Here is a 72,089-nt window from a genome sequence, read left to right on the forward strand (position 1 = left end):
GCTTAACGAGTCCTTGAGCGTTTGAACGTCCAGCCCATACTCATTAATCTGCACAATAAATGAGCAAAAAAACAAAATGTCCTTCCAGATCGACTGTCTGTTTGCTTTCTCCTTCAGTTGCATTAATCCAGCCTTCGGTTTCAAGATGCTTTTGGCACGTCAAACATGCAGAGACTTTTGTATTTCTGCAGGAGCTGGTTCTTGGTGTGGACCTGCTCCCGCAGCGTGGCGAGCTGCTGCTGCTGCTCCAGCGGACTGCTCTCTATCCCCGGCATGTTGGAGATCTGCTCCCGAGCCTCCTGGATCCTCGTCTTCAGCTTTGCCAGTTCTTGGTGGACATCCTGGCTGTCCTTGTCCATGCTTACAGAGGGAGATAGGTAAACAAGGCAAAATGTTACTTTAGTGGGTTGTGTTACGACCATTGCTATTTCCAGTTAGCCTAGCTGGCCCCTGGCTCCCCCCTACCCTGTCTCACCTCCTCCACCGACACACTCCTCCTGTCCCCCCCTCCCCCTGCAGGACAAACTATCGGTCCTGGGGGGACAGAGCTTTCTCTGTTGCTGCTCCCTCTCTCTGGAACTCACTCCCAAAAAACATCAGAGACTCCCCCACACTCACCTCCTTCAAGAAATCCCTCAAAACTCACCTTTTCATCACCGCCTACAATCACTAACCCCCCCCCCAAAACCATTGCAATATTATGTAAAACTAAAGAATTCCTGAAACAAAACTCACTGTATATATTGTATTGTGCACTCATAGTTCCATACATTACCTGTGTGGAGGTATGGGGATACACATACAAAACCAACATTCATCCCATTTCCATGCTACAGAAAAAAGCCATAAGAATTGTAAATAGATCGGATTATTACGAACCAACTAACACTATTTATTAACATACACGCTTTAACATTCAGCGATCTAGTAGATCTAAAAACTGCTCAGATAATGTACAAGGCACACAATCATTTGCTTCCCAACAGTATTCAGAGGTTTTTTGAAACTAGAGAGAGCCGGTATGAACTGAGGGGAATATGTGTGTCTAAAAAAAGGTAAGGACAAACATAAAGAACAGGTGTATTTCAGTAAAAGGGGTTAACTTGTAGAATACTTATGACATGGAATTAAGACTGTGTGGTTCACTTTCCAGATTTACATTTTAGTTTAAAAAAATGATGTTTAACAAATATAAAAAGGTCGGTTTGATTATTTTTAGTGAGTGTGACTTCTGTTTTGTTTTTTGTTCTTTTGTTTGTTTCATTTGTTTTGTTTTGAAAGAAACTCTTAGAACAAATTGTGTAAACAAACTAGTCGTGTCTTAAATAATCAGATTTGTAATAAGGGGAGGTGTAATAAGATAAAGCTTCAGCCTACACCTTTTCGGTCAACATGTTTTTTCTTGTGGCTGAAATAAATGATTACTACAACCACTAACTCTCAATGTATTATAATAGCTAACGTTATCTGAAGCTAAAAACAGGTTAAACATCCACACTGAGACTACATGCATGCCTGCAAAGTGTCACATAGGTGTTTTAGATTAGCAGCTAACGTTAGCTTTAGCTCACAACAAGTTTACCAGCGTCAACAGATGATTGTTTCAGACGAGTACATTCATTTCCACGGAGCCTTAGAGAAACACATAGCTCATATAATCCCCCCAGTGACCTTACCATTTGATAATGTCATGGACTAAAGGAAGCAAAGAGCAATCGTCGCCCTCCTTCTCTAGCTTCGCTTGAGCCACCGCCATCATTCCTCTAGCCTCGCGGCGCGGGTAGTTTGCGTCACATGTTGGATGATGACGTACCTGTAGGTCGGATCTTTTACCCCTTTTTAAAAGTAAAAGCTTTTATATTTTTACAGACTGGTCATGATGTAGGCAGCAAATGTACTTTCTGCAATGATGAAATGATTTAATTGGACAAAATAATAAATCTAACATCGACTTTTTTGTAAGCTTATAAATCAAGATTGCTATATAAATCTCATATTAACAAATGCAGAGGGAGAAAATGTACACCAAACTTCCCTGGATTTTTAAATGAAGTGAAACAATACATAACAACTTTTCAACTAATAGACAGCTGAAAAAAGTAGCAGAACAGTAAATATTTTTGGTGAAACTCTTGAGAAATTCTTTGATCAGTTCATATTTTTTTCTGCTCCTGTAGTTGTTTGTTTTATGTGTACAAAATTGTTCAATAAAGTTTTGAAATCAACTCTGTAAGATCTTTTTTTGGGCACAAACCTTGACTGGTACTGCTTCAAATACGTTTCATCATCTTAGTTCGGTGCTATTAAAACAACCACAGTGGTGTTAAACATGACAGACGGTGCAAAGTGTGTAGGAATACTGAATGAATCTAAATCATTAGAGCCTTTATGTAGAAATTATATTTTAGCTAGCAAATGTAAAACATTTTTAAGCACGCTAAAGTCTAACTCCACAGATCATTGTTTTTATTTTTTAAACACAGCATTGGAATCTATTATGGATTACAGTCTTGCAAAGACCAATTGTGGTGATCCTATGGACGTACTCAGTCAGAAAGAGAGATTATTTTTACCTTTAGAAATCTTCATCAGCATTTGTTGCATTGTTTAATACAGATATCTCGAGATATCAAGATTGCAAGCCTATTTCTGAAGACAAATAATAGATTACCTTATTACCTCAATATGAAATAGTTAATTTTTTTCTTGAGATAACAAAATAATCTAGGCATCATGATCTTAAAACTAGTTTAACAAAAATATTCTGGTCCCTGCAACAACAAAAAAATGATAGATGATTGCAAAAATTGTGTGAAGTTTGGGGCATAAAATATATAATTTTAGAGACCTATGAGTGTCCTTTTTAGGGATCTTTACTATCTCTTGATACACCCTCTATTGAGTGAAACCCTGATAGCCTATATATTTCCTGTGAAATAGGGCACATTTAATCTATTATTACACAGAACAAACCAACCTGACCTCCGATGGCCGTGGGTAAATGCATCGTATGCTACTTCCTAGCAACCTGCGCCTATACCTAAATTCAGGCTCCTCTGTCCACAAGCGTGACCTAACAAAGCGTGTTCATCTAGAGCGAAACATGGCAACCTGTGTAAACATTAGTGTGCAAGGTGGGCACACATGTGGTCTAATGGACTTCATTGACTCATATGGTTTATTATTGTATACTGTGGGTCAGTGGAGGAGGGTTGTATTCAGGTCATTCATTTCCATTGGGATATAGGTCTTTATGTTCTGCTTGCATCCCTGCTCAGTGTGTAAATATTAATGCTTCACAATAAAAGGGAAACACTTTTAAATTAGTGACAAGGAGAAGACCCCCCCCCCCTTCATTGGCCTATATTCCTGCAATATTAAGCCATTATTACATATCCTCTTAGTTCCAGTTGTATGCCTCATTAGCCTGGCAAATAAATAATTTCCTAATAGACTCACTTAGCTTCCCCTATAGATTGGGCAGAGGAAGTCAAAATGTGTAAAGAGTTAATATTTGAAATGGTCTTAGTGTTTATTAAGCTGGTCACTGTCTGCCTGTTAAGAACTCCATCGGCTAATGCTAATATATGACCTATACAAAGAAAAGAACAGAGCACCGCTAGGAAGATTGATTATTTCGGTGCTTCGGAGTAGGTGTCAGATGCTACCAAAGCAGCCTCTTTCTTATTTTTTTCAAACATTATCTGCAGTAGAAAGCCTTTCTTGCCCGGCAGATGGGCAGCCTATAAATCTGTGGCGTCACTTGAAACTATGAATTAGAAGTTTGTTTGGTGCATATATAAAGCCCACAAGATGATGGTTATAGGGGGAAAGATGATTCAAACAAACAGCCTTACTGTCCAGGTAGCCAGGGATCATGTCCCATCTGGGGTCAAAAGCAAAGTAAGCGTCACCCGTTATGTCGGAAACATTACATGACCTCAATTTCTCCTTCAGTTTTCCTTTAAGTATTGTATATTTACTATCAGCCCATTCTTTTTTCTATAACTAACCAAGCTGTTTTCATGCTAAACTAATCATGCTTTTTATTCTTTTCTGGTAGCAAGACTTTGGTAAGTTTTTTGAAAAAAATGTGGTATGGCTATAATAAATATTCAACTTTAACTTTTTGTTTTCCGCTGAACATAAGCCGCAGTTTGGCAGAGATATAGAAAGAACATCCCAAGGCAGATGGGAAATGTGCTCTTTATGCCACCACCTGTATTATGGCTATGCTTTACTGCTGACTGACCCCAAAGGCTTTTGTCGTTCAGGCATGAAAATTATTACTAGGGCAGAACACAAGTTCTAAATTTAGGTTGAACTACACAAAAAGAAGACCATTTGCCTCAATGAACACACGTCTGTATAATATGATTTCCTTATGAACTGCTGGAGTAATATATAAACAGTCAAGACAAACAGAACCACAGCTGAATTGATCATAACTAGTCAGTAAGATATAAGAGGTGACTTTTTTTGAAGCCCCAAACAATTTAATTACGCTGCTCTCGGCTGTAGTTCTTGAAATGTCATGGTTCTTTATATTAAGTCATTTTACCCTCTTAAGCTTCTAAACCTCACTGACCTATTTACTCCCACCGCTATACATTCTCATCACAGGATAGACTCCACAGCTAATCCCTCTGCCTTGCCATAAACACAGACTGTGCACACATGTGGTAAACACTGCAAGGAAAAATTCTCATTAGCCGCCACGGCAGAGAGACCACCACCACTGTGACACATCTGCTAAAAACCTAATTATGAGTTAGCTTCACCTTTCATTTAGACCTGAGGCTTATTTAACATTTCCTTTGGTCACACCTAGTATAGCATTGTTACCAATACTAAACTAATGCTTATTTCCAGTGAGTGAGTGTATTGGTTATATGTGTGCTGAAACTCGTAGAGTTTGTATACGCGACCCAGATTTGAGTCGAAAGACCCAGATAGATCATTATGCAGCGGGGGTGTTTTACCATTTGGGTCAGGGGGAAAGCATTTAGACCTTACTTTTGTATGACTTCTGAAAAGTGGGCCATTTTTTGACCCACTAAACTCGCCCACTCCCACACACACCATTCATTCACTGGAAAAACCTGCCCATTGTTGCTGTAAATGGAATAATATTATAACATAATATAGCCGAGTCACTCGAGTAAAATGACGAGTGTGGGTACAATAGAGGTTGTAAAATGTTCTGTCCAGGGAAGACACTCAGTGCATCATTGTGGACACGTTTAAGCTTGTGTGTTACTGTTACAGTTTGAGTGACTTTTAACCCATTTAAGAGCTAGGGAAGACTGGAAAAAGCTTGTTACCTCGCTGTCATGTTGGTCAGAATTATAACGTTGTCTTGTGCATAACACTTAATATGATGTCAATATCTGTGTTTTTATTTCAAGACAAACACTACAGCTGCCAAGAGAGAGGGGTGGTCTTCAATGCCCTACTTCATGTTTTATAACTGGACATGCCGCATGGTGTTAGAGTGGCTGAGTCATTTTTTTCACTTGCAGGAGACCCATATTGATGCCTGGTACTGCCCTTCTATATCTTTACTCAGAATGAAACGTCTCTGCTTCCATCCAAGGTCCAAAAACAGTCCATTTTGAATAACACCATTAAAACCTGGGAATGCTGGGGTGATCAGGACATTAGGATTGTTGTTGGTCTGTTATTATTGAAAAATTAATAGCATTTGAAAAACTCAGGGAAAATATACCTTGTAAACATTTGTAATGGCTATCTTTAGGTTAGCAAAATTCATTAACAATATTGATTGATTATTTGTCATAATCTCCGCTATACTGACTTGTTTTTTGATAAGTTATTTATCCTCCTTTATAACAAGTTTAAATAAATGCCAGAGCTCCACAAAACATGTCTCTGAAGTCTTTTGTTAAAAATCCACTCAGATCCTGTTTTTTATCATGCCCCTCTATTTCAGCCCTGCTCAGAACAGGCTGTTTCTGTGTCTGTACCTTTAAATGCAAATGAGCTGTGTCTGACCACGCCCCTCTCTGGTAGGGTTTGCATGGCTCAGGCTTTCTCGCGGTATAGGCACAGTCAGCTGTGGTAGTGTCACCCTCCTGGGGGAGAGGTTACTGCCCTTTGTGATGTCATGAAGGGAAAATCTCCAAACAGCCTGTTGAGCACACATTTTCTTTAAAGTTGAGCAGGTAAAAGACAGAGAGGATGGACTTTTCTCATAATTGGGGGGGGGCTGTAGACAGACTAGAGACACACATTAGTGTTAGAAAAACATGATAAAGGCATGAAAGCCTTACTGATGTTTGGTGTTCTCCAATTTGGTTAAACTGAAAACCTGCTAATTGGTAACTCTTAGGTCAAAGAGCCTTTCAAATTAGTGACCTTGATGAAACCCTATTCAAAGAATGTATGAAATAGAATTTTTAAAAGCAAAGATGTTTGAATTTACCTTTGTTCCATGTCACAATTTGTGATACAATATTTGTGCAGTAGTCCCATAAAAGGTGCTCTATGTTTACTAAACTCACATTTCCCTAATTGTAGTCTACCCAACTAACAGTATGAGGCCTGTGCAGCTCCTGCACACAGTCTGCATGGAAACTATTTATTATATCTTATAAAGAAGAATTCAACTTCTGCACAGAATTGTCAATAAAATAACTTGAGTTCTAAAAATGGAAAACAATTAAGCATCTGATGCCATACAATACAATCTTTCTTCAATTCATCTTTTTTTTTTTGCAAATTCAATTTAATTCAATAAAAAAGGAGCCGCAAAGAGAGTGCAAGGTAGACTCAAATATAAATCAAAAATATATCAATCAAAAATACAAAATAGATCAATTGCAGCACCTCCTGTGAAGATAAATTGTATTGTATTGAATTGTAATGTGAACTCTGTGGGATGCACTTTTTAGTCTGCGTTGGATCTCCAGTTTTAAATGCACAAAAAGTGCAAAAAAAAAAAAACGTTTCTACACTAATATCACTGTTCTCGTCATGCACCCCATAAAAAGCATATTATTTGAAAGTGAAATCTGTGAGAAAGGCCATATGTACAGAGCTTTGTATGAAATCAGGCTCCAAATAAATTCCAGAGTATGAACTTCAAAGATCAGAACATGTTTTTGAAAAACATCTATGTTTTATGACTGATGAGCGAGTTCTGTGTAACTTGGGCCTTGTTAACTTCCAGCCACTGCTGAAGCCCAGCAGAGATCCCTTAATGGCTCTTTGATGACGTGAACATGCAGCTCACTCTGGCAGAGAGCTGGCAGGATGCAGCTGTCCTCTCTGCTGATCTGCGTTCTAATCTTGATACGTCATTGTATTTGATATCTTTCCAACAAAACTTTATTTAGTTCTTTATTAGATAATGTGGGTTCCTCGAATCTCACTTAAACTAAAAGACAGTTGTGGTCAACCATGTGAAATCTGTGTCCAGGACGGTTTCTTGGAAAGAGACCATCAGGGAGTTTCTTCATGAGAAAGTAGCCAGTCAGCTGATTATTGCTCGATTATTACTCGAGTCTTGTAGGGTATGCAAGTCTGCAAGCATATCTACATTATGTTGGCATATTGGCATATTTCCAAGATTAATTCAATTAAAAAAAATACTTTATTTGTCCCCGGGGGGCAATTCAAATGGAATTCAAATGGAATGGAAAAACTATTAGTGCCACGTTATAACTTCATTGTCTCGTCTATGCATCTTTAAGAGCATTCTTCGAAATATTTCACATACTCATGCATTTAAAGCTCCTGTGAGGAATTTGGTGACCACTGTGGACAAAACAGTACCTCTAAACTCCTTTCTAATTGTGTCCTGTAGATGGGAAAGTCGTGTTTTCTGACATTTAGGGGCCGTTTACACCTTGCATTTACATCTGTCATAGGTGATCTGACAACAAGAGGACAGCACTTTTATTTACACTTCATTAACAATGTCTTTACATTTTGTTCTAAAGTCACTTGCCTGCCTTACATGCAAATAATCCTGCAAATCATTACTATTTGAATATTTAAACCCAGCAGAAAGAACCCACAAGAAAGGTTTTGAGGTTGCTTGTGAACTGGATCCAAAACAAAAATGACGGATTTTGTAACCTGTCCAGAATCTAAAGGACTCTTCCTTTGGCAAAGCCACAAGTGCTTTTATCCAGTTTTATAAAAATCAGGGCAGTGGTATTTCAGTTATTCAAACACAGAGACAGCTGACCAGCTAAAGGCACAGAAAACATGACAACTGTGTTAAAACTAAATACTTAACGAAGAAATGCAATACAAATCTAAATTATTGCATTTACTCAGAACTCTGATCCAGCTCTGTCACAACTCGATTATTACCATTGCTAATACTCGTCAATGGTTGTTATGAATACAGGTTTCCTGGAAAGCAGAGGCTCTGTTCCATGGAGCATTGCTGATCTCTTGGTTTGAAGCCAGCCTCTTTGCTGCTTTAATTGCATTAAAGCACAGTCGACTCCCCGATGGGCTAAATTGCGATGGAAATTATGCTCTTTGAGTACTAAGATAGAGTTTAAGTGGTGCTTTGCAGTCAAGTCTTTATATTAAATGACTTGTCTGACACGAGAAGCACTCAACTGTCACCAGCACCATGACAACCATTAATTGCAGCTGGGGACACACAGCTGATTAAGATTTACTGATTAACACGTCTTCTCTGATCTCTGTGCTCACTGTACTGTAGCTTCATTTCAATGAACAAAAAATGTAAAACCTATTCTGTCTGCTTTTATTGCTTCTTGCCTCTTGTGGGAACTTCCAGTAAGTGACCATGTAAGCATGATTCTCTGCAGTTAAGCTAGTGACATGTTTAGTCGGCTTGCACATACAATCAAAGTGTGTCAAGTCGCTTTAAAGGAAGAAACTATTTTACAAATGTTAGCATATTTGTCATAATGTTAAGTAGGCCTACCAACAGCTCAAATATGTCAGTATGATTTACAGGAGAACCACATGAATGCATACTACATATGTGTCCATGCTAACATAACTGAGGGAACATATATGGCTGATATATGAATTATGACCATGCAGTCCTGACGAACTTATTTGTTTTCGGGATGCCATTCAGAAGTCTTCAGTCTAGCACTTCTTGTTGTCTTGTTTTTAGGAGACTGAATAAAAGTTTCTGTTTCAGTGGAGCTGAAGCGGAGCACGCACTGAGGCTAGAGCCAGCTTAGTTAACAAAGGTGAGTCTGTAATTCTCAGTCACTCTGATATTAATCGAGAGGCTAACTCTGACTAGCATAAATCTGGCTTTACACAAAAGCTTGGTGAAAACTTAACCATTGGACATCTCCACTGCTACTACTACTTTAAAGAACTTGTGATATTTTCAGGGTGTCATGGTAGAGATTTTGTAATTTCTAAGCTGTAATTATAGACTGTATAAAACATGTATGGAACCAAAGTGATGTCCCAAATTAGTTTCTGAATTGCCGTTTTGAAAACAATGGTGTTTGCCATATCTTTTATTTAACTTTTCATCACAGGCAGAGAGGGGGAATTGAGGCGGGCCTTAAGCCTCCTGGCAAACAGCTACAATGCACCTACCTGTCAATCAACTCAACCACACCCCTAATTATGCAGAAAAATGTATGAAAAACTCTAGGGCTTGATAAAGCCAGAAAAGATGAGTTTAAAAAAACACCACCACTCCCTGCAGCGGTACAAATAGAAAGTGAGCCATTGAAAAAGTTGTTTTTTGAACCAGGCTGTAAACATGTTTATTTCTGTCTTTCTTACTGTAAAGATGATCATTGTAACATCATACCTGATAGGCCTTAGCTTTTTGCAGCCAGCCTCAAGTGGACACTTGAAGACCTGCAGTATTTCATGCACCTCTCCATGGGCTTCATTTTTCAACACCAGAGGTTGCTGCAAGGTTTTAATGCTCTAAAACAATACCTATCTTTGTCGTCTTTTTCACTCTAAATGGGACCATCATTTTCTGAATGAACATCATGCTGTTTTGAAAAATAACCTCACTGGTTAATGGGGCCGTGAACTCCTCTTGAAAGTGTTTACTTATGCAGTTATTCAATAATAATTAGAGCCATTTTGTCATAGACTCTAATGCAGACTCTTTTTTTTGCAACTAGTGGAATAGCCCCCCCTACTGGCCATTATAAAGACTGCAGTCTTTGGCATTTTAATTACTTTTTTCCGACCTGAAGGCTTTTCTTGCACTTTTTATAAGGTCAACAGTTTACATCAGGTTTCATGAGCCCTAAATACAAAAAAAAAATAATAACAATCTTAACGTAATAATGTCATGACACATTCCCAGACTCCTCACATGTGTAATTCAAGGCAGTGCATACAGGGCTATGATATCACTTAATCTTTATTTAAACTAACTCCTGTATTTCCTCAGCTGTTTCTTTGCACTCTAGCTGCTATGTGACCTTACTCCCTCTGCTTCTCATTCATGGAAAGTTAACCCTGTAATGCAGATTAGCACCCAGTTATACTATTCAGCTCAAATCACTAAATTATCAAGTTTCCTCCTCACTGTTTCCTTGGTGGAAGGATCTTATTGTGTGATATCCACCAGTATGCAGAGAGTTTTTATATATATACAGTATATATAAATCCTCTCCCAGTGCTATGGGCAAAAACATGTTTTTTTCTCCATCCAGTCCATGATAAACAAAATCATGAGAGACAAAGTCAGCATAACAAACAGCTGACTGAAGCCTCTAAACTAAGACACAAAGTGGATTTTGTTTTACTTTCTCTGCTGTTAAATAGGCTTCTTTTTGTCCAACCAGATATCTTACATATTCATTGTGTTTCCTTACTCACGGTCCAGAGTACGGCTTTATTTTCTCTTTTTTTATACTGCTCTTTTTTACTTTCTTGTTTGCATCAACTACAGTTTGCCCACCATACCAGCACCAGCAAAGCCATTTATTTTCACAAAGTATGAGAAAAAATATGATGATTAAAGCGCGCTTTGCATGATGAGATAACCAACATTTGAATTGTACTTTAAGGTGAATACAATTATATGGATCAAAATTCATAAAGGACTTAAAGGCAAAGGAAATCCATTGGTCATGAGCTGTGTACGTATTGGTCTTAACTTCCTTTTGAGAGATACAACAGTGAAGACCTGCACTGCCCTCAAGTGGACAAGCAAGGGAGTTCTCTTTTTACCCCAACAATTCTACAAACAAGACCTTTTAGTAAAGGTTTTTAAATATTGAGAGCTAATATAAATCATGCTAGCATGTCCTAGATACCTGGCAATTATTCAGGTTAAAGGATACACCTGAGATACACCTGAAAAAATAGAATAAACTCAAGCCAGCTGCTTGACCTGGGCCGTCCTCCTTTCAGTTGGAAATATAGTCCTTTTCAGTAATCACAGACCTACATACACTTTGGAAGTAAACTGTTCTGAATATATATCGCTATATGCATCTGGAGAGCCTCAGGCAAGTTTCCATCTTTGGTAGAGAATAAACTTTTTTTAAATTTTATTTTATTCTATTACCCCAGTATACTTTTCAGTCAACAATATAATATTTATTACTTTTCAAATTCACTTGATCAATACAAAATGTAATACTGTGAAAAAACGTATACTGATTGTTTGGATAAATGTGCCCTACATTTAAGCTCCATATATAACATAACTATAAAGAACTATAATCAATACCTGAACAAAATTAGCTGTTAAGTAGAATGAGATCTTTCAGTTTGTTAATCTTTGTAGTGATACTTTCACTTTTACTTAGGACTAAAATAATCTTATGGTTATGCTGCTTTCAATGAAGTAAAGGTCAGAGTACTTCATCCAATATTGTCAAACACATTTCCACCCACATGCTTAAAGAGCATAATAGTTGGACACTGTAAACAATGCTATGCTACATATCTCATACTATTTTGGCTTGTTGTCATCACTTCACATTCATCCAAATACAAGTCTGACACATCTATAACTATCATTTCACATGATTCATGTTGACCTTACAAAGAAGACACATAAAATAGTTTTATTTGTTTGTCTTCCCAATCACAGCAGTAGAGCGGTTCCTTTGTGTTAAGCTTTGAGCCTTTAATTATATAATATTGTTGACATCAAGTGCTAACAGATGCATACATTGTCCCTCACTTTTCTCCTTGCTACACTCCCTTTATCCTGATTCAACTACTTATCCAAAAGATTAAGATTGGCGATACATAAATCCTGTATTTTGGTATTCTTAACCAGAAAGACTCAGGCTGTCTGGACTGTTAACTCCACTCTCCTCAGTTAAAAACATAAATAGAACTGTGACTACATGATGCACACACACCACACATTCCAATCTGCACATTGCCCTTTGTCACCCTGGACACTTTACACACTGACACTTTACACTGTTTACATTATTCTATTCTATATTTTGTATATTCAAATATTTATTTTTTAAATTTTACATTATATTTCTATTTTACTGTATGTATGTGTATTAGTAATTTGAGTGTTATTGCATGGCCTTGCGGAACAGTCTTTACATTTCACTGCACATCTGTATGAGCATGTGACAAATAAAAATCTTGAATCTTGAATCTTAACGAAAAGGATCTTGCATTGATGTAAATCAAAGACAGGTTATAGAGTCACATTTAGGCCTCATACTCAGTAACACCTGCACAATCTGGCATGTTTTGTTTCCATCCATGCTTTGGTTGCCTGTGTTTAATGTAACCAAGTTAACTTGACTTGACTGTAAATATTGGGCTTTACATCATTCAGTTCAAATAACATACACAATGTAACCACTAGGTGGTAGGCTTAAATTGATGATAAGCTTTTAAATGTTACTTAGCACACCTTGAATTAAGTAGGATAGCATTTTCCTGATGTTAAAATAAAACTTTACTTATTATCTTGGGATATCAAATATTTAGCCTAACTAAAGTACAATCCGAATCTTCAGCGTTTCCTTACATGATGAGTTACAATAATAGACTTTAATTGATGCTAGAGAGGAGGCTAAGAAAAATGCCAATCAACAATGAGTGGCATTCAGACGTAACAATTGGGTTCCTGATGAAAAATGACGTATATCTGTGATGAAGCGTGGCTGTATACAACTCAGAATGGTAATGTTTGAATGTTTTTATATTTCAAACCTCTCTGAATGGGAGGTGCCATTATTGAAGCAACGTCATCGATGCATACTGTGGTTATTATCCAAAATTCAAGCGTACGGAGCACGCTGGGTTCCAAACCAGTGTTGCCAGATCTCGCGAGAGAAACAAGCAACTAGCTCTATGGAAACAAGCCCAAAACAAGCGACCTGGCTCCTCAAATAAATAAAATGAAGCCAAACAGGTGACCTAACCTACCACATAGTTTAAAAGAGAGGTCACCAGATCGGGCGGGCTAACCAAAGAAACGGGGTTGTGGACGGATCCTGGAAAAGGACAAACTATCGCGATCGTGTTTGGCTTTATTGTGGAGAGTTGGGAGAGAATCAGTAGGGGTTCATACAGGAAGCAAAGCCCAAAAAACAACTGCACTTTACAAAACAAGCCCAAAAACCCGCAACCCGCGACTGACGATATTTGCAAGCGACTTTACAGAAAAACAAGTCCAAAGTCGCTTATAACAAGCGGACCTGGCAACACTGTTTCCAAACCGAGCGCACCCAACGTGCTGCTGAAGGAACGTAGTGACGTAACGTCTTTGTGTTGGCAAATCAGGACGTACGCTGGGCGGGCATTGTGAAGCTGTAGCTGAGTGTTAGCAGGCTAACTAGAGAAAGAAAGCTAACTAACCGTGAGAGTGGAAGTGGAGCTAACCTTAATGGAAACGCCAACTGTCAAAACAGCTAGCGGAGCAGAAATATCACTGCAGTGATACTTGTGGTAGATGACTTCAGGAAAAGATTTAATCAAAGAGCGTGTTTATCAGATGCCCGAGGAGCATTTTGGATACTACATCGATTGTCCCATTTCAAAACGGAAACCATTTCTTGGACAGATAGTTCGTGCTAGCTAGCTGTAGCAAAGTGAATCAACCAGGAGACCTTTTATTGTCACCTATAAACCCAAACTGAATGTGTTGTCTGTCATGAGTCCGGCCGGGTGTTCCCATGTGAACGGTTATAAGGTGGATAATTGGAAACAAAACCTCCGAGTCATATACCAATGCTTTGTTTGGAGTGGTACTGCTGAGACGAGGAGACGCAAGGTAAAAACACAGGAACTGTTAGCTTCAGAAACTAAAGTCAAGTGATTGTAATGTGGCACGGAGAGACACAGAAGTGGACAGCATATGATGTCACGCATTAAGCACAACCACGTAAGGGCTTGAACTAAATGACGGTCTTCATAAAACTGTTCTGTTGCAGGGGGGTAATGCTGCTTGTACTGGGGTTAGCTAGCTAGGTTATCACCGGTAAGTTAGCTTGGTGAACCGCGGGGACTGGCTGCTACTTTGCAATCCCAGCTGCACCATTTATTTTCTTTCTTTCTTTTTTTTTTTTTTAGCTAACTCAGTTGTAATTGAGAATAATGGTTGTGGGGTTAGCTGAGCAGTTGGCTGGAAGCTTTAAACTTTGGCTCGGGGAGAGTTGTGGAGGTGCTAACATTACCACCCCCAAATGGACCCATTGTGCCTCTCCACACGCACACACTGGGTCCACAGATTAGCGGTTCTCTCTCCTGGGTAGCCCGGGTCACTGTTCTTTTTCTGCACTGGTTAGTCTCTCACGAGTTTGGATGCTGGGTGCTGGGACGTCAGCTGAGTACTTCAGTGCCCGGTTCGTTTGGGCTCATGATCCCACACCTGCCCGGCCTACACGGCTCCGAACACCATTCAACAATATGATGTCATTACTGGACTGTGTTGCAGTCTCCCACCTCCCTCTCTGCCATCAACAAAAACGTGGTTTTAGTTTGTTTTGTGCTATGATGTTCATGTGAAGAAAAAAAAAATAGATGCTTCAACTCTCCTATGGAGTAGAAAAAAAAATGTAGGCTGCTTGACTGTTGCACAAAGAAATCCATGCACTTTCTTATATTTGTCATATATTTTTATGTCCTTGATAAAATAGGTGCTTCAGAGTGATGCAGGATGGACAGAGTTGGTGAGTTGATGCTTATCCCCTCCCCATCTACACTGACATACTGTAGGCATAGTCCAGGTGAATACAGCGCTAGCTTGCCTTCTCTTCTCTTGCTCACCTGCCTGTGTGCCTCAGTGCTTTTTTCATTTAATGGGCTGAATATTAGATGTGAACCTATGTAGCAGAAGAAATTCAGCCCCGTCTAAGTATTTTCTGAGTTTCTGCCAGTTGGAATACCAGCTGGAGGGGGAGACTGTGAGCAGAACAGCCAAAAGCGTTGCTCAGGTACATTACGGGCATGTCAAAGCGAATTACTCCCCTTTGTTTGAACTGTGTTGTAGTGAGGGGGGTTAGGTTTGAGCGCGTTCAAATTGTGTTTTATTTATGTTGCCACACCTAGAGGTCAGTCAAAATGTACAAGTCCATGTCTGTAACAAAAGTGTGATTTTTGACTAGTATCTCATTCTCTACCTGACAGGACTAAGATCACCTGCATCATATTGTGTCAGGCATGCTTTTTGTAACTCACCTCTAATCAGTTCACAATGTTCCGCTCGGCACCCTTGGGTGAGTTTAGCTGTTGAGAAATCTGGCATTACAGCCTTACATCATTTTTTTTTTTTTTTTACATCTGCTGCAACATCTGCATCAGCAGCAACCATTACCTTTTCAGCCAAGGTTTTTCTCTGACTAAATCTCATTATGTCTCTGTCAGATTGAGAGAAAGACAGTCACAATTTCTGAGGGATATGATTACTTTTTTGATTGCTGTTTCTTTGCCCTTGGCATGAATACAACTCCTCCAGGTTTAAAACAAACATCGTCAAGGTTAGATAGCATCTGAAGTCCTAATATTCCTTAAAACATCTAGTTTGTACTGTTGCTTTTTCAAGATGTTGTTAGTTTTCTGACTGGTTGAATTGTATTTATATGCTCAGAGTGCCGTCTGTATGTCATCTGTAAGCATAGATTTTCCCTAACAAATAACCACAGATTTTTTTTCTCTCATGCCACTGCATTGCCATAGACCAGTGGCCTTGTAATCATGAAACCAATCTTACATAACCAATTGCTATGTGTGTTAACGTTGAAAAAAAGCTTTTTAATACTAGTACTAAATGTCATTGCAACCAAAAGTGGGAAATCAGTGTTTTTACATAGTTGGCATCATTTCTTAAAATCCTGCTGGTATTGGAGGAATACTCTGCATCGACAGATGCTCAAGTCTAGGTATCAAGAATTAAAAAAAAAAAATTGTATCAGGAAATCACTACATTCATTAAATAATAGGGCAGCTTTTCAAGTTAAAATTCAACTATTGTGCCTGTTTAGGCTGTTGCTTTCCTGGATTCAGTTGTGTCTGATTTCAACAGTTGTGTAACATCTGCTATGCTGTGTACCTGGTATCTCTGCTCTGCCAATCTGGTCCCACACACTTGGTGGAACAGGTGACTGATAGGGAGAGAGAGAGGAGACAGCAGCGACTCCTGAATAAAGTGTTCTCTCTGCGCGCTGCTTAACTGCACTCCAGGATGCGGCTGTATGAGAGTGTTGTGATGCACACCCTCTTCACTGAGGCTCTCACCCACCTGACTAATCTGACATGCAGAGCAGGTGTGGCGCTGCTCCGGTGGTACACAGGCAGTGCAGTCTCTTGACGTACGGCATGCTTGGTTTTTGTTCAGCGCTGCATTATGAGCAGGACGACTGCATATCCAGGCTTTTGTAATATTGTGAGATAAAAATGCGTACCCTGCACCTGTCCTTGCTATGTCCGAATCTGTATTTGAAGAGATGAGAGTGACATTGAGAGGTACTCTGAATGTTTGCATTCATGATAAAACAAGAGCTTATCCCTACACTGCTTATCTAACAATAGCACAAGAATGGCAAATACAAAGAAAACAATGCAGTGGAAGAGACACCTTTTTGTGTAGAGAAAGGTTGAAAGAATCTGCCAATCTGACTAATAGAAAAGATGTGCTTAGACATTGTATTGACTTGGTTTCATTAGCTGGTACCTTTTATCCTGAATTGATGTTTTTCACCTCCCTCTTTTTTTCCTTTTTTCCCCCTGTAGTCTGTCCACAGCAGTGTCCCTGCAAGCTGCCATCCTCTCTACCTCCGGCTAAAATCAATTTCCAGGCAATGTGCAGGGACATTGGTGGAGAGTCTGTCACCTGCTCTGCATGCACAATCTAAACCCCCCACATTAGAAACAAATGGCCGAATGAGTGTCAGAGATAGGGGTGTCGTGCAGGGACGACCTTACAGCGTGTGTGGCTTTGGATCTGCTCTCTGCTGTTAGGAAACATGAGGATAATAATTTGTTTGGCATGTTGGTCCTTGGTGTAATGCCCCATTGGCTTGGCATGAGCATGTGGGTTTACATTGACGCAGTGTACAAGTGTGTACTCTAAGAGCGCCAGGCATGAATTATGGATTCAACTTGGTGACAAATTGAATATTATCATGGACCCCTTCAGCCTTCCAGTCTGAAATGATTTTGTCTTAATTGTCCTGTGTGCTCAAACACTAATGACACCCAAATAGTTTCATAATTTAACGAGTCACAACGGCTCCATGGAGAACGTGATGAAATGCAAATGAGCAGCATATTTAAGATAGAAAGGATAAACAAGAATGCAGTAGTGTTTAACCGTTGGTGTTTATTGACATTTAATACACAAATATATCTCTCCCATGGTTTTATTTTCTTCATATTTTCCTCATCACATTCGGTAATAGGGGAGGTGTGCTACATGTAAAGGGATGTCAGTTAGCAGAAAGGTTTAAATTGGCCAAGCCATTTAGCTAGCCAGAGGGGCTACACCCGCTGTCACTCTGTGTCATGTTACAAAAATTGCCTTTTAGATTGCAGTGGAGAGGAGGAGGAAGTATTTTTCTTAAGTAGTTCCCCCTTCAATTTTCCGCGGTCTTTACTTTGATCCCTGCCTTTTCATGTATTATTGCTGAGAGTGTATGTTTAGTGAGGGATAGCTCGAGTACGGCACGAGGCTTTGTCTGAACTGATTTCTTATCTTTTTCCTCTCTTAATTGAGATTCATGTTCCTCCAGATTGCAAAGTGCCATTGAAGCCGCCTTGCTGAGAGCATGTCTACACAGCTCATGGATAGAAACCCGCCCTTGCTTTTAACAGTTGAATTCATTCTTCTGTTTAGGCCCCACCAGTCATATTTATAATTTATAGTTTGTGAATGGCGTTGGTTGTGGAGGGATAATGTGAATATTCATGAAGGTCATGGTTATTTATTTGATGTTTGCTGTTACATCCAGCTGGATAGACTCCCATTTTACTATCTGGAAGACGATGTTCTGTGTAAGACAGTGCTCCCAAGAAGGAATCTGCCGTGCCATGAAAGCGAAGTTATTATCTTAGGTTGAGTGGAAATTGGACGAGATGAAAGCAGGACCGGTGGGGCTGGAAGAATTTTACTGCCATAAACTGCTTTGAAGAATTTGCTGTCACTTGGATTAAAGGGGTAAGGGTCGTGATTAGAGAGCTCACTGAAGTCAACTTTTTTTTTTTATCTTGTGGTTTTGATAAATCATACATGATCAGAGAACCCCATCCCCACCTCTCCAACCCCCCCCCCCCCCACACACACACACACACACACACACACACACACACACACACATTCCTCTCCCACTAGTGCAAAGTCCCTCTTTTCATGTGATGAGTTAAGATGAGAGAGCAATCTCTTGCTAGTTGTTGCTAGGGATTTCAAAGGTGACAAAATGCATATATTTTCAGCCATGACACATTTACTTCATTCTGTTACTCTTTTCTCCATCCTATTCTCTCCCTACCCACACACAGATAAACACACACAGACACACGCACATATAATGCACTGTACAGCCAATCCCAGAGAGTGGCTGATTCCTGCGAGCAGATCTCCCTGTCAGATCAGTCTCCCATCACATCACAAGCATGCTCCCTGACTCATCAGCATACGTTTGTAGCATCAGGATCTGTTCCTCCAGCCTCTTCATAGTCTTCGCTTTTTCCTCTTCTGCGCTCTCTCCCACGCTTTTTTCTTCCTCCTTTTCTGCACTTTCACTTTTGCAAACCTAGTTCTGCCTGTGATTCTCATTGCCTCTTGATTATCCCTTTTATTTTCTGCAAGAAAATGTTTGCACTGTTTATCTCTCGGATTCTATTATTATTGCTTCGTTGAAATGCAACACTAATATATCATTTTCTATCCAGAGAGGTTTTATTCTGAAATGTTTTTGATCATGTGAATATGATAGCCAAATCCTTCTTTTTTCCCGTCTTGGATCTCATCCCATCCTCTCCCCTCAGCCTTCTCCTCATAGACAACACTTAGTGGGTTTGGTGATGTCAGACTTTTCTTACTGGAATCCATCCAGACCTATTTTTTTTCCATGTCTGTGCACTCTCCATCACTCCCAAGTCTTGTCTAATGTGGCTTTCGCTCCGTCAGTCACTCTGGTGGTGGCTGAGTGACTCAGACTAGACAAATAGCACAAGGATTGTAACCTCCTTCCAAGAGTAATCGCAGGCCTGGTGGGTCACCTTGTGGTGTCCCTTTTTGCTTGCTATTCCCTTGCAATTTTCTAACCTCAAAAGAATCCAACCCCCCTAAGATATTCTGCATCTTTTTTTCTTTACAGTACAAAGGTGCTAAAATGTGCTTGAAGTCTTAGTCATTGCACTTGTGCTCTGCCTCAGTGCTTCCATCCCTGCTGTTCCCAGATCAGAGGTGTTAAGGGACAGAAAATACAATGTTGAGTGAGAGCTTGGTCGCTTTCTATGCTTAAGCAATCTTCCACTTAGGAGAAAATGGTCAAGTAGATACACCACTGGCATTTCAAGTAAAAACTGTTGGTACACGAGGTGGATTTGATGCTGCATGAGGAGAATGCAAAATCTACAGAGCGCAAATGGAGGGAAAACTTATGAAAATAACATTATTATGGTAAATGAAAAAGGCTGTCACTTGAAGTTGGTTCAATAATCTTGCAAGACTATAAGGCGTAGTCATAATGGTCTTATTTTTAACATCGTGCTGTGTTTGTGACTGGGGACGAGCATGACTTTGCATTTTGATTGATCCATTCTCCCTGTTTTCTACGCCGCGCCCTTCTCTCATCCGATTGCCCCAACAGGCTCTGGGAAGACATAACTGCTACAAAGCATGCTGGTATTGGCCTGAGCCAGCCAATAAGGCTGTTCTCCAGCCCTCCCTTAGTACCACCATCTGGCTAATGAGCTGTCAATCACTCTCCAGGGGCCGGCCAAGCCCAAAACCAAAAGGGCGATCAATCTCCTCTAGTGTGGACACTCAATTATTCCCCATTGTTAAAACCTTGGGCCATAGTGAAGGCTTTTTCTTGGGACACGGCATTTTATCTTGAGTGGTTCTCTGTCCTTGTGTAGGAGGTGAAAAATGTGGCTTTGGACCTTTACAGGATAATTTATTACCCGGGTTTGCTCTAAATATACTCACCTTTAAAGACTGTAGTTCACTAATAGCCCCACCGAGGCTCTAATCTGTGGATACCGCTCATAGATCGCTCCCTCAGGTAATGTTCAGGGCTCTGTGGATTCTGATTGGTGCTATGGGGACAGAAGTTGCGTGCCATGGGTGTCAGTCACATCGGCCGCCCCTTTTCGCTACATTCATGTGGGTGTTTGTGGGCATCTGGTAGCTGCAAGGTTTGACAAATGATCAAGCAGCCTTTTGTTAAGCTGGAGTGAGACTGTTAGCCATCTGTGCAGACAAACACAAACACACTGCTGTCTGAGTCTTCCCTCTTGCCGTACATGTTTGTCAATATTTTTACACTCCAGCCTCGGCCAGTCTACACTCTGGTGAAGTGGGTAATGCTGGCTTGTTGTAGCTGTGTGAGAAGGTTTCTGCAACTGTTCACAACACCTCCTGTGAGAGAACCATTTTTCTAATCATGTGTATATTCTAGCAGTACTGTTCTGAACATGTCTGCATGGACACAGCAGGTAGCCACTATTTGTTTCTTTGCAATCACACGTGCAGCTCACCGTTAAACAAGTTGGGCCATTTTCAGGAGTTGTGTATGTAAATGAGTTACATAGTACATTGAAAAATGGCAAAAACTGTCTTAATAGGGTCTGACTGTTTCGCTGTCCGCTGAACCCCCCCCCCCCCAGGCCCCAGTGAGGTGTATATGTGATGAGATGATTTCTGGGCCAACCTGTACTGAAATTTTCTAGACATTTTCAGGAGTGAAAGAGTGGAAGAAGGCTTACTGGACCAAAAGAGTCTTTCAGACCATAATGTTAGTCCATTGCCAAATTGTAGCATTTTTCCCCTGGTCTGTGGTGAGGGGAAAGTCTTGCTCTTGCCTCTCCTATTGGGTCCCAAACCCTTTGATCTCTTAAAGTCAAGAAAGCCCAAGTGCCTTATAGAGTGATCTTAATCAGATTCACACATTCACGCTTCCGTTAATCCATTCCATGTGCTGCACACCCAGCTTTATCACACCTACTTACCCAACTTGCACAACCCCCCCAAGAAGCATTACGATACATTTTTTCTGATCCTGACATTAAAGCGACTCCAATGTGAGTGTCTCAGTTTGGATCCTCTTTGTTCACTGTTTATTCACCTTTATTTCCAATGCACTGTTAGCAAATAGCTATGCCCTACAGGCTGGGGGTTCAAGGTTTAGCTTTAATGTTCTTAAAGCAGTGTGTGACAGTATGAGGCCGAATGACACACTCCCTCGTCCCTCCCCACTTTTTCAGATTCAATTGAGTGGGAATACATTCTTCTCACGCAAAGAAGTCCACACAGCATGTCATTGTCAAGTGAGGTTACAATGAGCTGATGGAGGACAAAAAAGAGAATAGAGTAAGATTTATATTGTGTGTGTGTGCGAGTCTCTTGGGCTGCTTACTGTGACTGCATTTTGCAGGCCAGGAATTCTCATGTGGAGATAGTGAGGAGCAAGTGGGGGGAGGCTGAGTAACAACATCATGCTGCCAAGGCGGCACTGACAGGCTGCAGCCCCACGGGGTCAGTCGGCAGCACGGTTCTGGAGCTTCACAGCTAGCTCCCTTCCCCTGCTTCTTTTAGCTTTTTCATAGTAGAAATAGGAACAGAAAACACCCTGCCCCTGTTTTTGAAATAAGCTTATTGAGATTCTGCGTCTCACATCTTTTTATGTGCCTTTTTTTTTTTTTTTTTTACTGTGCAGCAGCACGCATGTCAGCCATTGTTAATTCTCTTTATGCATGAGCATGTGTGTGTAGAGAAGCATGCGCAGGCTTATGAGTGCGCTGGTGAGTCACTGCTCTCATATAGCTGCGCTCTCCGCTCTGTATTGACTCTCCCCTCCCCGGTCTGTTCTTTGCAGCAGCAGGAGCGTGCTCAGTAGAGCCAGACCTTTGTCCACATCATAATCGTCCTCGTCTTTCTCTCTCCTACTCAGTTACAGCTCATCACATTACTGCTTCTGTTTGAACGTATAAATGCATTAACCTAAATGCTGAAGGAGGAATCGCACATTCAGGTTTGAAGAATGTATGTGGAGATGGAGGAGCAATGAAGGAGTATGTCTAGGAGAATTCACTATAGTTTTGGATCGGTATGAGCTGAAGGATAATCACAGTCTCAATAGGCCCACAAAGCATGTAATGGGACCTCTGTGTCAAAGATATATTGGAGATCTATTCATCCAGCTAACGCCTTTCAGCATCTGTTCGTCCATCAATCAACAGCTTTGTACATTAGCGGGGGTCATTCCCCTGGATGCTGAGCCCCGCCCAACTCGCCTCAAACATCCCATCCCAGATGGGAGATGCACAAGCTCGAGCTTGCTACCTGTTCGACACTTGTTCCAGTCATCTGAGCCAGGGCCTGATCAATAGCTGATCTAATAGAACATTAAAAGACCTGGGGTGCAGAGAGATGCAGGACTGCTGACACTGAGGAATAGACGGGCTGTGAACCACAGTGAGAGGTTGAGAGCACAGAGAAGCCAAGGAGGGGGGGGGGGGCAGAGATAGATTTTCTGCCCGCTAAAGGGGTGTAAAGGCAGGGGAGGAGGGTGAAGAGAAGGGCAAGGCGTGGCATTGGCAGGGTTTCTTGTTTTTTACTTGATGTACTGGTGCAATAGAGGAGTGGGGACTAACAAAATCAAAGCTTAAAGATGCTGCTAAGATACATATTTCTACACATCATGAGGCATGCCTACATGCATGTAGAGTTTCATTTATACAATTTAAAAGTCCTTTCTCAAGCACCATCCTTTTTATCTCCTCTGTGGCATCCGGTCTCTCTCAGCATGCCAATGGAATAAGCTATGCCTCCAAAGATGTCTTGATCTTGATTTTTAGTGAACTACAACAATTAGTTTCCTCCCATGAGTCCCATCACTCCCCATGCATCCCTCTCAGGAAAAGTCCCCCCCCCCTCCCTACGCACACACAGATTTGATGTCGCCCCTTCTCTCTCACACACACATTGAGCTGGCTGGCTTACAGACCAATATGAATAAAAAACATAGCTTAGGGGTTTGCCACCCTGAATATCCCCTCTACTGCAATGTCATCACAATTTAGCTCACGCCTACTAATGCTCAGCCGAAACACGCACCAGGCTGTGAGTTTTGCAGCCTATCTCTGCAGCGGTGCATAGAATCATTTGTCTGGTGTAACACCAATGCCCCTTCTAGCATACCATGACATAAGCAAAATCTCTGTCAACCTTTCTGTTGAAAAAGAAGTCTTCATTGGACTGTTACTTCAATCTCACACCCACTTCTCTATGCAACATTTTCCAACATTTCCGCCCACTCACACATATGGGCTTTTAAGTTTTGGAAGAGGATCTGATCCCTTTCTTGCAACATTTCTGTCTCTTATTCCGCATGTAGAGTGGATATATTTTTTAATATATGGGAGAGTCTTACATCGTCTCTGTGAAAGACCAGCGGCACGCGGTTTGGAAGACATCTTGTTGCAACAACTTAAATACAACAGACATGAACACTAGTAAAGAAGTAATGAAACAAAACATCGACATTGACTGGATCGGTGCATCCCTGTTACAGGCCTCGAAACCAATGGCTGTAAAAAAAAAAAAAAAAAAAAAGACAAACATTAGAATTGCTTTGTTTTCTTTCCCAGTGGCAACATATCTAAGCAGCAAAGACAGTAATTTACAAAAATATATTTTTGACAACACATTTGCATGGACATAGTTTTATGGAAAACCAAACATTATTCCATTATTCTAATCCTGACTCAGTGACAGTTGACTCTTAACCAAATAGGATTGTAAACTGCAAAATCTTTGTTGGTAACTTCAATGTTAATTGGTGCGAGAGCCAAAATCTCCCCAAACTAATAATAAAATCAGCTTAATATGCTGTGCCCGTGGATGTTGAGTCATCCTTTGAGTTAATTAGTTAGATATTCATTGCCTAAATAACAATTGCTTTTAGCTATTGTTATATATCACATTGCACAAGTGTCGGGTGTAATCTAAAGAGAAGGAAGTGAAACTGACTGGCCTAAGCTATTTCTCTGAAACCAAAAGCTTCAATATTGTTCAGACGGTGTCGGGTAATACTATTGTATCACTTGTCAAAAGATGGCTAAAGGCAGACAATACACTTCAGGGTTGTTGAGTTCATGTCCAAAAGCACACGTTAAGGTGTGTGTGTAGGTGTGTATGAGTGTCTCATGAGTTTCACACAGTGTACCAGAAACTGGAAAAAAAACTGCTAAATCTCTCCAGCCGATCGTTTTGTTTCTCTTCACCTTTTTTCCTCCGTCTTCTCTGTATGAGTGGGCGACTCATTGCGGCAGGTCTGCTCCCTGAAAGGCTTTGATTTGATCGCTCTGTCTTTCCTATCGTTCAATTTCAAATCCTCTTTTGCACACTACTTTCTCCCGTACTTTCACTGAAAGCATTTAGTGTCGTCACCGCTAAAATGTTATCCATTTGCTGATGCAGTATTTTCCATTTTTTTATATATTAACCAATTCATGGCATTTGAGTATTCAATGTGAATACTTTGTTTTTTAAGAGAGTTAGCAGTGGTTTGGATTTGGGTGTATTCCTCATCTACCTTCTTTCTTCTTCCAGTGGATGTGCTGGGTGTCTCATCTAAATGCTTCTTTTACATAAAGAACATTACCAATGGAAACGCTTTTCAAACGAGTGAATTATCCAACTCTATTCAGAAAGGTCCAACATAATTAAAGCTCCAGGATCAATATTTAGCCTGGACAATGAGTAAAGCTGTATTGGTCTTTGACAGCTTCCTTATGCTCATTAAAACTTAAGACTCATGTGTAAGAGGGGTGCAAAATATAGTTGGGCACTGGCAATATCTTGTTGTTCTGACTTGTGCGATACAATTATCGTGTGTGTGTGTGTGTGTGTGTGTGTGTGTGTGTGTGTGTGTGTGTGTGTGTGTGTGTGTGTGTGTGTGTGTGTGTGTGTGTGTGTGTGTGTGTGTGTGTGTGTGTGTGTGTGTGTGTGTGTGTGTGTGTGTGTGTGTGTGTGTGTGTGTGTGTGTGTGTGTGTGTGTGTGTGTAACTGCTGGGTGGCTGTGTTGAAGTGTGAGCATGGCCAACATAAAATAATACATTAACTGACTTGAGTGCTGGTTAAGACATATGATGATGGTTAACTGTTCAGTCATCTAAATGCACACATCCCCAATTTCCACCAAGAACTGTTTACAGTTTTCCCCATATCTGGCCTTGTCTACTGGTATTTGTTCATGTCCTCCTCCTTGTCCCCTGGCTTCCTTTCTTTCTTGACCTACTTAAAGTTTAGTTGATGTCTTATTGTGAATTTTTCTTTACATAGACGCAGATACACTGCAGCCGCTGTTGAGGTTGTTGTCACAGGTTTGTGTAGATATCCGGCATGTTCTGTCTGTTCAGCTACCTCTGGGTCCTGCAGTCAAACAAATACACAAACTCCAGCTGTTCTGACGAGTTCTGCATCCTATCTCTAGTGTGCAGTGAATCCCATGACTGTGTAAGAGAGTGAAAGATTCAGTGTGGAAATATGTTGTTATTCAACTGAGCTTGGTTTATCAACAGACCTAGCAATCCTTAGTCTGTCCTCATATCAGGTCTCTTCAAGCACTTCAAAGTGTTTGTGCGACTGACTGGAAGATAGAAATGTAATTCATCTGCCAGGGACTTCCACTCTGTCGGACCACGCCGCTCTATATTATTGCTCAGGGCTCTGTCCCGCTGTGGAGGGCTTTTCTCACCACACTGACCGTCCGCTCCTTTCCCCCCATCCCCCTCTTTCTCTGCAGGCCAAGTCGTGCATCTGCCACATGTGTGGCGCCCACCTGAACCGGCTCCACTCTTGTCTCTATTGCGTCTTTTTCGGCTGTTTTACGAAGAAACACATCCACGAGCACGCCAAAAACAAGAGACACAACCTAGGTAAGCCATGCACACACATTCACTCACACACTGTTTAATTTGAGAAATCATTCTGTAGCACACCTAAGTTAACAAATTGCCTTTTGATCAAACAAAAAAAAAGGTGTATTATGGTTTTGTGAAACTGAAAATGAAACTTGCACCAGAGCGGAAGTTGAAGAATGATAATGTTTTATACTGTCCAAAACTCAGTCCCATCACGTAAGCCCTCACATTCACATGCACCCCTGTGGCCCGCTGCAGCATCCGCTATTATCAGTGAAGGATTACAGCATTACTTTGGGCAACTTCCTCCTCTGAGCAGACAGGGAGCTAAACCTCTTTCTAACCGCAGCACATTACCATTCTGGTGGGAGCGTCTTATCCAGTCAAATGTCATGGGTTTAAGTTAGAGCCCTCCCCTTCATACAGCAGCAGGGAAGGATAGACATTGCTAATCCACAGCTGCTGGAATGCCTTGCCTTAACCTTACATGCTAATTATGCTAAATAAGACAATGACACTAATGAGCACGATTTTGATATTACCCCGGCACGGAAATCTAAATATAGGAATAAGGAAGACAGGAGAAGGAGGGTTGGTATTTTTGTGAATGGCTTCAGCTGATTTAATGGATTTCAACAGTTTGGTTACACACACACACACACACACACACCCCAAGTGGATATTCTACAGTGTTAATTAGCTTTGAGCTTTCCACAGGAGCCTCTCTGACACTGGCACTCTGTTCCTCTCTACTTCTAATCAAATTATTCAAACTCCCATGCCTGCTAGACAGAAACACATCCTCCTCAGGACTCCTATTCCACCTTTTTCAACTCCCATCTCCTAACAGCCTCACTCCTAGTGACTCTTTTCATGCCTTCTTTCACTGCTTTCTTTTATTTTCTGAATGCCTGCCACACCTTTTCTTTCAGCTATCCCGTCTTTTTTTCAGTTTCTTTTATTTGGTCTCCACCTTCACAGGAGTAAGGATGGGGATCAAATCCCGGTTCCATTAAGCACCCGAGTTCACTCTTTTTCTTTTTTTTTTCTTTTTTTTTACCCAAAAATAAATAGTGTTTAATGTTATCGATACTGCTGTCAAGACATGTGAGTGTCCTATAAATAATGTTGTAATTCAAATCGAGTCACCTCCTTTAAATCAAATCCCTGGTGCACAAATATACATCAATTGTTTAATAAAGTGTTGCTACATGTTATCATAGCACAAGATAAGGAGAAGGCGGAATGCAATTTATGTCGCAAAATAATTTATTGCCAGGGGAAGGAAACATGTGTCCTCCACAGCCAAGCACATCAGTGTTGTAGTTTTAATGAATCCAGAAGGCAGTGCCTTTGAGTTTTTTCAGGATGAAAAAACTTGTCAACCTCCACTGCTACTCTGAGACGCTTTTCCTCCTTCACATTAAGCAGCTGTATAATCGACCCAGACTTTGTAAAAAGTCCTTTATGTTAACACTAGTAAAATTGAAATCGTCAGGATTAAAGCAAGTTAGCTAACTAACCAAGATGGCATAAGGTTGCATTATGATGTGTTCAAGGTCGGGTTGGTAGAAATACTATAAGGCAAAGGTCAGACAATGTCATCATGTGTTCAAATGTAACATCAAGAAATAGAAATTCTGGTTCTTGGCGTGAAACTTGGCTGAATATGGTTGCTTTGAAGAAAAATATGTATCTTTTCACATCCATATGAAGAAATATTACAGATGGAATTACATTTTTTTTATCTACTTCACACAATCTTTAATCAGCTTATAATACATAATTTAAACGACTAATGCCATGATATTTAAAAAAACAGATATTTAAATTAAAATGCACTAAATGATTTCCTCATCTATAAAACCATATAGAACCACATAACTATTAAAGCAACAACAGTTTTGTAAAAACGTATTGTGATCTCGTCTTTCCACCAAATAAAAGAAACGTATTGATAGCTAAATCAATCCCCACCCATACATTGAAGTGACCAAGGTTCTTTATTTACTGCCTGTCTTGTGCATCAATCAGCCTATATCCTATTTCTCTGACTTCCTCTTGTTTTGACCCTGTTGCTGTCCTCTGCAGAAAATTCTCCTTTCAGAGCCTCATTACCATGCAGAGAAGAGATGAGCATGCTCTTGTCATAAACGTGTTGTTGTTTTTTTTGCACAATTTATTCCAAACGTACACATGCAATCTCAAAGGAAACCCTGCATTGTGATGACAATATGACATCCACCAGTCAGCTTTTCTACATAATGTTTCAGTGTGGGTAGCACCAAAACCAGAAATATGTCCGTTTAAGCTAAAAATAGGTTGTCACGGCAACAGAGCCTGAGGTATTGTTGCCGTGGAGTTTGAGAATGGAAGAGGATGGTGTGTTAGCTGAAAGCCCAGGTGGGGGGGTGGGAGACAAATACACCTATTCCATCATTGCTCCCCTCACATCTCCTGGAATTGTTGAGTGCAAGCGATGGGATGGAAACGTATTGCAGTGAGTGGATAATGCAGGGCGGGGAAAGCACTTGTCTTGAGGCTGACTGTGCCAGCCAGGTTGGGGATTAAAATAAAACCCAATGTGTGTTACTGTGGTGGAAAATAAATCTATTTGTAATCATGATTCAATCTCTCTCTCTCTCTCTCTCTCTCTCCATCGCTCTCTCTCTCTCTCTGCTCCCAGCGATAGACTTATTATACGGTGGAATATATTGTTTTGTGTGTCAAGACTACATCTACGACAAAGACATGGAGCAGATTGCCAAAGAGGAACAGAGAAAAGCCTGGAAATTGCAAGGTATAGCCTTTTGTATTCTGTCAGAGTACTTGCTGAGCATTTGAAACGAGGCCTACTGACATCTCTGTCACATTTGTGTTTCTTTGCATCCGCAGGCATCGGGGAGAAATACACGACATGGGAGCCAACCAAGAGGGAGCTAGAATTATTACGACACAATCCAAAGCGGCGGAAAATCACTACGAACTGTACCATAGGTGGGCTGCACTGTTCAGTCTGCACAGCTTTTTCAGCCACAGACAACTGTGTGTGTCTGTGTCTGTGTGTGTGCGCTGTCAGGATTCTTTAGAGCTGTGTGTTTCTACACTCGAGGTCACTCTTGCATGCACACCACAGCGGGTCTGCATTTGTATCGTGTCTCCCCAGAACTTGTTTTCTTTCTGTTCTGTTTCCTCTGTGATCTGTTGCTTTGGTCTCTTCCTGCTCTCTCTATTGTTTCTCTGAAAGTGAACAAGCTGGCTTTTTATCTTTTGCTCAACCCAATGTCCCCTGCCTTTCCTCACCCCCGTGTATCTCTAAAGAGCCTGGCTGGTAGCCCTGATTGGGCAGTAGACTATGTCTATGTGAGCGTGTTTGTGTGTGCACACCAGGACCAGTGTGAAGTGTTAAAGCGCTCGCTGAGCGCTCTCTTCCAGACCCAAGCCCCGCTTAGTTGGAAAAAACCCAAGACCTGGCTGTGTCTCACCTGTTGTACTGGCCATCACTGGAGGACTGTAACTCTATTTTCTCCCTCTAAATGAATCCATTCACAGCTTTGGGGTCTGCTCCAGGATACACACTGATTTGCTGGCAGAGCAAACCAAACACCACATTGTTAATTTTCCAGCAACACAAACAAAAAAACTATCTGAAACTGAAAGTGCCTCTGACTTTTATGTATGAAACTTAACATGTATAATACATTGTTTGTGCTACAGGGCATGTGTGGTTTCTTATGGCTAGCACAGCATATTTTCTTTTTACAGTATGCAGAATGTTGTGATTATACACTTTTCATTTACCCGACTTTTTTTTTTTTATATTCCTGGCCAATAACCAGAACAGGGTTGCACCAGCTGTTCCCAAATTTAAACATAGCCTACTACAAGAAATACTTTACGCATTACTTACATTTTATGTGTTGCACCAGTTTAGATAGATCCAACGTAGGCACAAGGTACAGCTTAAATCTAACACCTAGCCCCAAATTCGTTCAACATCCTCTGTAAAATACAAATTATTACAATGCGTAGTTTTAAAAGGTGGGATAACTTGGAGGATGAGGAAGAGCAGAGGGTTTTATTGACCATTTTGTGTTTGCAACATGTTCCCTGCAGAGACTACAACCCTAAAAAACAGTTCTAATATAATCTGCCCAATAATAGAGCACTGCTGTAGTACCAAATGTTGTTGTTATTTTACACTAGCTGTAGATGAAGGCTGTATGTTATAGTCATCCCTAATCATTGAACTTACCTTTTTGTTGTTGTTTGTAAGTTGATTGCAGTGAACAGAAGTTTGTCTGTTCAGAGACAATTAAGCACGATAGGCAGCTGTTACAAACACTGATTGAAGAAAAGGGCTTTTCACTAATTTGACACACAAAAGTGGAAAATGTAGTTTCTGTCACAATATTTTGATTAGTTTGGACGTGACGCTCTCCTAGTTAGATGAACTAAAGTCTCCCTGGTGCAATCAAACAATGACACAACTTATATAACTCACTAGTTTCAGTGTGTGGTTTTAAGATGACTTTGCACCCTAACCTAGGACAGAACTTATATAAAGCTGGTGCAATGGACTCCAGCTCCCAAGCAATCTAGTCTATCACATAACACACACACACAGGCAGTAAGTTTCAAAATCTGTGACTAGGCTATATTTGCTACTTTTGCCTGAGGAAATGTCTTAGAGTATTGCTATTTTCATGAATAGTTAATGATCTGTGTCCTCAGGCCTGATTCAAATCCCCTCAATTACCAGCAGTATGAATCATGATATATCTATATATGTACTCCATTGCCTTGTTGTTCTCACACTTTTCTTTGTTTCTCCTCACGCAGGTTTACGCGGGTTAATAAACCTGGGCAACACGTGTTTCATGAACTGTATTGTTCAGGCACTGACACACACACCGCTGCTGCGAGACTTCTTTCTCTCCGACAGACACAAGTGCGAGATGCAATCAAACTCCTGTCTGGTGTGTGAGATGTCGCAGCTCTTTCAGGAGGTACGATGCACACAGTTCGCCTGCTTGAAACTTGTTTTGTCGACCGGTTTTCAATCCCACAAAGAGAAGAAGGACGTGTGATTAGAAATAAGCAATCATTTTCAGAGAATATAACGCAGGATGTTCTCTTGCAGTGTAACCTACTGCAGAAGGCTGAGTCATTGTTGCGCTATTTATCCCAGTCCAGAGAGGGAGGCAGAGAGGAGGGAAAATTCAGCTTGAAAAGAATAGACAGATTTGTATACGAATGAACGGGCAAAATGCAGCAATTAAACCTTTAATTGAATCTTATCACTGTATGCAAATGATGTCGCAGAACCATTTACATTGGAGTTGTTCGAAAATCAAAGTTAGCATTTTCAATCTTGCAAAGTCATCAGCCCCTGAATGTTTTGTAATATCTGCTCCCACACTGCCGCGCTTTTTTTCTTACACCCTCTCACTTCCCAGTATATATGGGCCCACAGATGGCAAGTGGTGCTATAATGAGTTGAGTCATTGCCCACCTCACCTCCCCACCCTCTTTAACAACACAAAAGCGCACACACACACACACCCACACATAGAGCTCTGCCCTGTCTCGCTTTGCTGAACCTTTCAGCTACATAACACATGAAGGAGGCAATCGCTCACCTCTGTCACCCAGGGAGGCAGACGCCGATTGAGTACTCAGCTGTGTGTGAGACGGAAAATTCTGGGGTCCTTCATACAAAAATATTATTTATACCACACAGTATGATTCTCTCCACGCCTTAGCCCAAACTTCCTAATTTCATTGGGTACTTTTTATTCCCTTCCTTCATTCTTTGCCACCTACCTTTGTATTGTTGTCAACAACGTTCTACTGACTCTGCTGAGAGACACACACACACACACACACATACTCGCTCTGCAGAGACACACACACACACACACATACTCGCTCTGCAGAGTCACACACACACGCACACAGCTTCTCAGATGTGAAGGAGAGAGGCACGGCCGGCTTTGATCAGTCACACTCCCTTCTCCCTCTCTCTCCTGTTTCCTCATCTTCTTGTAGTGCTTTTCGTTTGTCAACCACCTTCAAACTGCCTAAAAGGAGCAGAGTTTGTAAGATTCAGGAGACGTCACTGTGGCATGTTTTCCCTCTCACAGCTCAATCACATCCCCAACAGAGCGGTGGGGGGAGTAAAGCGAGGTGTGTGCGACATCTACGTATTGAGAAATGAGAGCCCTCTCTTGCATTAATGAGCTCTGCTTGGAACTCCATATTAGTGTTTGCACTCTGCTCGGCTCTCTCACGTTCTTACCCACTTCTCCTGACCCTGACCTGGGCTGTCAATCGCTCGAACAAAATCCCCATGGCAACCCAAAGACTCAGCAGTGCACTCTACAGATTGATGTTTTCTTGCTCCAAAATGCCCCCATTTTGCAGCCACTTTGTCCTCCCTGTCATGCGCCTCACACCTCTCCTCCCCATGGATGTGCTGTCGTTAGAGGCGGTGCTGTCAGGGGGACATGTGGCAGAACTCTCAGTCTTAAGAGTCCTGTAGAAAGAAGTTGTTAAAAGCGTCAGAAAACCTCCTTGACTGACAGAAAATCTTTATCATGGCTTTGCGATGAATTATAGATAACCGTGAGCAGGTTAGCGATGAGATAGGACACGAGGGGAATATAATGTTGCAAGTATCATCTGGAAAAACTAGGCTAACCGCCCTCTCCTATTTATCTCCACCACCTCCGCAATTTTCTTCTTCCCTCTGCGCTCTCAGTTCTACTCGGGCCACCGTTCGCCCCACATTCCCTTCCGGCTGCTGCACCTGGTGTGGACTCATGCACGTCACCTCGCAGGCTACGAGCAGCAAGACGCCCACGAGTTCCTCATCGCTGCGTTGGATGTACTACACAGGCACTGCAAAGGAGACACCATCAGTAAGCTAAATAACCATCATTCACACTGTTTATACTGCATTTGGGGTAAAGAAGAAATGAATATGAAGGGTTTAATGTAGATTTTTTTTGCGTGTGGTGATTCCATCAGTACAGTCTTGTGGGTTGTTCAGAGGCAATAGGAAACAAAGGACGATGTCAGTTGAGATAGAGAGCAGTCTGTGCCATCTACTCTCTCTGCTCTGGCACATGGAGTTGTACCTTAAAACTACCAAAAGGGCGCAGTGCCTTACTTCACTGGATTCGTACTGAAGGAGACTGACAATGGTGTGTGCCAAGGGGACGGCAGGCAGGCAGTGTAAAGAATGCCAATAGGCCCTGCTGCAGTGCAACGACAGGCTGACTCACCCGAACACCCTGCAGTAAGGCTCGCTTCGATTAGCCAAAGTGAGAATCCATAGAGTTGTGAAGTGTCGGGGGAGGATCTGCTGCAGGGGGGAGGGGAAAGTGAGAATGAGGGCCAGACAGAGTCCTTCAGAGGTTCTAGTTGTTATCTCTGTGTGTGTATTTATACCTTCTGCTCTCTTTTTTGGTCCACAGGAGACGACAACGGGAAGAAGGCCAACAATCCCAACCACTGTAACTGCATCATTGACCAAATCTTCACTGGGGGCCTGCAATCGGACGTTACCTGTCAAGTTTGCCAGTGAGTTTGTGTTAGCCTTCTCATATACGCACAAAACTCTAGAAAATCTCCTCAAGTTGTCAAGGTGAGGTACATGTGTATAGAGGAACAGCAGAATTTTTCACCACGACTTTATACTTAAGACTCTTTCTGCCGATGTGTGAAAACAGCTGGTAGTATTCAGGAAGACTCGACGCAAGCTAGAAGGCGGGTGATGACGTTTATGTCCTGCGATAGTTGCGTTAGCGTTCAATCTTCATGCAGGCAATGAAGCTGCTTCACGCTCATCAACTTTCAGACGTGTTCTTGTCCGACCTCTCGTTTATACTGTGAATACTTCCAGTTAGATGTAGCATCGATGTAAAGGCAAAAACTGTCATCATAGCGTCAGACTTGGTTTATTCGTCCACCATTATCAACATCAACATCATCCACCTTATTGCATCATGACCTGCCTCCTGGAGAACCCCTGCTGTGAGGGTCATGTGTGAAAGAGCTACTCGAAAACATTTCATGGGCAGGCTGTCGAGTACATGTGTACAAAGCATTTGTGTCTGCTCCTCATTCATCTCCATTGAGCACCCCATGATTACCTATGCTCCACCTCCCATCATATCTACATCTACTCTTTCATCCATCATCCATTTCTACCCGTGTTGTCTTCCGATGCTGCTCTCGCCTCTCACCGCCCTCCTATCTTCTATCTTCCCAGTGCTGGTGATCCACTGGTCCTCTTCACAGTTCCTACTTAAAGGCCTGGTCCCGGTAGAGCTGCTGAAAGGGGGGGGGGGGGGTTGTCTAGACAGCGGCACAGCCCAAGCGTTGCCTTTCTGCCCCCTGGAGCTGTCCTGTCACATTAACACTAGCACGCTGCACTGAACCGCAAAACACCTCGCTCAGACTAGCAGGAAAGCCAAGTCTTGCAATATTACGTGCCACTACAGTAAAGATAAAAAGGGACCCCCTGAAGTAGAGCTAGTGAATAGTCGTGTGTAACATTCTGCCATGACTTAGACCCCTTTATAACCATCACATAATTCTCCTTTTGACTGCAGATGATTTATTCGTAGCGGCTTGAGCAACAAAAAATACTTCCTACTTGGCTTTTCAAGGAGATGGTACCATATTGGTCCCATTTAACTTCAGGGTTTCTCTCTAACCCTGATAAATGAATGCCTACTTTCCTAAATAGCCACCTGCTGGTGTAGTTTATTATTACATCACCGGCACTCAATCTAATCAGTGGTAAAGTGTGGAAGCCCAATTCTTGTTCTTAAGTGTGTTCCTTATGCATTCTACACCTGAAGCCACCATGTTCCTCAGGCTGTGGTCCATCACAGTCATGAGGCGGTAATAAAAAAAAATTCTTATATAAGAACTATTTTCTCTACTGTAACACACTGAATTGCAAATGGACTTGAAGAACAATGTCGATCTCCGGCACATACACATTCCACATTGCAGCAGGCTTGGACAAAAACATGATAGGAATCTACAGAGGCCGTATGTATTTCTATCTATGTCATCATCCTTTCATCATGACCTGCAGCGAGTGGCACTCAAACCACACACCATGTATTAAATGTTGACTCCCTTCTCTCTCCTTTGTTTGCCTTAGTGGGGTGTCCACAACGATAGATCCATTCTGGGACATCAGTCTGGATCTCCCGGGCTCATCCACGCCTTTCTGGCCTCTCAGCCCTGGAGGGGATGGCAGCACGGTGAACGGAGAGAGCCACCTGTCGGGGTCCACCACACTCACAGACTGCCTACGCAGGTACCGCTTGTCTTTTTCTGTTTCCTGCCTGATCGGTTGTCTTGTTTCTTTTCATTTATTTATTTGAACATCTATCGATAGTAAATCTCCAAACACCTCAATTAACAAAGATTTAAAAATCAGTGGGACTTCTTGCAAAAACCCCAGAGTTCAACCTCTTTGATTTACAAACTACTAAGACGCTGCCCCCCCCCCCCCCCCCAAAAAAAACAACATTTATTTGTGCTGGAAGTGCCCATGACTTCAATTTCAGAACGCCTCTAACTGACTTATCTTTCTTGGTAGAGAAAGTTGTCTCGCTGCACTTTGTTCTTCCCTTTGTAGTGACCCTTGAGTCTGTTTTTTTTATTTCTCTGTATGATTAATATTTTATTTTATTTTTAGAAATTACAAAGAAAAAAATCAAAAGGCATCTTGTCCTGGCATTAGGAGCTCTAGACCTGGAAATAGTACCACCGGAGAAAAAAAAAACAAGTCTGAGTGCATGAACTAAACCTTGCTAAGCTTAGTGTCTCCTCTGCTGTTCTTATTGATAAAACTGATACTGGAAGCCCCTCCTCTTCTTGATTTTTATTGGTCATAGTGGGAGAAATGACATTGATGAGTACAGCAGTGTTCCAAAAGTTGATCTACTTTTAACTGAGCACAGGGACAGAACACCAAGGGTGTTTTTGTGTTTTGGATCCGGGGCTCTGAAAACGCTGAACTGTGTTGCTTTAGTAGAAAATAGACGCTGCCACCCCAAACATTCGTTAGCAGACACATGGCCCAATAGATCTGTTTCTCTGTCCTGATTCAGAATAACACTGTTTGTGTTAAAACTTTGATTATAGATGAATCATTGTCGCAACATTTGAAAAGAAACAAATGCACTGCAGGGGTTGAATTATTTTCTTTATAATGGGCTTACTTTTCTCTTTTCCTTCCTCCACCTGTTCAAATTCTTCGTTATCAATCTTCTCCACGTGTTGAGAAATAAATCTCATTCATCCGTCCACTTGTTTGTGGGGTCACATGTGTTGTCTGCTCAGGCACAACATCCCCGTTATCCCTGTTTTTAATCTTCAAGCATCACCAGGTTGGCAGAGCAGGTGTGACCTCTCATATCTCCTCTACTGACACTTCATTCTTTCAATTTCTTTTCCTCCTCTCCTTATCTTATTTCATCAGCCCCCCCAACCCCCCTCCATCTCCACCTAATTCCCTTTCCCCCATGCCCTCACTCTCTACCTCTCGCATTCGACTTATCCTCCCCCTCTCCTTCTCTCACCTCCTTTCCTTCTGACTTTTTTTTTTTTCTTCTTCTTTTTGTACTGCAGCTCCTCACACACCCCTAGTTGCTGCAGCAAGTCTCTTAAAGGTACAGAACTGGTTGGTGCTGTTGCCGTGGTGATAGAGATGTTGGCAATACCAGCAGGGCTCTGGGTTGGGTGGGCTGACGAACAGTCAGAGGTTTTGCACCAAAACACTGCAGGCAGACTTGAAGCACATTTACCTTTATATATTTACAGATTCACTTTATTCCACAGCTGGAGGACAAGAATAATGTGTGCAGGGTGCAAAAGGCGTAATGTGTTACGCAGTGATGTCATCGTATTGTAACCATAACATTACCCAGTGTTATATATTCCCCTTCTCTCTCTTGTTTGCCCACATGTTCTCTCCATGCACACCCTCTCTTCATCTCTTTTATTCCCACCCCTCTTCTCTCTGCAGGTTTACGCGGCCCGAGCATCTAGGAAGCAGTGCCAAAATCAAGTGCGGCGGTTGCCATAGTTACCAGGAGTCCACCAAACAGCTGACAATGAAGAAGCTCCCCATCGTAGCATGTTTCCATCTCAAAGTGAGTCAGCCGCTTACAGCGTGCTGCCAATTATCCCTCGTTGCATTATCCGTCAGCGTGTGACAGTTTGATGATTTAAGGGTACACAGTCCTGTTATCACTCACATCATCTCATTGTACTCATTACTCTACAAACAGCACATACTGGAGTAAACAGGCCTGTGTCACATCACACAGCTCTGAACTAGAAATGAATACATCATGTTGTTTTCATTGATAAAATATCATGTCGACATAATGACACTAATGCTACATTTTAACAGAAATGTTTGGGTGAAGTATGACAGGCCTGGGATTAGAGATACTGAGAAAAGATGAAAGACAAAGAAATCTATAATTATAAATGTTATTATGAAATTACAGTAGAAAGAGAATGGTGAAAAATAAAGAAGTCATACATGTTTGATGTGTGTGTGTACTGTATGTTTGGATGCTCAAGTCAAAGGCAGACATACTTATTTGTGTTAGGAGGTAACGTGTGAGTGCAGGTGTCATAAAGTGGTTAGAAAGTTAGGGAAGGAGTGAGTTAAAGAAATTATAAAAAAGGATACAATAAAATTAAACTGAAAAAAATCAAAAGTACACCTTGAGGTGGTCATCATGATAGCAATTAAGTGTTATAAATCATTGTTTGAAACCAACACACACATTTCTACACACATAACTTTAACTCCACAGACAGAAGCAGGAACTAGGAATGTACTCTAATAATGAGAAATGTGTTTATTACAATTCATATTATAAAATATAATAGTTGTATACTATACTATAAATGAAGAATATATATGAGCCAATAAAGTGACGTCAGATAGTAGCAGAGCAACAGTCTGATGATTGTGATACAAAATGACATGCAGTAGTTATATTAAATCAAATATATAACTGCAGTTCATCAGTGATTCAATGACGAAACAAAAAGATGACATAATAATGAAACAAAATGAATTAGAAATATTCCTTTATTTACACTTTTTTCATTTGAACTTTGTCCATGTATATTGCTATATGATATTGATGTTTATTTGGATTTGGCCCTGTGTGTATGCTGCCTCACATCCTGCTGCAGATGTACGTCACATTTAGCAGTGACTTGGCCGTCTGCTACACTGGCTGTGTGTAGGTGTGTTCATAATCCAACACAGTCGTTGGTGCATTACCCTCCTACCCTATAGCCTCTTTCACAACATGTCCCAGGACACCTATGATTTTAATGACTCTTACTGTCTTCCATTGTGCATGTTTTATTTATCCTTACAGTATCGGAGGCCTTTAATGTATTTATGATATTCATTGGAACGGGCTTGGAGCAGATCAATCCAGGCCTGTTGTTATCTTGATATGGATGTGTTAATGTGTGACGGCCGGGCTGGGAAACATGTTTTTATTTTTATGTTTCACCGTTTGTATTTTGTATGTTGTGATGATGACGCCTGTTCTTTCTAAATACGTGTCCTCTCTCTCCCCTCCCCCCACTCTCTCTCTCTCCCCTTCCCCCTTTTCTCTCCTGTCTCATCCTCCCTCTCTGGCCGTCCCCAGCGGTTTGAGCACTCTGCTAAACTGCGGAGGAAGATCACTACATATGTTTCCTTCCCTCTAGAGTTGGACATGACGCCCTTCATGGCATCCAGGTTAGTGTGCAGCAAGCAGCTCCTTTTTCTCCATATGTACAGAGGATCTTGTCCTGCCAGTTTTCATATAATAAACTTCAGTTTGATAAAAGAAAAAAAACAACTTTTGGAAGCTTATTTAACAGATATTGGTACATATTAATGTTTACACATCTACATACTATGTATAAATCTATAAATTTGTGTTCTAATGGAAGTCTATCACATTTGTATCTTTGCCAAAACAGCATTACTGAATGTGCCCTATAAATATTTACTAGTGTCAGAGGAGCATGCTGCTGCAGGCCCCACCCCTGACTGTAGCATCCATTCAGCTCGACATGATCATTAGAGGAACAGGCAGAGACTATATCAGATTTCATAGATAGGATAACTCTGCCACCTAGTGGCTATATGGATCATAGTAGCGTTTGTTTAGCATGCAGCATGATCAAAGCTAACTGCACTGTTATTCCTCTTTGTCCCACAGTAAAGAGAGCAGAATGAACGGGCAGTATCAACAGACGGTTGATGTATTAAACAACGACAATAAGTGAGTACCTCTGGAATACTCCCAATGATTTATTAACCTCATAGCAGTTCTGAAATGATAGTAGAAATGTCTACTCCAGCACAGCAGCACACTCTAATGACCTGAAGCACCGGGCTGTGACTCCTCCAAATGAAATCAATTTGAAGCCTATTAAAAGCTGCTTAGTTTTCTTCAGCCATGGCAGTTACAATAGCTTTCATTTTCCAAGACATTTGCAGGAAATTTACTGTCTTAATACCATTGACAGGCTGCCTGTAGTGGAGCCAATACTCAGTATGAAAGGTGCTTGTTAAATGAATGCAGACACGTATGAGTGGAATATTGTTCCATGAAGTGCAAAGAAAAACACACACCTTTTTCTTTTCTATTCAAGGTATTCCTTGTTTGCGGTGGTCAACCACCAAGGCACGTTAGAGAGTGGCCACTACACCAGCTTCATCCGCCAGCACAAAGACCAGTGGTTCAAATGTGATGATGCCATTATCACCAAGGCCAGCATTAAGGACGTACTTGATAGTGAAGGGTAAGAACAGAAACAGGATGTTAGCAGGACTCGAATGTACAATACAGGACGATATCTCATGTTTCTCTCTCTCTCTCTCTTCCCCCCCCCCCCCAGGTATCTCTTATTCTACCATAAACAGTTCCTTGAGTATGAGTAGTCCTTGCGACCACTGACCGCGAAGAACCACTGCTTCTAATGACAGAGTCCAGGGACTGGGGACAGGATGAGACACAAAAACACACAAACCTACCTGAAACTCTTTGACTACCAGTCTGCTCCTCCAGCTGTGGAGGACAAAAACTGAAATAAAAAAAAAGACGTGTGAAATCATGCAACCTTACAAAAGAAAAAAATCAAGCACTGAGCTACTTCTTGGCATCTACTTGACAAATGGAGAGGAGGAGGAGAAGGAGGATGAGGAGGAGGAGGACGAGGAGGAGGAGGAGGAGGTAGTCGTTGGTTCCAGGCTCGGGAAAAGGTGAAGAGCCCCCCCCCCCTCCACACACACACACACCCACCCTTCACTTTCTCTCTTTCTCCCTTCCCATCCCGCTGCAGGAGTCTGAGCCTGTCCGGCTGTCATGTTGATCGGGCACATCTGGATTTTTTTCTTACAGTATTCTGACCGCCCCCCCCCCCCCCCCCCCCCGCCCCCCCCTCTTATTTCTCCATTTCTCTCCCATGGTGCTCTCGTTTCAACTGACCAAGCATTTAACTTAGACATCATGGAGGACAGTTTGTTGTCATATGCATACGGGACTGAATGCAAAAAAAAAAGAATAAAAGAATAAAAAGAATAAAATCAACGTATTATATGAACTTTGCAAGAACATTTTTAAAGGTATGATTATGATTCTTATCATTTGTGACTTTAGTTATAAGATACTGTATGAATCTAGTATACATCTATTTTTTAAGAGCAAAGAAAACCTGGGAGAGCTTAGAGGCGCTGCCTTTGCCAGTTGCTGGGGAAGTGCTGCCATGGAAACTAAGCAGATTTGGACCTGAGTGTGCTCATGTTCCATTATTTACTGTGTTGATTGTTTTTATTTTTAAGTCTGGTTGAGGGCAGGGAATATCTATTTTTTTTAGCAACTCATTGAATTTTGTATACTGTTCTTTTCAGCGTCTTTCTTTTTCTTTTTTCAGTACAGTCATATGTCCCTCGCTGTCCTGGTACTGGAAATGTTTTTGGACGTATTATACTTTCATTCTTGTGGAATTGTTGGTATAATGATGGTGGTGATTAAATTGGCTCACCTTTTGCTGTTTATGAATTGTATGTTGAATGTGAGCTTTGGGTTTTCGTACGACATTCTGAAGACAAGACTCCGACACATGAACTCCATATGAGGTCCTTATTGTATGTGAGAATGCTGTGGTCTCTCCTCATTGAACACCTTGGATGCTCTGTGCAAAAAAAAAAAGAGAAAAAAAAAAAGCCTACTTAACATCACTGCATGCGACTGGGCTCTCATGATCTTATAAAAATGTGAAAAATTTACCCTCAGTAATGCCTCAAGGCCTGTTGCTCATCAGGATTTCTGTTCTTGTATGGGGAAAAAAAAGAATCATGTGAAATATATAAAGAGGCTAAGAGACATTGCACGTGTATGGGCACTGTGCGACCACAGCCCGGCTCTGAATCCATCAGTGTTAATCTTCTCCATGGCAACCGTGTGGCTGGTGCAGACTGGTGTGGTTCGTGGTGTGTCTCGCCTCTGCAGTGCAGTAAACCCAGTGCTCTATTCAATCAGTATGCTGTCAAGTCAGACTTCAGATAATGCACATACACGTCAGGGTGTTGTGGTCTGTTTTGTTTGAATATCACTGATTGTGTATGTATAAGAAAAAGACAGAATAAAAAAAAAATATGGAGTCATGTATACGATGAGGGCTCTAACCTTTCACAAAGTAATGCCACATTTAAAAAAAAAAAAGGAAAAAAAAGAAAAACCCACAACCCCCTGGTTGTTAAGCTGCTCTGTAATTGAAAACAAACATGCATATCCTTTGGTCTGCTGCATAACCTCAGCTGGACGGCAACGGCGGGTGTCTTGACCAGTAAAATCAAAGACTTTTGAATTGTTCGCACTTTGGTTTTGATGTATCATGGAGCAGTTAAGGCCACCCAAGGACATTCAGGGACGCAGCTGAAACGTAAAGGAAGAAGGAGAGCTTCATTATCAGTTTCAGTGATTAAACTCAGAACAAAACTGGAAGGCGTATGTGTTGTCTTTTGTGTAATTCTTCCCTTCACACTTCTCTTCATTTTGAGGATATTTCCTAGCATTAAATATGTGGCCATCTTTAACAGCCCTCTGCTACTTTCAGTGTACACTAGTGGAATGAGACTGTAAGGGAAAGCAGAAAGGCCTTTTGGTTTATAGTGTTTTCTGAAGTTGAAAATAGTAAATGGATAATTTAACACAATGACAAACATTGTATAAAACCTTAGGTTGCAGTATTTCAGTCATTGGTTATAAATTTGATTTTGGCGCCACCTTGTGGTCAAACCTAGTAGCTCAGTTGAGCTCCGATAAAAAAAAAATGACATCAGACTTGAATCGAGAAATGTGGGCAATGCTAAAAAAATATTCTAATACTAGCGAGTGGTTCAAATAAACAAAATCGAAGAGTATTTATTCGCAAATGTTAAAATGATTTGATGTGAAGCACAAACTTTCAATCATTGAATAAACCTTTTTTAGCTTTCATATTAATAAATGGTATCTTAGTGTAAGGATTTTTCTAAAGAGGGGTAAACCCCAATATTGCACCAGCAGAAAACAAGACTGCATGTCACTTGATACTTTATTTAGTTTGAACACAACTGTACACAACCTTTGTTTGCTCTATCAAATGTGTTTCTTACATATAACTGAACAGAGCAGAAACTGGAACAACACAATGCCAACTTTCTACAGAAGAAACACAACTTTGAACAGCTGGGTTCATGTATTCAAAGCTGATGAGACATTAGCTTTTGGGAATATCTCAATAAAACCACAATAAACATAAATGCACATAGGACCAGTAGAAAACCTGCAGTATGAATGTAAATGTTTCAAAGGAGAACAGCTCGAATGAATGTTTAAGCATTGTTGAAAGAAGTACTTTTTCAAACTCTACAACAACAGTAGGAGGATCATATACAAACCAAGCTTCTAGTCTGAGTTATGATACATTAAGCAATTTGTTTTATTCTACATTTATTTCACATTTTTAACACAGACTTTACAGGCAAACCAGGTTTTATGTAACCGAAAAGCTCGGTGCAAGGTAATATTAAAGCACCCTTTATGCGTTCAGTCATCTGAGCAATGTCTGCATTCATTATTCATGTCCAGAGTCATCCCTCTGTTATTATTATTATGCTAATGAATGTAACCATGGGACCAAAAGCCTCAGTCACTGTTGCTATGGAAATATAAGATACAAAAAAAGGTGCATTGTGTCTTTCAGCGGTAATAAGACCATGTTACAAATTCTGCAATACTGCAGGGATAGAGATTGGAGACCGAATTTGATTAGTCATGGCTGGGGGTTTACAATAACGTGTGTTTGTTTGCAGTTCTGTGTATCAAGACTGACACACAAGAAGAAGTTGAACACACAGACGGTGTGTGAGTAGTTTGCATGTGTTGAGTTTTGTATAAACATACTTAAATATCAATATTGCGTCAGTCTGGGACTTTTAAATCGATAGAACACGCTCAGGATTCATTGCACATAAATCATAATCTGTCACAGGCTTTGGTGCATGAGAGGGAGCCTGCATGCGTAAAGGTTTAATAAAGATAGTAATCTGACCACAGCAACAGACTGAGGGGGGGGGGGGGTGACAGGTTGTGCTCCTGGAGCAGCACGATGGTGTTTGTGATGATGACGATAAAGGAACACCGAAGCCTCTTGAGGACAAGTGTTCTAGCCCTTCACAAATTCACATCACTAAGACACCCACAGACAGTTGAAATGTGGCCTCCTACACACCTCGGATCATAAGAGGAGGATGGGTCAGCATCAGCATACAAAGTGAGCTCGCGATGCGGGGCAGCAAGCTAAGCCCCTTATAAAAGAAACAGGTGAACAGAAGTAACTAAAAAGACTGGCAATGTGTTGTTTCTGCCATAAAGAAAGTAAAACTACGATAAACTGACAAGATGCAAGAATTGAAGTTGTTTAAATCCATATTTAATTACTACTTTTTGGATAATGTCCCATCTGCTGCTTATAATTCTATCCAAATAGGTCAGTCAGCAGGTTGCCTGGGACCAGGAAGATAGGAAGTGGGGAAATTGTACTAAAATAATCATTCACCAAATGTTAGCTGAGCTGCTTTTAATGCCCTCAGGTGCCATAAAAACATGAAGCCGTGCCACCACTCACCATTCATATTGAATAATTTAGAACCATGCGATGTGGCTTTTTTTTTTTTTTTTTTTAAAGCAGTAACAACTGCAAACCAAAACAGCAACATTATTACACTATATACATACATAATGGTATCCAAGCCATAATAAAACACTGTTCCATACGGGGACATTACTTTACAACATAATATATATGTTCCTCTACATCATAGCAGCACTTTGGTTAAAAGCTGGCCCCGCTTATTGACTGAGCCAGTGCTATTAATGTTCTGTAAATTATGCATGTAGATATATTGAACTCAGGGCGCAGGTTTTAACACTGTTATTTACATCCCATACATATGCATTACATGTAAAACTGGTCAGACATTAAATCAGACTGTTGGACTTACAGAACACAATAATTAATGGCATTGGCTTGCAATGATTGTGTAAAAAAAGAAAACACACAATAAAAATGTCACAAGTTGATGTGTTTTCAAAATAAATGTTGTAAAGCAGTCTCTCGGTTAGTTAGAGTCAAAACATCTCCAGAGGAAAAACCCTTGATATGACACAAAATAAAAAATCAGAGGAATGATAATGATGCCGGTTTTGAGAAGTAATGTGTTTTTCTTCAGCATCGGATCATGTTGGTAGTTGTTATTTTTCCACGACCAAAGTCTGGAGAAACTTGGCACAAGCCTTCGCCGTAAACTATGAATATAATCCTGGCTCTGCAGGGGAAAATCATGTCACCAAGGGGACCATTTGCGAGTAGGCGTTAGTGTCAGCTCTACCTCACCTCGGAGTCAATACACACAGAACAAACAGATTTATTTTTCATTTACGGCATCGAGCACACAGTTTGAACTACTGGTTGTGTTTTTTTTTATGGTTTTGTTTACAGCCATGGATCCAAATGTACATCAAAAGTAGATAGAGGAACTGTCCTGTCTAACATTTCCTTCCATTTATAGTCAGGCTTGGTCTTTTTTTTTTTACATTCAATAAGTGACATGTTCCTTTGTGACATCGGTGTCCAGTGTTTAATCCGATCTTCTCCTTCTGTAATGTCACCGAGGAGATGTTAACAGCGGACTGTTATTAGTGTCACAGAGATCTTCATGTAAGTGATACTTTGCATCTTCCACTCAGATACTGGTCTGCAGGTCTCCATTTAGCAGAGTACTCTGAGTTTCTGTGGGGTCATTTATCATGCGAGACTTGTCCTGTCGGCTATCACTGCGCTCCACCTCATCCAACCCTCCCACCTTCTTAAGGCAGAGCACATTCTGGAAACTCTTCTTGAAGTTCTCCGACAGGAAGGCGTAGAGGATGGGGTTGGCGCAGCTGTTGGCGTACCCTAGAACCACCACAAACGCAAAGGTGCTCCTCAGGATGGGCGTGGTGCTGATGGTTCCGGTCACCGAGGTCACATTGAAGACGTAGAACGGCAGCCAGCAGAAGACGAACACTGCCACCACGATGGACACCATGCGGGTCACCTTCCTCTCTGAGCGCTTCCTCTTGGAGGAGCCCACGCGGATGCCAGAGGACTTCACCTTGATGATGATGAAGAGGTAGCAGAGGCAGATGACCATGAGGGGTAGGAAGAAGCCCAGGACGAAGGTGTAGAACATGAAGGCGGTGTAGTAGGCCTCCTGAGGTTCGGGCCATACGATGGTGCAGAAGCAGCCGTCGTGCTTTGTGTGAACACCGCTGTAGATCACGATGGGAAGGTTGACCATTAGCGACACGCCCCACACTGTTAAGTTAATCGTCTTTGCCATGCGAGGCTTGCGCCATTTGGTGGACTTAATGGGATGCACCACAGCCAGATAGCGGTCTATGCTCATCACCATCAGGCAGAAGATGGATGTGAACTGGTTGAGGGAGTCCACAGTCATCACCACCCTGCAGAGCACGGGGCCAAACGGCCAGTTGACCAGTGCCAACTGGATGGCGATGAACGGCAGGCCCAGCATGAAAAGCACGTCAGCCACGGCCAGGTTGAGGATGTAGATGTTGGTGACCGTCTTCATCTTGGCGTAGCGCAGGATGACGTAGATGACGAGGGCGTTTCCGCAGAGCCCCACGGCGCAGACCAGGAAGTACAGGCAGGTGATGACCACAGTGCTGGTCCGGTTGAAGGTGTGGTCCGTGTAGTTCCCGTGAACGTCAGACTCGTTGCCCTGCATGAAGCTGTCGTACATGAGGTGCTCCGAGAGGTTCGGAGGGGATGATGGGAAGATCCAGGAGTCCATGATGCCTCACTGTCTCTCTCTGTCTCTTAAGGATTATGACATCTCACCTGTACATTAAAAGACACATCAATACTTGTAAAGCGTTTTTAAAAGACACTCTTTTTTATTATTATTGATGATTTCTTCAACCCTGACACTTACAAAGAAGAAAATAACCATCCCACTTGATAAAGGTTTTGATATTGATCTTATGCTTTCCAGAAGAGGAAAATTTAGATCTATAGTCATCATTATCATCAGTTATTGAGTGTAGTCTCTCTTCCTTCCTCTATGAAGACCTTTTGCTGACGGATGTTAGTCAGTTGAAGCCATTGATCTGAATGTGACGAGTGGCTCCACTGTGGGGTGACTGATGAGAAACAATACAACAATCTCTGTGACGTCTTAAATCTGCAAACAGAAGCCAATCTTTACCGAATTCATATAGTGAGTAATGCTTACTTGAGTCTTAAAAAGAAAAAAAAATCCTTTTTCTAATCACTCCTGAGGCCATGTCTTACCTGAGGGGATTTTATAGATTTCTATCTGAATCCTCCGTCTTGAGACCAGGCTTGATTGATAGGCGTGTGTACAGAAGAGCACCACAGGCACTGCTCTCTGCTGGAGGCCAGATTTTTCCTTGTGTGTTTATTTGGTCAGGCACTGCTACCAAGGGAAATCACTCCGCACACCCTCCAGGCGTAAGCTCTCCCTCGAGGAATCGCTTGCCCTTCAAATAGCGTTAAATGATCTGCTGTTCTGCATTCTCCACTGACACGTTTGTTCAATTTATTAGGGGGGTGGGCATGGATGTAAATTAGTCCCAGCCTAAGTAATTGAATGAGGGGGAATCACTGTACTGCCAATAGCCATGCCATAGTCAGATTGAAGTGCTTGTCACTGCCAATACACCTGAGGCAAACATGGTCTGACAACTAAGTTTGGTGCCAATAATGTGAGAGGTTTAATGATGCAAGTGTGTCATTTTCACCATGGCAGCAGGACAGGGTGGACACTGCCTGGAGTCCTGTGTGGGTTTTTATTTTCAGTGGTTGAACAGGCGACAAAATCAATAAAAACATAGCCTCTTTGTCCATAAATGAGTGTCATCTGATTTAGTCCATATGGTATGATTGTATAATGTAACAGTTGGCAACCTGTTGGGAGAAACAGCTCTACATAAATAAGGTAGCATATTAGAATAAATGATTTCTGCAGAAGCATCATAAAGCTCTCTTAAAGCATCCAGTGGTTCTGTTGCTGAGGTTAACAAAAGTCTTATATTACTTCTGGTTGTATTTTGTCACGTTAGGAAATATTCTTTTTCAAACTTTAAAATTCTGGTGTTTTTGGCTCCCTGTGCAACAGGTCATTTTCCTTTATGACACCAGCCCAGACCAGTGCAGTTTAAAAAAGTGAAACATTTTCATCTTCAATAAGAGCAACAGGAGGAATACAGTTTCAGTAAAATTGCTACTTTAAGTTTCTAGATTGTAGTTTTTTTTCCCTATCTGCTCAAGACCATGAATTTCACAAGGATTTTGACTTTAAGCTTGTGAAAGGCAGTCAGCTTTTCTAAACATGCTGATTGTAAATCATGTCAATGTATCTCATGAGGGTTCAAATGAGAATAAGGTCAAGTCAGTAAATTCATGAAAAGCAATCTTTACAGACTTTGGTTTTACAGAGTCGACATTATTTCTAGTTCAAGAAAAATATTTCACCAGCTAAAATGAAAATAAATACTAGTAATGGAGGAGACATCACAGTTCACATTGGAGTGAATACTGCTGAAAATGTCGCTCATGTTCATTTTGACAAATCTTGTTCAACTTCGTTTGAATGGAGAAATCACGAGACTTTACCGTCTCTCTGCTATGAATCATCTATTTTACCTGCAGCTGGATTTAATCTCTCTATTTACAAAAACAACGAAAGCATACCTTGTGAAAGCATTTATCCATGACAGAATCACCTTCTTCATCTTCAGATATTACTCAAGTTTTTTTTTTCTCACCAGCATCGAAGTGGAAAACCTCTGCGCAATGTGAAATTTCCGGCTAGAAATCCCACAACGATGTCAGCATGACTGAAAAGAAGAAAAAAAACGGACCTTAAAGGTGGGACGATTATTTCCAACTCAATCTCCACTCGCTTGGCTCTGCACGACTCTGCGCTGCGCCCCTGGTGTGATGCGCGCAGGGACTGACCTACCCAGCAGAGGAGAGCGGAGATGTTAAAGGGCACACAAGGACGGAATCGAGGAGGTGCTGAAGAGATTCACCTCTGAACGACAGAGAGGCTGTCCCTTGTCTCTCCATCCTCTTCATGCAGATATCCAATACAGCATTCAGAAGGAGCTCGGCGTCGATTTAATCACGACAAAAGTCACTGACGCACGGAGTTAAAGCTGTAGGCTGCTGCACTCTTTGCATATTTTGCTGAAGTGGAAACAAAAAGTGCACACGCATGAAAAGAAATCAATAAAAACTAGAGGCTGTTAAAAATAATGGAAACACAGTAAAACACATTAGGCATCTCAGTAAGGGTTCAGTATTAGGCTACTACTTTTCATACAATTAAGTCCATGATGACAAAAGGTCTTGTTGAGGGTCTGTGATAAAAAAAAATAATGTAGATATTATTGAAACAACAAGAAAAAACAAAAAAGGCTCATAAGATATAAGCCTACTATAAGAACTTTTTTTATTAATTATTTTAATTCTAAATAGGCTATAGGCCTATCGTAACAGCCAGTTAGGATTATACATATTTCAAAGTTAAGAATATCAAAGCATCGGTTCTAATATCCAGTAAGCCTATAGTCTTTATTATGATGTCCTCAGCACAGTTATTATTTCTTAAATGTTTAATAGAAAAAAAGGCTACATGTAAAAAAAGCCACGAAACGTAGGCGACGTCTTTTAAAAAACTAATTGGGTAATCACTGGCCTACGCAATGACGTCATAGAGACTCGGTAAGTAGTTTACAGGTGAAGTACATTCTAGTGTTTAATAGTTTATCAGCTAAATATCAGCTAATGGACTCTTTTGTTAGCTGAGCGAGGACAAGTGGACTGTCCTGACTTGGTGCATTCTTTCTGCCAATTCCAGCAATTAAAAAGCTAGGTGCCAAAGTGGTAGCAAGCCATTGTGTGAAAGGGTATGGAGGATAACAAGGAAGAGAAAGAGGACAATGAAGAGAAGACTATCTGAACGAGCTGCATTAAAACTGTAAGTTAGCATGGTGTGCTGGAAGAAGCCTAAACTATGAATGAATGAGTTTCGTTCCTCAGGCTACTACTTAGCTCCAACTGGCAGGTAGTCGCTAGCTTTCCACAATAATGTAAAATGCAACTGAACCGTGAAGTTGGCAACTTGAGCAGTGCTGCAGTCGTTTTGGCTAACAACTGAACTGTTCATGAAATACAACTGTGGATGTTCCTATTTGGGTCAAGTGTCTGTGCTTGTTGTTGTTGTTGTTGTTGTTGTTGTTTTTGTTCTAAACAACTTTGTCTGCCATATGTCTCTGTTGATATTTCCTTGGGGCCTCTGATTGTCATGTATATGTTTTTTCAACAGCTCACCTGCGTCCTTCAGTCCTAGTCTAATCTGCTTATCAGGTAAGATCACTATCAGTGTTTTCATACTGGCATGGCCTTTTAATGTTATAATATTGTTACAGTGTAATTGCAGTTGCATGTAATTGCCCACAAAAGTGTGTGTGTGTGTGTGTGTGTGTGTGTGTGTGTGTGTCTTGATTTGCAACTGTTACTCAGTTGCTGTATTCACACTTTTCAGAGTTTTAATGTTTTATGTGTTTTTTTTGTTTACTGTAGGCTATTCCTAAACCCTTGACTGCACTTGAAATTTAAATCTTTTGGCATCTGCAAAAGAACAAGCTGAAAGCTAGCTTTGGAAATGTGTTCTTTGCGCCTCAATCAGGGCACAAAGAAAATGCTGGAGGCATCAGTCAGTATGATGACACTTGTTTGGGGTGTTCAACTGTCTGCAAAGCTGCACTCTGATGGATGTGTTGAGTTGATGTGTCTGCCTTTTGAGGCCTGCTGCAATCTTTACTGTTGATTTCTAACAGAAGATTTAATGCAAAATACAATCAATTTAATGACAGAAACAGAAATATAACACAGTTTTTCATTTGCATTGCTTTTATTTTATGTAATTTTCTTGTCATAATCAAATGGAAATAAATGCTGCCTTGGGGGACACTACTATTGACGTCGTTACACACTCAGATAGATCCTCATGGCTAGTATTGATTTCTAAGCAAATTAGTGTTTGTTATCTAGCATGAGCTTATTAGCTTGGTCAATAAAGGTGCATGAGCTAGTCTTCAAGGGGATGACATTTGTTTTAATGTGAAAGGCTGCCCTCCATGTAGCAATATGATAATCATAAGCCACCGTTTAATACACATATGATACATATCGTATCATATGGAGGATAAATGTGTCATATTGATGGGATTACCATTTGAGCTTAACATTGTCAAAACAAACGGGTCTGGATTGCTTGTACTTGCATTTCTGCTTGAAGTTATCATTGATCGTCTGTGTGCCAGTTCACAAAATTTGCAGTGACTTTTTCATGATATCTGATGATGTCAGAAAAATTCAACTGAAACCCTGAGCTGTAGAATCAGCTACTCAGCTGTCACTGCAAACTCTTTGGCAGAAAACAATAAAGGTCCCTCACACAAGTCATAGACTCAGCAGGAGTGCTGAAGTTACTAAAATTAGAAGCAAAGTTTTCAGTCCCTCTAAGAAGCCTCTGTCACTCCTGTTAGAAAAGATGAGGATGGTGGTGATGATGTAGTGAGGAGGAGAGAAAAGCCTTCATGTAAATGAGCAGACAGAAGGTCAGGCTTCATTTGAAGTGTGTGGAGTATTTTAACAAGCAGCTTCTATTTATGCCTGACCTGTAGATCCTTGTTAAATTGATTCAAGTGATAGAATATGATGGAAAACTAGTTATTTCCCCTGCATGACTGATATGAAGATCAGCATGTTTTAATTTAAGATCCCAGTAAAGAGGACACCCATGATTCTGTGCCTATTTAAGAAGTGGTGTATAAAAGGTTAGTTGCATCAAAGCCCAACTTCTGTTCTCCAGCAAAGCTACTTATTCCATTAGCAGTACAGGGGCATCAAAGTACCTGTGCACAGTATTGCCAGTAGATACTTGTTTAGAAAAAAAAGGGAGGAATAATTTGCTTTGCAGTACCCATGCAAAAAACAACAAAATAAGGGCTGAATAATTAACAAACACAGTCGCCAGAGGGGAACGTTGATTTTGAACATTTCTGTAAATCCCAGAAATGTTGAATATGTACGTTTTTGAGCCAACAATATTTATTATTTCTGGAATGTTTTAGAATTAGTCACACATTGGAGTTATGGCTGATTACGATAATATATTGAAGGTAGATGCTTTGAAAATAACATTCATTATGTTCTTTACCTGTGCACCATGAGAATGTTTTAAATTAGATGCAGTCCCCCCTTATCGTTTACGCTGACTGCATGTTGCCTGTGTCGGTGCATGGTCATGGTTACATTCATTGTGGTATACTGGTAACCCAATGACTGGGTTGTTATGAACATATCTTACTGTCAAAGAGAGGGACAATGATGTCAGTCAGGGACGGTTTCTCCTGCTGTGTGAGTCGACAGACGGTTTGAGAGAGCAGGTGAAAAGCTCACAGGGAAAATGTAGCACATTGAGAAGAGAGAAGTTATCTTGCCACAAGGAACGATCAATGAACATTAAGGTGATTTTGTGTGAAATACAAAACAGGTAATCTAAAAAAGTTGCTGTGGCATTTGGACATTGACATTTAAACTACAGTTGTGTTCTCATTTAACTTCATGGGATGTTGGGCGTATTTATAACACAAACAAAATTACACTTCAGGTATTAGTGATCATTATCAGTTCCCTCCCAGAGTGCAACAAGCATGCCAGTATATTGGCGCTGAATGATGTCCAGAGTGAAGTCTTGATAGCTCCCTGGGTTGATTAGTTCTGTGTTAATTCATCTGATAGTGGTGATAGAATGCAGGAGCAGAGCTCCAAGCTCAGGTCTTTATTTACTTTCTAATTACTGAGGCATGAGCGAGCACCTCTCTGGTCCAGGCCTGGAATTGAAAGCATTGATTATACATCCTGCTGTGGTAAATTGACAAACAATTAGTAGCTGGAGGCTGGGGCCAAATATTCAGTTGAATATTGCTGATGCTTTTGGCATTTTTTCAATGATTCTGCTGTGAGAGAAAGCCATTAACCAGGTGTGCTAAAAGGTATTACTGCAATATGTTATCACAGAACAAAGGTATTATGTGCTCCAGTGGCTCTAAATTGTTCTACATTTCAGATTAATTTGGGATGAATATTAATTAGATATATGAAAGCCATATGTCCTTTTTTGTGTGACGATAACTTAGGTTTTGTTAATTTCATTATGTCTGGTGTATGCTACCATAAATGAAGAAGTTTTCCTGCCTCTGAAGATGATATATATCCCGGGGGTTGTTGGTCAGGGCACCTTCCATCTACTTCATGATATACTTCTGAACAGTGAATCACTTTGTATAATTTTTCTGTTCACTTCAAAGTAATGACACTCTCCCCTCTGGGGCTAAATATTCATCAGAATGTTAATCATCTATGTCATTCTCACACATCCTCTCTAATTTCTTTTTTGAATGGGTGTGACATCACCGACCCACTGGCACAAAGACACAGTTTGAGAGGGAAAAGTTGTCAAGGATTAAATTCAGTACCTTTTTTCATACGTTATATATTTGTATTATTAAGTGTTCTCAGAAAGACAACGTTATGTAACAGTTACATTGAAATGTAAAACTATGAAAATTATTTATGTACAGTAAGAAAAAAACATAGAAAAAAACAATATTTGCTCTCTTCAAGAGTGTCAACAGCAGACATATGACAGTTTATACATTTTCAATAAAAATAGATAAATGGTACTGTAGTGTTAATTTTTCAAAGTTGAAGATGGCCCCTTTTAAATTGCAAATTTCTTCTGACCAATGGGCCAAAAACACAAACTATTAGGCCAACATCTCAGATGATGAAAGCAGAAAGATGACCTCACAATTGAGAATAGAGCCAGTGGAATGAATGAAAGAACGCAATCTTCAGGATCACTAAAAGCATAAGAGCCTTAAATGGGCCCTTTTACATAAAGAGAGGAAGAGGCAGGCTCTGTTCATCTTGAAATGCTTTTTATTGAAGTCTGAATGTTGTTGCACATTACCTACAGTTACATGTACACTCAGTTGCATCAGAACAACAATTCTGCAGTAAAACCGACCCTCAAGATGCCTTTAGTGTTCAGTCTTTCTGAAGCTGATGAAACATGATGAAATCCAGGTGTATCCAAACAAAATATAAATAGAAAGAGAGAAAACAATTCAAAGAAATAATAGATATTCCATTATTAAAGCAAAGATGTCGAGAAGAAGCGTTACACAAGACTTAAACAGTTCATGTCAAGCCCAGTTATGTATGCTAAACGAAGAGAATCTAAATGTACATTATAACCATATGTTTTGATGAAGAACTATACAATCACTGTCATTTTAATGATCTGAATTTGCAAGAACTACAGAAATTCACTCATGAAAAACGTTTCCAGCTCTTCCTGGGGGATTCCAAGGCATTCCCAGGCCACGATGGGATATACAGTACAATCCCTCCAGCGAGTTCTGGGTCTACCCTGGTGTAGCCTCCCTGTAGGGCATGCCTGGAAAATCTCCAAAGGGAGATGTCCGGGAGGCTTCCTAATCAAATGCCTGGAACACCTGAATTGGCTCCTTACGATGCAAAGGAGTAGCTCTACTCCGAGCTCCTCACCCTATCTCTTAGTCTGAGCCCAGCCAATCTCTGGAGGTCACTCATGCCGGCGGCTTGTATCCGCAACCTTTTTGGTCACTAACAAAAGCTCATGATCATTGTGTCTGTACCGAATTTACATTTTAGAGTCAGCAGAAGTTTTCCTGAAATTTTTACAACAAGAATCGACCAAATATTATGTACCTAGGCCTTGAACTTTTGTTGCCCTGGTATTGAAAACAAGTATCCACATACTATACGTAACAACCCTATACTGAACTTGAAGCTTGGTGAAATTTGCACACTTGTTTCAAACAGTATAACTTTATAAGTTTGTAAGTTTTACCCTGCTGCTAATGTTTTCCAGACATTCTAATTCTTCCCATCAATTTGCAGTTTCTCCAGTGGTATCAGTACACAAACCACATCTAACAATTCTGCCTCTCTGTCATTGTTACTCTTATCAAGAAACACAGTCTCAGTCACACGCCTCAGCCCACTGGCACAGTCTGCTCTGTGTGTTCTCTTTACACATTCCTGTTTATTTACATAAAATGAGTCTGGCTGCTGTGATAAAGACTGCTGAGACTAACACTCGCTCCTAGGAGACATTGTTGTTATGATTCTAGCCGATGTTGACCTGTCCGTTTTTTTTTGTTTTTTTTCAAACCTTTCTGTTAAAAAGGCGAGGACTAATAAATGTGTCTCATTGTAGTCTTGTGTGAAACAAATTTTATCCTTATAACTCTGCTTTTCCAACCTGCTCTTGAAACAATTCTTACACACATCTATATCTCAAATGAAATATTTATATTTTTTAGCACTTTTTCTGCCTTGTTGTTATTCTTCACGTTTTTTTTTTATCAAAGATCCAATATCTAAGCTATCTACTGAAATACTGATTAAATCATAAAATGACCTTACTATATGATCAGACATTATGTTGAAGTGCTGGCTTCTCTGACAACAATGCAGCAGCCAGTATGTCCTCCTCCTAAGTTTAGATTCTGGTCCTGAATGTTCTGGATTGGTTTTGACCAGAGATGGTAGGCAGTTTTAAAGCACACACACGGTTATTTTGGACTCCCCTCGGTTTTTCCAGGCAAACAGCAAACCAACAGGTGTTGCAGCGCTGGAAGCGGAGAAAGCAAACTGATTCTACCTGACCTGAAAAGCCATTTTCTATTTTCGATGCTCCACATCCAGAAATGTGGTAGAATTAGGATAAATATTGGAGATTGTTTTGGAAAATGGAGAAAGGTTAGCATGCAGAAAGGTTTCTGGACCGATGCAGAGCTGGATAAACACTGAAGCTTCAGTGTCCATCACATGGCAACCCGTGTGAACATGAACTCTAGAGAGGAGGGAGAGGGCTCTCTTCAATGTTTTGAATTAGGACTGCAGTACTCATTCTAAACACTAGGTGTCAGTTTCACCTATTATCATGCTTTGGGTGCGTTCGAATTGTCCCTCCTATCTCCTTTCATTATCCACTTTACCTTAACCCCGGGGAAAACGTCATGAGGTTAAGGAAAGATGTTAGGAGAATTCATAAAGGACTTAGGAAAAGGCGATCTCGTTGCTCTGACAATCCGACCACATTTCCACTAGGCGACGTCATTAAATGTGATAAGCCAGTGGAGGTTAATGACGTGGGTCGGCTGTGTTGAAACTACAATGTTCTGAAAATGGACTACTAAAAGCGCATCTAAAAATCTTTCCCCTGTGCCTTCTTGCCGGTGAAATAATCCTAATAACCACAAGGTTGGGATTGAAATAAAAGCAATATAGACTACCAGGCTACGAGTAACAAAAGTGAAACCATCAGCTTCCTGTCCACTCAGAAATCAACATCAACATAAATATGATTGTATGAAATTAATTGTTACATTTCTGTAAGATATAGCCTACACATAATGTTTTAAATGTTGCGGCCGAAAGGAATTGTGGGGCGGCATATCTCATCTCCTTTTGTAAAGGATGGTCCAGTGTATCCTATGCTAAAGGAGGTTATAAAGGAAGCATTGACCCACCTTTCCTTAGCTTTTAGAGAATTTGAACGGCTCTTATCATGCGATAGCCATAGCCACTTAAATGCTTCTGAGTCATTTCACTCAGTTAGGAACCTTCCTAAGCAAAAATGAAAATTTGAACGCACCCTTTGTCTTTTAACCTCTTTTCACCGATGTCTTCTTCTTTATTCAGTCAATTTCTTCTTTTGCCATTTAATTTCCGTTCATGTTTCCTCTCTCACGTCATAAGGGCCACTGTGAGGAATCATGAAGTCATGACTGAGTGAGTCAAATTCTCGTGGGAATCTGCATAGACTAAACTATCGATACTTGGCAGCAGGGACACAATAATTGTATCACACATAATCAGGATGACGATATTTATTGCCATATCTATATTTTATCCCGACCAATTTCTGAAAACTAATCAGTTCTGTGTGCCATGTTATGAATTGTAAGACTATTCTCGGTTGAGGAAAGAGGTCTAAACAAGTCCACTACCTTGATTCATTTAGAGTTTTAGATTTAGCCCATCTCTGTGCATCTACTACTATAGCCACCTTTTCTCCATCATTTGACCAAATTACTTCTCTAGTCACATTTTAACAACTGATTCTTCTCTGTGATGTCTGATGGCAGATGCAGCTGAAATCTCTAGAACTAGCTTGTTGTAAGAGAACTCATTATTATGTTTCTGTTAAAATCTTGCTCTCTATTTTATGTTTTTGGGATGCTCTTTGTTGCCAGAGAGTTGCAAAACAATATGAAGTATAGTTGTAGTGATTGTCATTCTAACACAAGGTGATATGATATTCATCTTTGTGCGTCTTGTGTTATGACATTTTCTTTTTGTGGCTGTTCATTTGCACATCCCTGAATTCCTGCAGGGAAATGGAGTTTTGATTAAAAGGCTGCTGCCTTTGACTCTGACGTATTTAGGACACATCCCTCAACTCTCATGAACCTCAGGCGAGACAATGAACGGTTTACCTTTCTAACAGCTTCCTATGTGAATCAGCAGGTTGTAATCAAAGTGGACAAAGCATGTCTACGCTCTTATAACAGCCAAATCATCCCCGTTTTATTAAAGCAATTGATAGAGGTAGACACACTGTGTATTAGAAAATCGAAATATTTGTATGTTGCAGATTTAGCAAAAAAAAACACAAAACATGGATTGAAAATATAGTAGTTGGACCATGTACAACATTTCTAAACACTGCAGAAGCCTTTTGAACATTTCTGCCCTCTACAAAGACATCATAGAAATACAGCTCCATTATAGTTTTGTGTGTGCATGTTTTTAAGTTATTTCTGCAAGTATCTTAAAATGACCTTATGGCCACTTGTGTTTTGTTGGTTATGCTCTATAGCTATTCTGGTTATTACTTTAAATTGATGCAATCAGGATCTGTAAAAACAGAAGCGGTAGATCAGTTTTAAATTGGTTAATGTTTTTGATTGCTCTCCGCCTTATCCGCAACTGCATTAAAGATGAGTTCATGATTAAACTTGTAGGTAAAGCTGAGATGATACTGCAGCAGTTGGAGCGCCAGAGGAAGCACAGAATTATACCCCTGGGTATTCTGTGCTGTGATAGCTGCTCAATAGCTAATTAGCTAAATGAATGTTTCCTGTGGTGTCATAAATTCAGTGAAACATAACCAGAGAGGGGGAGTTTAACAATATTTTCTGGATATAGAATAGCAACAGCCACACTCCTTCCTTTTGACAGATACTACCTGAGTGAGAGAGGTTTTCTTTTTTTTTTGGCAGTTGCCTCAATCATCAAAAAGATACAGATTGAAGCTGGACATTGAAAATAAACCAAGAGTGGAAGTCTCACAGCTGCACCCCAGACGTCAGAAGATCTGTAGCACTGACTTCACATGGAAAATTTCAAGGGTTCTGACAGGAAAAGTCCAGGTTAAGTCAGAGTGGGAAAGTTGGCTGTCTGTGTTCACACCTGCAGCTCACCCTGATGAGTTTTGTAGAATGTGAAAGCACTATATAAGCCATGATAAGACGTAAGCATTGATCTATACATGTGGTCATCTTTTACACAGTTAAATATCCTCATAGTTAAAGGAAACATATTTGTAAGTGTTCAGTTGTGTGCATACAGTCTATTGTTGTGCACCGATCGAAGGATATAAATGTCACCACCCCCTCCCACTCGCTTGTGATGAATTCACACATACAGCTACTCTTGAAAATTTGGCATTTTACAGGGGGAGCTGCATGTGTGAAAGTACTATGACAGTGTGTTTAGTGTATTTTTAATGTGTCGATGGTTACTGTGAGGGGGGACTTAAAAATTATTTCCATCTGCAAAAGAGGGGCCTGACAGAAAAAAATTGGGAACAACAGTTAACAGTGTTTCACAGCTCCATCTCCTATATAGCAACCCCTAGTGTTTTTGACTGAAATATGATTCTAGTAATATTCAAATGATAATGACAAGACCTTTAAACCCCCAATACTGCCTAATTTCTAGTTTTAATTACAAACAGTGCAGGCAAGTTAATCTTGATTATCTTCTTTTCATCATCATAGGAAGCTGATATTGTAATTGAAACTCCATTAATTGCCCAGCCCTTTGTGGAACGGTATCAAAGTATCTAAAATGTTGACAAGTTAACACCCCAATAACAACTAGCAGGGAGGAGAGTTTAGTTTTGACAGCTCTGGTCAGTTCCTGGTTTGGCAGTAGCTCTCAGAGGTGTGTTGCATTCCTGTCTCTGGAATGCAAATCAGTCAGCGCTCACTTTCTTTGTTGTTTGTGCAGCAGAGCTAAGGAACTGCTCATTTCGAGGCTTTTAAGTGAGATTGATTATGCTGCTGCAGGTCACAACACTTCTTTAAGCTCTCTGCTTCAATCTGAAACTCTTTTTTTATTCTTCTTGCTGTAAACTATCACTGGCACTGAATTGCTGTTGTCACATTCAGTCTCAAAGCATTCAGACATGGATTTTATGAGTAAGTTAACACACAGGGGACCAGAACATCGAAAGAGACTGGAAATCAATGTTTATATGTGCTCTTTGGAGCCTTATGGACTCCATATTTCTATTTCAGGCGGCATGTTGTGTTTTTCCTTTGAGTCTCATGTAAATGTAATTTTCCTTTTGGGTATGCATACACATGTTTTATTTCCAATGGAACACACTAATTAAGATGTAAATTAGGCCTTTGAATACTCAATACTATTTTGAGACTGTAGGATCACTGTCAGTGTGCCTGGCAGCCCTCTCACAACCTTTAGATGTATGTGGGTTAGCATCTCAAAATCTTTATTGCAGTTTGTCTTCAGGGTTAGCGAAAGCATAGAGCACTGCATGTTGGTCCATCAAATCATTTCTCCTGCAAATACTCAACATTTTCTCTTCTCCTTGGAACATTTTAAGGACCGGCTTTCAGCTGCTTTTCATGCCAGCCTACAGAGAGCGTTCTGTGAACTTACTAGATGTGACACTGTCCGACATCAAGAATTAATGCCTGGTTAGAGAGAAGACCCAGCAATAACTTTTTTCACTTTCTGTTAACACACAAGTCTTGAGGTGTTGTGAATTTGGGTTTTGGAAGCTATGGAAAATTGGAACTAATGGCATTCATCAATAAGATGATGGGGAAATAGTTTGCAAAACAGTAAGACTAATGTTTTTAGCAAGAAGAAAGTATCCATCATAGATTTTATATATCTTCTCTCTGTTCAACCAGCAAATGTTAATGCACCTTTGTCTATGTTTTCTTCCCTTCAAGATTATATCCATTACACCACTAAAGCTCATGTTAAGAGTCTTAAGCTGGTTATGAAACAGACAGAAATTAATACTGATGCCTCTACATGACCTTAAACAGCAAAATTCAATACGGCCGCCTGAGCAACACACACCATCTGCCTTAACTACTGCTGAAGAAAAATAGGTGGTGAATACCAAAACAGCCTGTTCTAGTCTGTAGCTGCAAAGTTAGTCAAACAAACTCCGCTAGAGAGCCCTGTGTTCGCTCCAAAACCTGAAGATATAGCTCCTAAACACAAGCACTGCAGCTGTACCCAGTGCACAGACACACACATCTGCCATATGAATGGTATGTGTCACATGTTCAACATTGTCAAAGCTTAAATAAAAAAATGAAAAAATGTGTTTCTGTAAATCACTGCAAGCTAGTTATTTGCGGGTAGATTTCTTTTTCTTTTTTTTGTAAAGTTGATGTCCCTGAGCAAATAGCCTGTAATGATGCAACTTTTCATATTACAGTCAGTTGTTCTCAAAATTTCTTAAGCACTTTTTAAATAAAATGGTCTTGATATGGTTTGAGTTTTATCAGTGTTCCACTAAAGTTTAAAATTCAGGTATTGCATAGGTACAATGCATGGACATTAATCTAAATGCTCTAATACTCACATTACCTTTTGACGAACTTGGGTACTCGCTGGTTTGATATCTTTTACCACAAAAAAAAACACAGACTTCCCGGAGGTATGCAATGTTTCCTGCGATGTGTCGCTCATCAATACTGTTTTTCTGTAGGACGACAGGGTTCATTTCTAAGTTCTGAATGAAATGAGGAATGATGGTAACATGACTCTGGGGTGAGAGCTGTCCACAAGTCTTTAGTAGACACTTTGCTGTTTTTCACACTCCTGCTGCATCTTTTCCGCTCTCGTAGCTGCATTTCTGCAGTCAGTTATTTCGTTAGTAGCTTCACTGAACATACGGCTAATCTTCTTCTACTCTGGTATCATTACAACGACGTGTGCTAACAGGGTTTACAAATGCTGTGAAGTGAGACCGCCTGTTGTCTATCAGCTGGTTTCTCCCATTGCTTTAAGCTGGCTGAACATCTGGAGATTTGCGGTAAAGCAGTTGTTGGTGCTGTAATCCGGCTCACTGCGCCCACTGAATAAAGCTGGAGCCGTAGTAGGAGAAGTTACACCTCTGTGTACTGTTTATTATTTTATCACTAAGTATATTCCGTTAGGCAAACCCAGAAAGCTCAGTTACACATGTAAAGCTTTATGAATTGAACTATAGCAGCTCATCTGGTGCACGACATAATGAAAAGTTACTTGGATAATAACGTCAACAACAAGTACCTGAATCCTTGAGGACTTGCACCCAGCCCTAGTCTACATGTAGCCCTTTTTAAAGACTATCATCAACTAACATTTTGCACATGAAGCGATCCTTGCTTTACATCTGTACATGGTTTGATGAACTGGAAGGTTTGGTGTCATTTGTCTTTTGTAAATGTGGAATGTGGACATTATGCTAACTCCCCCATAAAATTGAAAAATTATATCTAAAGAAAAGGCTTACTTCCATCACACCTGGATATTTAGAGATGATGTAACACAGGACACTCTGTCTGATACCTTAGAATACACATACTCAGATCATGCAATATCCAGATAGCAACTTGAACAAGATGTGCCACAACAAATGAATATTATTCTCCAGGTAGACATCCATTCTCAGATATGATATCTTTTCATCTGCAATCTATAGATGAAACTATCTCTCTCAAGAGAACACTAACAGGCACAACTTTTCCATTTATAACTGCAGTGAGATCACAGCTGATTAATGGAGCTCATGGCTGCGTTGTGTGCTGCTCTATAATCCCATGAAAGCAAAATTGGTTTTCACTCTTCTTTTCAGAGCTTGGTGATGATAGATAATGTGTCTCACAGAGGGAGGCAGGGGTCGGCACCAATTTCTCAGGTGGGCTCTGCTTGAATGAGCTGTCACTGGCATGGACCACCTCTCTTGGATGTCTGTGACCAACCATGTAGTGTCTGGCAAAATCCCCCCTCTCAGGAGTTATAATCGTAGACACAACACTCAGGTATAAACAAAGCCTCTGCGTTCATATGGTGACACTTTTCTATTTCTCTTGTCATTTTAGATTTACAGTTCCACTGAGGCCAAACATCACATTTTGTGAGGTGAAAGAAATTACCCCTGCACCTTCTACTCTTACCATGCTTCCAAACATAAGATAGACTATTAAACCCCCATGTGTGCCTGAAGACTGCAGAGAATTTAGTAAGCTGAAATGCTAATCTTTTAGCCTAGCCTTTTAGCCTTGTATATATTAATATTTAACTTTGTACATTGAGAGCACAGTTACTGAAGACACATTCTGTGTGTGTGTAAGCATACATGGCCAATAAAGCTGATTCTGATTCTGCTGCTTAATTTTGTCGTCTATCCTTCCGATGCATCAGCAGGAACTCCTCTTACTGACTCAAATAGCTAATTGCTTCACTAACTAAATTATCTTTTTTTCCTGACACCTGCTGGAAGTTCAGCAATGTGATGAGTTTGTTTGTTTTACAAAGGGTCTGGCTTACAAAATGATATGTCTTATGTCACATTGCACAATGTGTTTTTTGCTGGGCTGAAAATGAAGACTTGAAATTGAATGCATATTTTGCTTTTAAAGTGCTAGAGATTGTTTGAAAGTGAATGAAGGGAAATAACCAGGTGGGAACCTTGAAGATCCTGTGAGGAACTCTCTGTTTTTGTTGGCTTTTGGTGCCCACTGTAGACTCTTATTTTTTTGCCCTGTACTCAATGAGGAGTTCTTTAAAATGTTTTATTTTTGGCTTTTTATGCCTTTATTTTAAAGACAGTACAGTGTATAGAGTCGGAAATCAGGGAGAGAGGTTGTAGGGAATGCCATGCAGGAAAGTAGCCTTCAAGCCGGACTGGGTCCTGGTGTGCTGTTAATCACTATATCTGACACCTACCCTCTGGCAGCGGTCTCAGGCATTTTAAATAACCAGACAGAAATAATCAGTCATTCAGTTATTCCTGATTGTCTGGTTTGCTTTTGTAAGTCATAAAGTGGCATCTGTATCCATTTCAGTCTGTATTGTAATCTCCTCAAAGGCTGACAAATTAAGACAAAGTAGTAGTGCCAAAAACTGCAGTCATTAGAGAGGCCACATGGGGCTGGCTCCAAAAGTGAGAAGATTCTAATAGGCCCCATGTGCCAAACATTCAAACCGAATTAAACATGTTCATAGCTTGGTATGAACTACGAACCAAATGGTTTTGCTCGCTATAAATGATTTCTCTATTTATTGGGGTTTTAATATTTTGAGAAACCACCAGGTCAAATAATATGAAGTCTTAAAGGTATGCATAGTTAGGTTTGTGTCTACTTTGATTGACAGATGGGTGCTGCTAGTTCTCTGCAAGGTGTCACCTTAGCTAGTTAGTGTCTTTTAGGGACTTTCTGAATGCAAATTTTGAGCAAATAATACTGCTTGCTCCAGTCAATAAGGGAGTTAAATTACCATATTATTATACTGATATGTTCACACTTATTAGCCATAGTTTATCAATGTCTGTTCTCACCTAAATGGCGTGTAACCTCCTTCAGTGATTGTCATTAGTTGATACATTTGTGGCTGCTAGTGCAGCAAAGTCATTACTGTTGTTGTCCACAGATATTACAGTTAAGTGTAATGAAAATACCATTTGTTTAAAGGTACCGTGTTCATGCTTTTTTTCATGGCTCATTTTCTCTATTGAGATGTGACTGAGCAAGCGATGAGTCCACACAACACACCACAAGTTTCCTAGCTGAACTCTTCATCAGTTAACCACTACGCATTGAATCTCATTCTATGGGAAACCCGATGGTTAACTAGCCAATTCGCCATTTGATAAATTAGGATCAGGCACAGACTGTTGTGCATTCATAACTTGGCATTTTCAAAGCCCTCCAACTCCATCCTCTTGTCCAAATATATTCACTTCGGTTTCCAGAAAACCAACATGGTGACGGGCAGAATGCCGAAGTCAAATGACCCCCCCCCCCTCAAGACATGAATTGCTGAATTAACATACCCTTAACTTTACTTTAAATGAGTAGAATTGCGAACCAGCGACATACAAGAGAGCTGAAATGTTGTTTTAAAACTTCAGTGGTTTTTCAAGTTATTTTTTAATGGCCATCTGTATTGGTGTACATGCCATTGTGTGTGATGGAGACTGTGCTAGACTTAATATATTAGCATTCAGACTGGGGCAGGCAGGGGAAGCAGATCTGGCTGCAGCAGTGTACTCGAGGAGAGGTGTAAACAGAATGCAGAGCCATCTGCACAACATGGACCTCTCGACTACCAACTACAACTAAATCACCTGTCACTGTCCAGAGTGCTAGTAGGAATAAAATAGAACTTTAAAGTAGTCTTCTCAGGCAATGAATGAGCTCACAGGTCACATAATGGGCATATAATGTATATCAAGGATATAATTTCACTGTTGATCATGCCATGCTGCTCAATTTGAATTCTCTAAAGACAGTAGAGCCAGAAACAACCATAATTGGTCCTCTTTTGAATAATTATGTCAACATATCTCAGACAACTTTATGATTTTAATGAGATTTGAAAAGTAAAACTTATGGGAAATAATTAATCCAATCAGCCTTGTCTGTGAATAGCTGTGTGTCATTTCCTATAGCTGCCATTTTGGAAATGGTATACACAGGACATTTCACCACAAAGAAAATGAATGATGAAAAGACAGTCAAACAATGGACTTGGGCCTGCACCTCTGTAAAAGCCTCATTTGAGTGATTCACTGAGATCACAAAGAGGCCTAAAAGGACTCTTAATCCCAGAATCCCCTGCAGTACTTCACACCTACGCGTGAAGTAAGGGGGGACCGGAACCTCTCTCTCCTCATTGGAGGGGACCTGAGGTAGACCCCCCATGGAGCAGGCCAGGCTACAAAGCTCCAAGACTTCCATTGCTCTCTCTCTTTCCACGCGCTGACTTCAAGTGTTCGGAGACACAAGCTCACCTCCTGTTTCCTGCAACAATCTTCTTTTGTTTTAAATTTTGGCGCGCAGGTAATCCGCGGCCGGCAGTGTTCTAAATTCCGAGCTCGGATTGTCCAGTGAACACATCTCAGTTTCTCGGAGAGCATCAGACTATAACAGATTATCAGAAAGATAATGGTCTTATTCCGTCCTGCAACGAAAGGACATCAAAGGACATCTTTCCACTTGATGGAGAACCAACGAAGCCGCTCTTTCCGTAAGGGACCCTCGCCGCCATCAGACGCCTCTGCACCAGAACGGACAGAAGATCTGTTTTATCGCCGAAGAATTAGCTTTAGAGAGTGTTTTTAACAATTGTTTGATTTGATGCAGGAACTGTAATTTTTCTCCTCTCTCTCTCTCTCTCTCTCTCACACACACACACCTACATTCACACCCCTTCCACAAGCCTGTGCTTGATAATGTTTGTTGCTTAGATTAGTTTATAATAGTTATTTGTTTAATTAAGTTCATTGATTTTGGGTTGATGTTGCTTTGTTTAAATAAATTCTGTTATAATTTAAGAGAGCAGTTGTTTGTGGTTACTGGTGTATTTGCATTGTGATATAAGCTGGGTGCGAAGGCTTTGTGTGCGGATTTCACACCTTCAATTTATTAAATATAGTTATTAATTACTAACAATATTATTAATTAAGTAACTAATTTGAGACTGATTTGAGTGATATTTTGGTTATATTTACCTGAGTACAGGTTGGTGCCCCAAACAAGATTAAACATAGTTTAATGATATTGTTATTTATATTATTAATAATTAAATATAATTATTAAAGAATATAACCAAAGTTGACTTGATACAACCCCAACGAATGTGACCAGAAGTTATAATAAGACAGTCAGGGCTTCATGAAACCTCATTCTATCACCTGTTACAGGCTTCAAACTGAATTGTTGTGATTAAATCATCTTTTTGTCAATACTTATCACTGTCCTACATTTTGCATAAATCTCTATCTTACACAACAGCAGCTGTCACTAGCCAAGACCCCTTTTGATCTTGAAGTGTTCCTTTAGAAATCTGAAGACCATGGTAAGGGATCAGATTAATTTATGTAACGTGGTATCACATACATAGGTCAAGAGTGTCTGAAGCACCTGAGTGTATTCGTTTCTACGTATAGCTCATCTCGTCAGGGCCTTTTTTATCTTGTTGCGTCATCTGCCTGTTGGCACTTGAATCCTGAAGAAATGACCACAAGATGTGTTTCAGTGTCTATGCCACGGGTAAATTAAATGTTTCTTCGGCTACATACTTTGTTAATTTCAAAGATTGTGACTGTTTTTCACAGCCACTTATCAGTCTTTTACTATACAATGTTATTGTGATGAATCACCATAGAGGCATTTTAAGGCCTAAACTATGTCTCCTGTGAATGACTTGATCAGAGATCTGACGTGAGGATCTGTTAATGATGCCGTAAAAGAGACTTTGAGTCTACAGTGCTATATCTCACTGATAGTCCACAGAGTGGTACAGGAACACGAGGCTTCATGATCTGACTATATAGAGCCTATATTTATACCGCTTCATCACTAGTGTTATTTTTATGCCTCTCTGAGTTCTTATCATTGACTGTTTTCAAAAAGGATATTTAAGGAGATTGAGACTCCTGTGTTAGTTTACATATGCAGGAGGAAAGTATATATGACACATTTATGTAAAAAAAAAAAAAAAAAAAAAGCATAAAAGAATGAATGCATCTGATCTCTGGACGAATCATATGGGCTAACACATTAACGTTTACAGCTCAACTTTTTACAGCTGCAACATTATTTGTTCATAGGTTCAACTCATGTGGCCTTCAACAGATGAATTCTGATTAAAAAAGGAATATATTTTATAATCTTACTGAAGTGAAATAACTTTTTGATGTAAATAATACGTCAAGCTTTTTGTTCTGTTCCATGACAATGAATAGACTTACTACGCACTCTTATCCTGGAACATTGTCCATTTTTGTTGTGTGACAAACTTTTAGCTCTGTTACACATGGATATGTTTCAAATACATTAACTCAGCATAGGAGGAGGATAGCAAGTATCTAAATGACATAGTTTTGTAAAAAAAAAGTATTCAAATGTTTCAGTCACTCCACCTCGCTTTCTGTGTCTGGTTGTGTAGGATGAGACATTCTCTTTATTTATGCTTTCACTGTGTACCCTGTGGCCCTACAGGGATTATCTCCGCCGCCATGCATGTGCATATTTATCATGCTTAAATGCCACTGCCTTGGGTCTCAAAATGAAACCACACACAGACATGGTAAACCCCAGATTATAGTATGAATAATTTCTTTTTTTGCAATGAAGACATGAAACTTGGTTATGCTTTTTCTATATTCTTGGTCTTCTATTTGGTTAGAAAGCCTACCTTTGCATTTGATAGATGCCCTTTATGTTATCCCCTAGAGTCGTTGTCCTCTTTGTTTGGAGAATCAGTCATGACTTCATCACATATAGCCGTTGCACCAACCAGTTATGTGTATAGAATAAGTGGCTTTACTGGAAGCACATGGTATGATTGTATGCAGGAGATTACATACAGACAGGTCTTTAAACCACAATAGATCCAGACTGAAGAACTGTACCCTGCTTAATATAATGAGACTATGTCTAGAAGATCCACAATTTATACACTCAGCCGCATAATTTGTAACTCATTACCACTAGGGCCCGACCAATATGGGATTTTTGTGGCCGATACCGATGATGATATTGGGGAGGAATAAAAAAAATCTCAAATGTTAAATCTGTAGAGATAGATAGTTTGCAGTTATCAAACACCAAGATAAACAATATACTGTATCACCAACACAGGATGGTCACACAACTGGAAAGTATCACCACCACTCTGGAGGGTTATAATGTAATCCATATAGCACACTCTTCTGGTGGAAGAGAACCTCTAGTTTAGTACAATGTAACTTAGATGAAATGCTACGTATTTGACTGGTGAATACATCTAGTAATAGCGACACATATCTGCGACAAAATGATCTAATACAGCTAGTCACTGGATACGCTAATATCAACAAATATTATCAGCTGGCTGATTAATCGATCACGTTCTTATTACCACCTCATAAGACAAAGAGTTAGTTAGTTCACTTATGTTTTTATTCACTTATATTGTTGATTGAACAGCTGCTGTTACCAACCATGCCAATAAAGCATCTTGAACAACTCACCATAGAAACCACTGTTTAACACCAAACAGATATCTGTAGCTCTTTCCGTGATTTAACACATCATTTAATTTCTTCCACTCAAGATTTTTTTCTATTCTAAGCTTGGAATCGCCATACCAATGGCAAACTTTGTTCTTAAATAATTAACATGAAACTGAACAAACAAGAAAATAATCACCTGAAGTAAACCTCTGGTCAAAACTTTGTGATTAAATAAAAAAAAAAAAAAGTGTGGCATTTGAGCAAGGTTTTTCTCTTCACTGTTTTAGTTTTTCACTGCACCTATGTTAGGTGCATAAAACCAGCCCTTTTTCTACACATGAACAAGACCACATCAAAGACCACACAACCTCATTGTGTGGCTGATTTGACTCCAACCTACCTCCAGTCGCCTGTAAGAGGAAAGTTAGTGGCAAAACCCACTGTACACAGACTCAAGGATATTTCTCAGTTCCATCTCCATTAGAACACTTGTGGTTTTAGCTCTGTGTTGGATCACAGTTGGGTTTAAAAGGATTGAATGAAGGACTTACGACTGCAGATTGCAGCAAATAACTCCCTCCCAGCCCAATATGTTTACTTTTGCCTCCGAAAACCCAAGATGGTAACATCCATAAAGCAAACTCACGAGATCAACACAGGGGCAGCAATGTGTCAGTGGGATAGCGAGCCATTCAGAGACTGTAAGATTGGTGGTTTAATACCTGGACATTTTAATCAGCATGTCGAAGTGTCCTTGAGCAAGACACTGAGCCCTAGTTGCCCTAAAAGCATAGCATGTGTTGTGTGAATGTGTGTGTGGATCCTTGTGTGTATGTATAATGTATTTAGCCTCTTACCACTGAAAACATTTTCCAGGGCTTAATTAATAAATTAATGACTTGAAATAAAGATGTCTGTCCTGAAGTAGTAAAAAGTGCCAAAGAAAGAAAGAGTGCTACATTGAAAGCCATAAAAGCTTCCTGCCGCCTGTTGCAGCAAAGCCCAATGATGTGGTTTTAACACCTGGGCATCACCTGTGATGGCCAATCAGATGTAAATTGTAGCCAATGCCACCCAGGGCACCCCTTGAAATCATCCCTTTTTGTAGGGCCTGCGTACTGTTTGCTTAGCAACAGAGATCACAAAAGTCACAAGGCCAGTGACAGATGGCTGCATGTGTAAGGAGATACAGAAACAAGGCATGGGGGAAACGGAGACAGGCAGAGAGAGTTGTTTTCCTACAGCAGCAGACGTGTTGTCATACACAGCTAGAACCACAGTGACAGAGATTGAAGGATCAGCTGCCTCAGGCTGCTGCAACCTACCCTGTTCCAATACATCATCACCCACCTCTTAATGAATGTTTAATATTGAACAAAGAACATTGTTGCTAGCGGAACCTGGCATGTGCTGTGGGCTTTGTAATTGAGCAGAAGAACAGTAAATAGTTCTGTAATGAAATATAAATAACTTGGAACTATATTAAACAAAACGGTTTACATACAGAAATTGCATGCTTTCGTTTTTAGCACCCTAGTCTTTACTTTCATATGAATTATGACTTGTACAATAAAAATACAATATCGTGCATGGCAGTCATCTCTGCAGTGTTTGACTAATATCCTTGTACGAATATGAGCAAAAAGTGACAAATCAACACAGGAAACAGAGATGTACGGTGTCATGGTGAGTTCTTTTTGTCTGAAAACAATCCTTGAGAGAATGGTCCACCCACTCTTTTTTTCACACCAAATGGTACCCAATAAGCATCCTTTCATATCACTGTCACATCACACCACTGAGAGCAAAACTCCACAGCTCCAGGCTTATGTTCAAATAACTCTCTGTGACAGATTTCTGCGCTGTGACACTTGTACCTGACTGTGTAAAGGTGAACTGATGTGGATGGATGGGCTTTAAGGAGGTTAAATTGAGAGGAGAACACAACAGACGTGACTTGGTTACATTGATTAGGTCTGGCACGGAGCAGGAGACCTCAGTAACTCTGGAGTAAACTGTCTCTGGTGATGTCAATCAGGAGGGTTTATGAAGTGTTTACACACTTCTGCAGCTTAAAGGACTGGATATCCTTCATTTTTCAGTTTAAAACAAAGAAATGCTGGTCATGTTGTGGCAATGCTATGAAATGTTCTGTTAGTTTCAGAATGTGTAGGATTGCTGAGCTTGGCCTTTCATACTGTAATGAGGTTAGATAGTGTAACTTTTCTAAGCCAACAGAATCCAAATGGCTGCATTACAAGCTTAATGTCCTCCATTCATCCTTTTCTGTGCTTCTGTATTACAGTTGGGCTCACCTGTGTACATCCACTCTGGATAATCTTCTGTATGATTGCTCCTCTGAAATTTTGTGTGGGTTATTACAATCTAATGGGTTGCTTGTGCCAGAATGTATAGATGGAGGATTTATTTTCAAGTCCTGAAAATCGTAATATCTTTTCTGCATCGTTTGCATGCAATATTTAGATCTTCAGTTGCATTTAATAATTTTAAACAGTAGAGCTGGCTGCTAGTACCTTACCAGTCCTCATGCAAATACCTAAAATGTATTTGAAAGCAATAAAAAAAGTACCTTGAGCACTTTGTATACCTTCTGACTTGCCTGTGTCTATGACTACACATGCAGTGTTTTTTCTGTTGTATGTTTCTTTGAAATAAAAGAAGGTGCGTGTGAGAAGTATGACTTGGATAGAGATCTGGAACACTGAACTGTGTCAGAGTGGACTTGACATCAGCACAGATAACGACTCTGCCATGACCTAGCTAATCACAGCAGGTGTCAAGAGAAATTTAGAACTAAGTGTACCAAGCGCCCACACACAACCCATCATGTCCTTGTCCTTTCTCCAATGATTCTGACTCCGAGCAACAGTGCACATTTAAGGAAAAACAAATTGATGGCAGCTCTGAATCATATTGAAATGAGACACAAAAAGCTGTGATATGGAAATGATTGTGCAGCAAAATGACAGTGTGAAACGATGAACACACCTGAAATAATCGCTGGAGTAGGTATTGTAATATATAAAAAAAGTACATTCAAGGTTTGGATGTTGTGCTGATTATCAGCATGCTGTGCTTATCTTGGCATTTGCTCTTTGCCTGAATCACAGCAGGAATGATAACATGTACAACATCACTTCCTTTAATGTGATAATTACTG

General features: G+C 40.5%; 3 protein-coding genes across 7 annotated transcripts in view; 1 reads left to right on the forward strand and 2 right to left on the reverse strand.

The window, feature by feature from the left end:
- The window catches only part of med9 (mediator complex subunit 9), a 1,939-nt gene extending 132 nt beyond the window's left edge, over window positions 1-1,807 (reverse strand). Inside the window, exons 1-2 of the mRNA XM_020648546.3 lie at window positions 1,677-1,807; window positions 1-360 (exon numbers count right to left, since the gene is read on the reverse strand). The exon at window positions 1-360 is cut by the window's left edge and continues 132 nt beyond it. Of these exons, the coding sequence (XP_020504202.1) occupies window positions 141-360; window positions 1,677-1,759 (303 nt within the window). The 5' untranslated portion in view covers window positions 1,760-1,807 and the 3' untranslated portion in view covers window positions 1-140. The remainder of the gene's footprint in view (window positions 361-1,676) is intronic.
- An 11,939-nt stretch (window positions 1,808-13,746) lies between these two features.
- On the forward strand, window positions 13,747-42,608 carry usp22 (ubiquitin specific peptidase 22). Of its 2 annotated transcripts, XM_020647549.3 has the most exons (14): window positions 13,747-14,218; window positions 15,084-15,116; window positions 26,418-26,550; window positions 29,222-29,335; window positions 29,431-29,532; window positions 31,378-31,544; window positions 33,299-33,458; window positions 34,017-34,122; window positions 35,720-35,878; window positions 37,595-37,721; window positions 39,258-39,349; window positions 39,819-39,881; window positions 40,255-40,404; window positions 40,501-42,608. In XM_020647549.3, the coding sequence occupies exons 1-14, from the start codon at window positions 14,099-14,101 to the stop codon at window positions 40,541-40,543; spliced, it is 1,569 nt and encodes a 522-aa protein (XP_020503205.1). In that variant the 5' UTR covers window positions 13,747-14,098; the 3' UTR covers window positions 40,544-42,608. The 2 variants fall into 2 exon arrangements, with proteins under 2 accessions (XP_020503205.1, XP_020503210.1); XM_020647554.3 differs by lacking the exon at window positions 15,084-15,116.
- Window positions 42,609-43,186: 578 nt separating this feature from the next.
- Window positions 43,187-49,409, reverse strand: LOC109994733 (somatostatin receptor type 2). 4 transcript variants are annotated; one of them, XM_065964456.1, is made up of 3 exons: window positions 49,199-49,409; window positions 49,002-49,073; window positions 43,187-47,052 (listed from the first exon to the last, which is right to left on the reverse strand). In XM_065964456.1, exon 3 carries the CDS (start codon window positions 47,003-47,005, stop codon window positions 45,893-45,895), a length of 1,113 nt encoding a protein of 370 aa, XP_065820528.1. In that variant the 5' UTR covers window positions 47,006-47,052; window positions 49,002-49,073; window positions 49,199-49,409; the 3' UTR covers window positions 43,187-45,892. The 4 variants fall into 4 exon arrangements, with proteins under 4 accessions (XP_065820528.1, XP_020503850.1, XP_065820527.1 ...); XM_020648194.2 differs by having other exon boundaries at window positions 48,928-49,073; XM_065964455.1 differs by having other exon boundaries at window positions 48,928-49,073; window positions 49,195-49,409.
- Window positions 49,410-72,089: the final 22,680 nt, after the last annotated feature.

Source organism: Labrus bergylta, chromosome 16 (assembly GCF_963930695.1).
Source record: "Labrus bergylta chromosome 16, fLabBer1.1, whole genome shotgun sequence".
Lineage (NCBI taxonomy): Eukaryota > Metazoa > Chordata > Actinopteri > Labriformes > Labridae > Labrus > Labrus bergylta.

Excerpts from the sequence above, each read along its gene's own strand:
- LOC109994733 (XM_065964456.1), bottom strand. The coding sequence starts at position 47,005 with ATGGACTCCTGGATCTTCCCATCATCCCCTCCGAACCTCTCGGAGCAC.
- usp22 (XM_020647549.3), top strand. The coding sequence starts at position 14,099 with ATGAGTCCGGCCGGGTGTTCCCATGTGAACGGTTATAAGGTGGATAAT. Across the intron at positions 26,551-29,221 it reads AAACAAGAGACACAACCTAG|CGATAGACTTATTATACGGT; the intron begins GTAAGCCATGCA and ends CTCTGCTCCCAG. Across the intron at positions 29,336-29,430 it reads AAAAGCCTGGAAATTGCAAG|GCATCGGGGAGAAATACACG; the intron begins GTATAGCCTTTT and ends TTGCATCCGCAG.